The 70,995-nt window shown below is 46.4% G+C and overlaps 1 protein-coding gene and 1 long non-coding RNA gene across 4 annotated transcripts; both read left to right on the top strand.

The window, feature by feature from the left end:
- Positions 1–18,220: 18,220 nt before the first annotated feature.
- Positions 18,221–56,161, top strand: LBH (LBH regulator of WNT signaling pathway). 3 transcript variants are annotated; one of them, XM_070572935.1, is made up of 6 exons: positions 18,221–18,549; positions 23,801–23,901; positions 25,392–25,502; positions 26,228–26,304; positions 33,386–33,488; positions 53,550–56,161. In XM_070572935.1, exons 5-6 carry the CDS (start codon positions 33,411–33,413, stop codon positions 53,736–53,738), a joined length of 267 nt encoding a protein of 88 aa, XP_070429036.1. In that variant the 5' UTR covers positions 18,221–18,549; positions 23,801–23,901; positions 25,392–25,502; positions 26,228–26,304; positions 33,386–33,410; the 3' UTR covers positions 53,739–56,161. The 3 variants fall into 3 exon arrangements, with proteins under 3 accessions (XP_070429036.1, XP_070429037.1, XP_070429035.1); XM_070572936.1 differs by lacking the exon at positions 23,801–23,901 and having other exon boundaries at positions 18,242–18,549; XM_070572934.1 differs by lacking the exons at positions 18,221–18,549; positions 23,801–23,901; positions 25,392–25,502; positions 26,228–26,304 and adding an exon at positions 30,129–30,789.
- Positions 56,162–56,515: 354 nt separating this feature from the next.
- On the top strand, positions 56,516–61,557 carry LOC139075582 (uncharacterized). The gene is made up of 3 exons (XR_011526144.1): positions 56,516–56,579; positions 60,202–60,413; positions 61,223–61,557. It is a non-coding gene; the product is annotated as an uncharacterized lncRNA (long non-coding RNA).
- Positions 61,558–70,995: the final 9,438 nt, after the last annotated feature.

The raw sequence follows: 70,995 nt of genomic DNA, 5'->3' as shown, positions 1-70,995 counted from the left end.
GAGCCCCTCATAGTCCTGGCACAGGGCACCCACCTCGTGCATGGTCCTGACCACAGCGGGTGTGGAATTCAGACTCTTGGTCTGCAGAAACCTGTGTCTTTGCCCATTTAAACCTACACAAAGTTGAATTTGTATGTCAAAACTCTGAGTGGCTGCTCTTGGGATGGAGGAAGTGGAGGCTGTAGCTCTTTGTGGATCACAGAAAACCCTGACGCTAGTCCCCACTGCCTCAGCCAAGAGCAGCACATTCGGCCTCCTCTTCATGAGGCCACCCAGGCAACATGAGTCAGAGGCCTCAGGGCAAGGGACACACCATAACTGAATTCCTCTGCCCCGTGAGCTCTGGAAAGCATTTGGGAAAACGACACATGAAGTACTGTCCCGCTGGGGGAAAGCCATCTGAACATGGGGAGTTGAGCATGGCCCTACTTTGTTCTCAGGCAGAAAATCAACTGGAGATGATTGAAGACTTGGACCTGAACCCCATCATGTGCCAGAGAGAACAGGGCTGTGAGAATGACCTGATGTAAGCGTACACAAAAAATAGAGCAAACGGCGGAAGGAACCCCCACTATCCGTCATCCAGATTCAACAGTTATCAAAAATGTCCCACACTTGCTTCATTTGTTCCTTTTTCCTTTTTTCCCTCTGCTGAAATATTTTAATGCAAATCCTCAGCATCATGTCATTTCAGTATACATCTCAAAAATGAGAAATTTCCCTACAGAAACCCAATCTCATTGTCCTACCAAAATGAACCATAATTCCTTGATTATCCAATAGCTGGTCTCTAATCAAATTTCCCTACTTATCTCAAAAGTATCTGTTTAGAGATGGTTTATCCTAATCAGGATCTAAACAAGGTCCACACATTGCGCTTGGATGTTCTACCTCTTAATTTTCTTATAATCTGGCAGTCCACCTTCCCCCATTCTTCACCTCTATTTTTTTTTTTCCATGCTACTGACTTGCTGCAGAAATTGGGCCAGTTGTCCTGAGGAAGAGATTCCTTGAGTGTCAGAGATTAAAAGTTGGGGGGCATGCTGTCATGGAAGAAGCTTGGGCTTTGTAACGTGTTTTGGGATCAAAGCCCAGCCCTGGTATTTATCTGTGTATCTCTGAGACTCTCACTATGTCCATCAGGGTTTGATCAGAGGCAGAACGTCTATGAGCGAGATAACATAAAGACTTTTGGGAGGAATTAGACCTTACGTGATTGTGGGCTCTGGTTAAGCAGTCTACGCAATGTGGTTGCTTCTGTGTCCAGGGTTGGGCCTGAAGTCCTCAGGGCCAGCAGTTGGGAATGAAAGATAGACATGATGCGGGGGAGAAAAGCACAAACTAGAACCCACGAAGACAAACTTGGACCCTGGAGGAGCAAGTGGAGTTCGCGTTTGTCTTCAATGATGCCTGTGGCCTGCAGGATGAGTTGGTAGCCCACAGAGCTGCACACACAGCTGGTCCAGGATTCGGAGAAGCAGGAGGAGATTGGGGTGGGGGCTGGAGAAGGGAGGGAGTGGACTCAGCTGCTGCCCACCACCAATGAGGTGAGCCAGAAGCCCAGCACCAGCCTGCATGATAGGTGCTGATTGGATGGGGTTTAAGGAGTGCCCTTTATACAAACACGTTTCTCTCCTCTAAAATATACTTTTTAATTCTGTCAAGAAAACACAGAAAATACAGAAGAGATTAAACAAGGAAACAAATAAATAAAATCATTACTAAATAATCCACAGATAGGTACTGTTAACATTTAGGGATTTTTCTTTTACATATTTTTCCATTATACATGTGTATGTATGTATATACACACATACATTCTATATAGCTTCACAATTATAAATAATTTTTTTATTATAGTTTTGAATCCCTCTTTTCTCTTCACATGATTCTTACATATTCTCAGTCATTAAAATTCTTGGAAAACATCACTTTTGATAAGTATTATTGTCCATCATAAATATACAGCACAATTCACTTAACCATTTTGCTATTGTTGAAAGTTTATGCTATTTTCAATTTTTCATTACCTTAAGTGGCAGTGTCGTGAATATCTGTGTACATCTTTGTTCACGTCCCTGAAAATGTCCTCAGGAAGATAAAATTGCTGGTTGAAGGACACCAACATTTAAACCTTTATCCCAAAAGAAACTATAACCCAAACATCTAGAAAAAATATCCAAAGAAAGAGTTTGTATTCTCAACCCTCAAGCCAGGAACGCATGTGATTCTGACTGTTTGGCTGGTCCGAGGTCAGAAATGAATAGTTGCTCGGTCATATCCAGTTCAGCTTCTTAAATAATCAAGGCACGAGCCCAGGCAGCGATGAGCACCCAGCTCAGGGTGCCAGGGGACTGTGGGGCACAGGTCCATGGCACTGATTTGCTCCACTATCCCCTACTGCTCTTGACGTGTGTTCTGCCTGCTGTGGAGAGAGATGCAGGGTGGAGAGGACACCTCACGGCAGAGCTCAGGCACCCTTCTAGACCTGGCTTCCCAGCACCCTCCTCCATAGGAGCCCTCCAGGATGGGAGTGCCACCAGGGGGGATGTTCCTGAGGCCACTGCAGCTGAGGTTTGCTCTTGGCCTGAATTCAGAGCAGGGAAAAGGAAACCACACTTGGGCCAAGGTGAACCTATCTCATTGGAGGCCCCTGAGCCACGTGGAGGACGAGGGGTGCACAGAGCTGGGAGCCAGGTGTGGTGGTGAAGGAAAACAAAAACACACAGGTGCTGATTCATGCAGAAACTCTGCTGGAGGAGCCCTTCAACCCTGAGATAGCAGTCCTGGCCTGAGGGTGGTCAGTTACACAGTCTTAAACCTCTACGCCTCACAGCCAAGGCCATCTCTTCATTTCAAAAGGAAGAAAAGTAGCATCCATTGGGGATTTGCTATATGCCAGGCATTTTACGATACAAGGGAGATTTGTTAATATTCCCGTTTGTTACAAAGGAGCAAACCAAGGCCAAGAGAAACAAAAGGGCTTGTTTATGGTTGCAGGCTAATGAATTAAAGGGCTGGGACTAGAGTTGAATGCTTTTTGATCCCTGGGTACAGAGGCAGGTGCAGTAGAGAAAAGATCACAGAACTTGGGTTCCCATCCAAGCTCTGCCTCATATCAGTTCTTTGAACTTAGGGATGATACTCATGCCCTTTGAGCTCTTCTGTAACACAGTGACTACCTGCCTTTAAGGTTCCTGTTTGGAATAAGAAGAACAACACTTGCAAAGGGCCTGGTCGCATGTTTGGCCCACACGAGGAGCTCACTAAAGCCAGTTCTGACATTCACCACTTTTGCTTCCATCACCTCTTCTGGGAGCCCTGATGGGGGAACCCAACCAAGTGTGAGTCACAGAGATTAGTCTCTGGAATGAACCCCTTCACTCCTAGCTCTCCCCACGTGCCTACTTCCCCCTTCCCCCCACCCCCACCCCCATGTTTGTCCCCAGCCCAGTAGGCTCATGGCTTGATTACTCTACAATACTCTGGCTTTTCTCTTACAGCAACAGCTTGATGGGATCACCAGGAAGAAGACTCAAGACTCTACGTCATTTGCCCACCTCCCACATAGACCTGATCCCCACATAGAAGAGGGACAAGGCGCTGGCTCAGAGCTGAGGGGAGGAGGAGGTAACTGGATGTTACCTGTGTGAAGTGTTCTACGTACAGGTGATATTTCATCCTACTCCTTTGGAAAGGTGTCCTGTAAGCAGAAGGGCTGTCAGTGACCTGCTCTGCTGGTGCCTGGGCCTTTCCAGACCCACCTTGAGTTTCCCTGGAAATTCGGCTGAGCACTCCCACCTCCCATGATGGTCAGCTTGGAGCTCCCTTTAAAGGCTCTGGATTGAACACAGCCACCTGAAAGGGACCATGGACAGCCAGCCAATCACCTGAGAGCTGCTTCCCAGGCTGCCTGGGAAACATTTCATTTTCTATTTGTAGAATCACAGATGTTGACTTTTGATCTCTTCCTCTCTCCTTCTGGGCCTCAAATCAGTGATGACAGCTATTTCATTTATTTTTTATTTTTTTCTTTTCCCTTTAAAGAGAAAAGGTCAGGAGGGCTCAGAAAGGTTGTTAAAATATTGGAAGAGTTACATATTGGCTACTGGGGTGAGAAAGAAAAGCTATACCTCTCTCCAGGTGAAGCCAGGGGCAATCATCAGAAGGAGGCTGAGTGCGGCAACATTGAAACAGTGTTTCTTAACCTTTCCTGTGTTTGTAAATCATCTAGGGATCTTGTTACAATGCACCTTCAAACTCAGAGGGTCTAGGGAGCAACCAGATGAGATCCAGCCTGCTAGTTCAGGACCATGCTTAGAGAAGCAGATGTTGAAGTTCTTCCTGTCTCTACTTTGCTCCAGTCCTGAAGTGCAGTGATTGATAAATTCTCTCTGCCATCTTCAAGCAGCTGGGTTTGTGCAGACAAGATGCTGGCCAAGCAAACTTCTCTTAGAAGACACTTTAATATAATTAGAACTTACACTTAGATTTTTATCACTCCTGCTCTGCTTAAACATAAGGACATTCAAATTTCCAAAGAAGGGTCTTTGGACCAGAATTTGTCCCTACAGGTCACATGAAGTCTCCGTTCCATCCCTTTGGCTTGTCTTTTTATTTTTTAATGAAATTCAGCTCAATCATTATGCTATTATACTGAATTTTTTTGCTGTTCCAGGAATGGGCAAGTCTCCGAATACCCAGTGAAAATTACCTTTTTCCCTTCTGTATTTCCTAGTTACTTTTTTAAAAATTCAAGTTCTGTATATTTTGTGCACATGGGCTCAACTTTAAGAAAATGCATTATATGATAACTCAAACATAATACAGTGAATAATTCTTGTGCGTTAGAAAGTGATCTTGGTTTTACAAAAGGATTCCTTCTGAAGCATGACTTCAGGTGAGAAGCTCTTTCTGTGCATCTACTATGAAATTATTGCTGTCAGAGATTCTGACTTAATTGGTCTGTGGCGGGGCTAGGATACTAATTTTTTTTTAAGCTCCTGAGATGATTCTAACGTGCATCCAGGTTTGAGAACTACTAGACTAAATGATGTCAAGTTTCCAAGTTTAAACCCTTTAGATGACTTGCTGTTCATTTAAATTCAACACACAGGGACTGGCCCTGTGGCACAGTGGTTAAGTACGCACTTCCGCTTCTTGGTGGCCCGGGGTTCACTGGTTCAGATCCCGGTTGTGGACATGGCACTTCTTGGCACACCATGCTGTGGTAAGCATCTCACTTATAAAGTAGAGGAAGATGGGCATGGATGTTAGCTCAGGGCCAGTCTTCCTCAGCAAAAAGAGGAAGATTGCCAGTTGTTAGCTCAGGGTTAATCTTCCTCAATAAAATAAAATAAATTCAACACACATTTTTGCACACCTGTCATATGTCAGGCACTAGGTAAGGCTCCAGAGATATGAGTAAATAAGTCCCAGTTCCTATATCACCCGCAGTCGAGCAGGGGAGATGAGAATAGTGAAACAGAGAAACGTTGCCTGTAATGTACAAATAGAAGGAGAGGAGGGAAGGAGAACCTGTGCATATCTCCTTCATCTTCATGACTTTTCCTCTCCTTTCCTCCCAGAGGGAATAGAGCACAGATTCAATAGGAACATAATGAGCTGCAGGGCAGATGCTTGCCTCTCACATTTGAGTTCCAGGGTGAGTGGGCAGCGCATCTGGAAGCTGAGAAGTAGCCTTCCAGACGGGGTGATTTCTTAATGCAGGAATGCAAAACCTGCCCACAAGTGGCAAATGCTGCGTTCGAGATGATTCCCAGCAGCTCCTCTGCCAAGACTGTCAAGTAACAAGTTGCCTTCACCACTCTCTTCCTACCTCCTTTTCTGAACACTTCTCTGGCCCCTACCCTTTTTTCCCAGATGGCCTCGACTGGTACCCACACTGCTCTAGGTTCCTTACCCCATCAAGGCTTACCTGTCCCCAAATTGCCTCTCAGCAAGGGTGGTTCTGGATCCTGTGCTGCAGGACTCCATCCCGAGCTAGAAAGACCAAGAGACCCGCTCAAGGACATTTGCATTATAAGGCAGGAATCGATTCCTCCAAAAACCACACTAAAGTGGGGGAATTCAAGAATGAGATATTTTAATAAATGCAAAACCAGGCAGCCCCGACTTAAATTAATCCACTGGAGAATAAAGCAAATGGATTTTGGCAGAAAATAACATATGCCCCAAGCCTGCTCCTTGACTTGCTTCTGGACCTCAGCAAGTGTGGTCAAGCGGGGTCCTTGCCTGCAAGGGAGAGAACACTTGCTCCTAGGCGAAGCTGGCCAGAGAGGAAATGGTGAGTTTCCACACTAAAAACCTTTTGTGAGGTTATGGGGTGATGTTTTGAGCCAGACTATTTGAACAATGAATAGGGTGTTGGCTGCTTTTAATGTGCCTTACAGGGAACCTCTAAAAACTGCTTTGCGGCCTGCCTTTGACTGTCTTCCAACTTTATGATTCTTTGAAATATTTGAATTGAATTCAGAAGGTCTCCTGCAAGTGGAGGAGCAGTGACAATCCTGCAAAGCAATGACTATGGACAAGTGTTAAGCGGAACGCTCCTGGAACCACGCTCTGTGACACTCAACTATGTTCTATTGCTCAATCCTCATAATCACCCCAAGAGGTAGATGATATACACATTTTACAAATAAGTGAACTGAGGCTCAAAGAAGCTGAAAGATTTGCTCACTAGCCCACGAGACAAGTGGTTCAAGCCCAGCTTTCCTGACTTTTAATCTGATACTTATAGTATAATGTCATGATTTGTGTTCTGTTTAGACATAGTAAGAACTGAAAAACTCCATAGAGTATTTATCTTCATAAAAGAGAATGATCTCAAAGAAGAAATGGATTTGGTGGAACTGGATGGTTGGGTTACTGTCAGGGCAATGTTCAGAAGTCACCAGGAGGGGGCAGATGCCTGCCATTCTTGATGTTTACATCTTTTAAAGCCCAGGTAGATCTGGGAGTAAGCCTAGTAAGACGTTTCATTGACAGCAAACCTGAAGAGCGAGCAGGAAAGCGCCAGTGCGGGCTGCTGGGGAGGCTGGTTTCTGGTGCACGCATCTGAGAGCCAGGGGCATGGAAAGAAAAGCCCTCCCCTCCATGGCCTGTGCCCAGAAGGCAGGAGGAAGCCTCCAAAAGGCCCACTGCAGCACAAGACCCGGGAACATGCACAGGATTTGAATGTAAACAATCCAAGATTGGGGTCCTCAATCTGCCATTGTCTAGCTTGTGTCACTATCCCTCTCAGCCTGATTCTGCCTCCATGAAAAGAATACAACAATAACTGCCTCGCGGGGATATTGGAATTATCAGGGTAAAAGCACTTTGCAAACTATAAAGTGTGCACACAGGTTAGTTGAGCTGAGTTCGCAGGATGCTCCCCTAGCATCTCTTACTAGCACGGGAGCTGCTGATGCCGGCGTCAGAAGGCTGCCAGAGGAGGCGCAGGTCTGGCTCTGAAGTGGTAGGCAGAGGGCGAAGGGGATGCCACTGCCCCCATTCTCTGGTCAGGGTCACCCTACCTCAGGACACTCCATCCCCATATGGTGTGCTCTAAATGGGGTGCCTAAGCTCTGGGGTCCTATGTCCTCATAGGAAAGCGCAGAACGTGCCTGGGCAGCAGCTGAGGGGTGTGAGGCTCAACGATGTGACCCAGCTCCCTCAGCCCCAGGGATCACGGGCAGAGTCCTCTCCCAGCCAAATGGCTCAGAACTGAAATGCTGCTGGTGAGGTACCCCATAAGTCTCTAGCAGTTCACTCCCAAACTGGCACTGGACACAATGACAGCAGTTTATACTTCTGCCCAGGAATTCAACTTCCTGGAAGTTCGTGACTTTGTTCCTCAGGCCAACAATCCTGAGAGGGAGGTAGGATCGGTATGCCTTTAACCCCATTTTTTTTAAGATGAAGAAACTCTCATCAAGTTTAGTTGATTTGCCCAAAGTCACACAGTGGTTAAAAAAAACACAAAACTCAGAATCTGGTCTTATGGCCCTAAAGACACCATCTTTGCTAATGTTTCCACCAAGAGAGATCTTCCATCTCTCTCCGTCTGCTCGCTCTCTTTCTTAACTTCTGGTATGGAAATATAAGGTCTTTGTTCTCAAATTATGATACATTATCATTCTCAAGCTGTGCAAAGATCCTCTCTTGTTTTGTTTAATTTTATTTCATTTTCCCATCATCCCCAATTTGTATTTCCATTCCTCCACACCCCTTCTTGTCTCTCAAATGGGCACCCCCTCCAATTTGGTTCATTGGTTGATTTACTTATTTATTCATTCATTCACCATTCATTCATTTGGAGGCTTAGAGCCAAATGCATTTCTGACCAATACTGTGTTTATGACGCTGTTAACAAGTGCTTTTTGTTATTGTTCCCAACTCATGGACTCTAACCTCTGGTCCTTTTTCTGCTATATTCCTAGTCATTTCCCACCTTATATTTATATGATTTACTCATCCCCCACTCCAGCCATCCCTAAATATATTACTTGCTACTTGTACCTATTTCATTTGTTTTATTCTTTTTGGCTTTATTTATATTTTTTATTTATTTTTAATTAATTACTCTATATTTATTTGTTTTATATTATTCTGGACTTTAATTCTCACCTTGGAGGTGTTTCCCTGCTCACTTTGTATTATTTGCTTATATACTGTACATGCTTTTGAGTCCTTCATTCAAGTCAGTATGTCCAGAATCAGTACGTCCAGAATCAACCACATTAGGTCAATCCTCAACTATCACCTAAAAGTTCAAGTAAACTCCTTAAAAGGCTGACAGTAAATCATTGATAATCTTGCTTTGATCTTGATCCTCTTACAAGTTTTACATACTCTTTAATAGTCGAACGATAGAGCAGTGGTGTCCAACAGAACTTTCCATGATAGCAGAAATGTTCTATATCTTTGTGCTGTGCAATATGGTAGCCACTAGCGACATGTGGCTGTTGAGCAGTTGCAATGTTGCTTGTATGACTGAGGAGTAAATTTTTTTTTTTTTTTTTTTTAAAGATTTTTTATTTTTCCTTTTTATCCCCAAAGCCCCCCGGTACATAGTTGTGTATTCTTCGTTGTGGGTTCTTCTAGTTGTGGCATGTGGGACGCTGCCTCAGCGTGGTCTGATGAGCAGTGCCATGTCCGCGCCCAGGATTCGAACTAACGAAACACTGGGCCGCCTGCAGCGGAGCGCGCAAACTTAACCACTCGGCCACGGGGCCAGCCCCTGAGGAGCTAAATTTTCATTTGAATTAGTTTAAACAGCCTCATGTGGCTAGTGGCTACCTATTGCACAGCACAGATCTATTGCATTGCTACACAAAATGTGGTCCCCAGGCCAGCAGCATTGCCATCACCTGGGAGCCTGTTAGGAATGCAGAATCTCAGGCAGACCTAGCTCTACTAAATTAGATCTGCATTTTAACCGGATTCCCAGGGGATTTTTATGCACACTCAGGTTTTTCTTCCCCCCAGCTTTATTGAGATATAATTGACATACAACGTTGTGTAAGTTTAAGGTGTACAATGGTGTTGATTTGATATACGTCTATATTGCGAAATGATTACCACCACAGAGATGGCTAACACCTCTATCGTGTCACATAATTACCATCTCTTTTTTGTGGTGATAACATTTAAGTTCTACTCTCTTAGCAACTTCCAAGTAGATGACATGGTATTATTAACTATAATCACCATGCTGTACACTAGATCCTCAGAACTTATTCATCTTATAACTGGAACTTTGTGCCCTTTGACCAACATCTCCCCATTAACCTCAACCTCCAGCATCTGGTAATCACCATTCTAGTCTATTTCAATGAGTTCAGCTTTTTAAAATTCCACATATAAATGATATGCAGTATTTGTCTTTGTCTGATTTGTTTCACTTAGCATAATGCTCCCAAGTGCCATCCATGTTGTCAGGAATGGCAGGATGTCCTTCTTTCTCATGGCTGAGTAGCATTCCATTGTATATATATATATACCACATCTTCTTTATCCATTCATTCACTGATGGACATTTAAATTGTTTCCAATCTTGCCTATTGTGAATAATGCTGCAATGAACATGAGAGTGCAGATATCTCTTTGAAATAGTGTTTTCATTTCCTTTGGATATGTACCCAGAAGTGGGATTCCTGGATCATATGGTGGCTCTGTTTTTAATTTTTTGAGGAACCTCCATACTATTTTCCATAGTGGCTACACCGAGTAACATCCCCACCAATAGTGGAAAAGAGTTCCTTTTTCTCCATATCCTCGCCAAAACTCCTCTCTTGTCTTTTAGATGATAGCCATTCCAACAGGCGTGAAGTGATATCTCATTGTGGTTTTGGTTTGCATTTCCCTGATGACTAGTGATGTTGAGCACCTTTTTACTTGTTGGCCATTTGTATGTCTTCTTTAGAAAAATGTCTTTTTTTTTTAAATTTATTTTTAATTTTTTATCTATGCTTTTTGGTGAGGAAGATTGGCCCTGAGCTAACAGCTGATACCAATCTTCCTCTTTTTTTTTCCTCCCCAAAGCCCCAGTACATAGTCGTATATCCTAGTTGTAGGTCATTCTAGTTCTTCTATGTGGGATGCCGCTGCAGCATGGTTTGATGAGTGGTGTGTAGGTCCACGCCCAAGATCCGAAGGTGAACCCCAGGCTGCAGAGGCAGAGTGCATGAACTTAACTTGGCCACAGGGCCAGCCCCAGAAAAATGTCTTTCTAAAAAATCAGGGGTTTATTTGCTATTGAATTGTATGATTTCCTTATATATTTTGGATATTAACCCCTTATTGGATATATGAGTTGTAAATATTTTGTCCCATTCTGTAGGTTTAATTTTTTAGTTTAAGTTTTTTCTCTTTAAATATATTATCCTTCTTTCTAAAAACAGTTCTCAAATACTTTATGTTTGTTTTTGTTATTCTGAAAAAAATTGTATGTCTTTAATATATTTTCTATTTTAATCCACTTTCCATTGTCAATGTAGAGGAAAGATATTAATCTTTGTAGTATAATCTTTATCCAGAAAACTTGCTGAGTTTTCTTATTGGTTCTAATAATTTGTTGATTATGTTGACTTTTCAGTGTGGTTGGTCGTGGTTCTCTCTCTTTCCTTCCTATTGCTCTTCTTTGTTTCCTGATTCTATTGCTCTGGCTAAGCCTATAGTACTATGCCAAACCACGGCAGGGACAGCAGGCACCCTTGAGAGCAGGGATGGATCTAAACTTTCTTCATGTACTGTATTTGCTATAGATATTTGATATATAGGCTTCATCAAGTTAAATTAATAAAATATGCATTTATTTTAGTTTTGTGAGAGATTTCTTTAAATTCAAAGGTGTCTATCAAAGGCTTTAAAAAAAATTCTTGAGACAATCATGAAATTTTTCTTCTTCAGTTCATCAGTGGTAAAAATTACTTTAATAGTTTATTCTCACATTAAAATTTCCCATATTCTAAAATAAGCCTTACTTGGTCATAACTTTTTAAATACACTATTGGACACAGTTAGCTAATATTTTATTTAGAATTTTCAAATCTATATTCAAACATGAAATAGCTTTATAGGTTTTTTTCTGTTTTTACCATCCTTATCTGACCTTGTAATAAAGGTTAGACCAGCCTTGTAACAAAGGAGAAACAGATTTCTATTTTCTGGAACAATTTATATATGTCAGGGGATTAGCTCAACCTTACACTTGGGTTGAACTTGTCTGTAAAACCGTCTGAGCCTAGAACTTTTCAGGAAAGGGGGAGATCTTTTATTATGTTGTAATGCTTAATTGAATACTTGACAGTTCAGTTTGCTATTTATTCTTGTTCCAATTTTGGAATTTCATACTTTTCCAGAATTGTATCAATTTTAGTAAGTCTCCAAATTACAATTTTTTGTAACGCTGTTAACTCTAAAATTTTGGTTGTGCATGTGGTTTCTTTCAGTATTTATTGCATGTTTTCATCTTCTCATTCTTTCCTTCATTAATTTTGTCATGTGTTTATATAGTTTATAACCGTTTTAAAAACCAGCTTGTTTAATGTCCTGTTGTTGCTGCACTCTCTTTCTGTGATTTCTGACCTTATATATATGTTTTCCTCTCTTTTTCTTCTTTTTTTTCAGTTTTGTTCTGGAACTTTTTTCTAGCTTCCTTCCTGCATTGAAAAATTAGCTCCAAGAATGCTTCAAAAAGAAGTGTGGGGATAAGCCATCTGAAGTCTTAATACCTGACACTATTTTTATTTTATTTGCACTTAAGTGATGGTTTGGTTGCATATAAAATTCTAGATTTGAAGTCTTTTTCTATCAACACTTCAAAATATTACTTCACTGTCTTCTTGTATCCAGTTTCATTATTGAGGTTTCATGTCATTCTGATTTTTTTTTCTTTTTAGTTGATCTACTTTTTCTTTATAAATGTTCTGAGAATTTTCTCTTTGTCATTAATGTTCTTAAATTTCACTACAATGTATCTAGTTGTGAATTCTTTTTTTATCTATCTTGTTTAACACTGAGTCCTTTCAATCTGAAGTTTTATATTTTCTTTATTTCTAAGAAATTCTCAGTCATTATACCTTCAAATATATCCTCTCTCCATAATTCATCTTCCCATTTTGGCTTCAAAGGCTGTGCTCCTAACCACTACATTATCCTCCCTCTCTGGAAAGAGAGTCAACATTTTGTTGCCCTTGTCTGTTTAGGTCCTGCCTCCCTCCAACACACTGAGAAAGGCAGCAAGCAGTAGGGTCCTATTTTGTTTCTGTGTTCCTGGTGCATCAGTGCCCACTGTGTGTTGAATGAATGAATGAATGAATGAATGAATGAACTAAGAGAATGGAGGAGTAGGGGTGGCCACAGGGCTGGAACAGGAGGTGCTGTGGGGCCAGGCAGCAACTAAGCTGCTTGATAGTACTGTGTGCCCACACCTGGGTGCACAACCTCTATCAGGGTGGCAGCCCCTTTAACAGACCCCTCCCTGTGAGAATGAGCACTTGGGCAGCCAGCCCAGCCCAGCCCAGCCCAGCCATGCTCTGAGATAATGACCTCAGGTAAGTGCTGGCCATTTCATCAACCAGCTCTCTATCTGGCCCGAAGCTCCATTCTGACAGCTGTGGGGATCCTGTTGTGAGGCTGGTCTGACCTCTTCCTGTCTGGCTGTGGGACTTATGGCAAGTAGCCCTCCTCTTTGACCCTGAGTTTTCTCTTCTATAACATTGGAATAATGACACTGTCCTGTCCAGTTTCCAATGGTGTAAGGAGTAGCAAAAGAGATGTTTAAGTACTTTGTAAGTGTGAAGAGCTGCACACACGAGGTGCCACTGTATCAGGGACATACCACAGCTGGCGTAAGAACCTCTAGCCTGGAGTCTGAGTCTGAAGGGAGATTCCAGATGGTGATGTGGAGTCCTTGATCTAATTCTGCTTCCTTAGAGGGGGGGCAAGATACCCCACAGGTCTGTGGCTTTCAGATCATTGGCGAGAAACTTCTGGGAGCCAGAGCCGGCTTTCCTTCTGATGAAGAAGCAACTCCAGGTTGGTGATTCCATCTACTCTTCACCCTCCCCTCCCACACCCTCATCCACACCGTTATGCTGTATTTCCTACTCCATCCCCCCATCATCTCCTCCTCTGGTTTCATCGGGTCCCCATTCTTGCCTTCCCTGCCTGTAAGAGGGCCACACACTCTGAGCATTTCCCTCCCCTCTGCCCAGTGGAGCTGCCTTCACTACTTCTGTTACCCCACTCTCACACCTTGTGACCCCACGCTCAGCCAGGCCTAAGCTGAGGAATTCAATCTAAGGATCTCCTGGATGATATGGGCTTACATCTCATAAGTTATATATATTTTCTTTCAATAGGGGCATCCAAGGTCTTAACCCAAAGGGAGCACCAATGGTGGAAATGTCAGGTCCCTTGGCAGCCTGCTGGTGGGGAGAGGGGACGGAGATGTTCCAAGCCCTTCAAATAGCTTACTTAGGCAACAATGTAGAGTCCAGAGAAATACTCCCTTGGTTTCCAAAACACAGAGATTTTTCTAGATAAGCCTTCCTCCCCTGGACCTAGGCTCTCAGTTCTCTAGAACCATCCCCTCACTTTGGGGTCTCTTAATGGCCACTCCCAGGAACGTTTGAACTTTTATCAGTTCATGCTATTTTCTACCATCTCCTCAGTTTTATTTTTGAAATACCTCTGGTGCCCTTTCAATATTCCTGCCTTTCTGATCTTTTTTCATGAAAGTCTTCCTTTTCTGTAGCTTTATTTTGAAAGTTTTCAAGCATGAGATGAGAAATTAGATTGCATTATCTTGGACACCATCCAACCCTGAGCTCATTGATTCTGTGAAAATTACAACATGGTTAACACTAAACTAGCACGACTGATGATCACTAATGAGTAAACCTTCAACTATGTGGATGGTGCCTCTGCTTACTGAGAAGATAGAATGATAACCAGCAAGTTCCTTGTCTGGTGTTAAGATTAGCGAGTTACTCTGACATTATCTAGTTGGAACATTCAAACCAACCACTTCCCAGTGCGCTACGGAAATCCTATCTTAGTAAAGATAGTAATAGATAACACGCAATATACCAGGCACTGTCCCAAGTACTTTACGTACATTAGCTTATTTATTTCTCACAGTATTGCTATGAGATAATTAATATTTGTATCTCTACATTACAGAAGGGAAAACTGAGACACAGAGAGGTTAAGTCATTTGCCCAAGATTGGAGCTGGTAAAAGATAGAGCTGGAATTCAAACTCAGAGTCTGGCTTCTTTACCATTACCCACACTACCCCCTGAAGCTCAGAGAAGATTATTATGCACCTCCCTCCCCATAGGTAATTACACTGTCATCTCTTCTCACAGGAGACTATCAGAACACTCACCTATCCCCTTATCATTACAATGTGTGTCTGGGTTTTACCTTCTGCATACTGAGGAGAGTTGGAAAAATTAGGAGACCTTTGAAAGAGGCAAGTATTATAAGATACTGAAGCTGCAGTAAGAAATAGGAAGTAAGCCATGTCTGAGTCAAAGTAAGAAGGGTTGGAGAGGGGAGCAGAGGAGGAAATGAGGGGTCTTATGGAGGACTTGGAAATCATGAGCACATGCTATACAAAAGAAAATGAATAAATAGGAAATTCAAAATCATAAAGATGTCAAATACATCTATAGAATTTCAATTGAAGTCCAATAGGGTGTTTTGTTTTGTTTGGAACTAGACAATCTGATCCTGAAATTGGTTTGGAAGACCAAAGGGCCAAGAATAACTGAAAAGCAATTTTGAAAAAGTGCAAGGTGGAGGAACTGGCTCTACCAGATATCAAGATTTATTATCAAAATATTTAGTAATGAAGACAATAGAGTTCGGGCAAAAGGTGAGCCCAGTGGAGATAGAGAGCCCAACCACTGGCCTGCCCATGTTTGGAAACAATATAAGGCAGAGATGATGTTACAAGTCAGTGTGGAAATGGTGGTCTGTTTAATAAGTGAGTCTTAGGCACAACTTTCATCCATATGGAAAACACAAAATCAGATGTCTACCTGAGATCAACCTCAGGACGATAAAAGAATTAAAACCAAAAAGCAAAACTTTAAAACACAAGATGAAAACACAGAAAAATTCTTCATGACCTTGAGATAAAGAAGGATTTCTTTAAAAAAAAAAAAACAAAAAATAGAAACCATAAGAAGCTGCTAATTTTGACTACATTAAAATTAACTTCTACACAAGAAAAGGCCACTATAACAAAGTGAAAAACAAGCCATGGCCTGGAAGAAGATATTTGCAATGAATATATGTAAAGAAATCTCTCCAATTAAAAGACAAACCACACGTGGGAGGAGGGTGGGCATGGGGGAAACAGGTAAAGAATATAAGCTATCACTTTGTAGAAGAGGAACCCCAGAAGGTCAACAAAAACACAGAAAGATACTTACTTTCACTAGTAATCAAAGAAATACAAATCGAGACAATGCTGAAATACTGTTCACACCCACCAGATCAGCAAAAATTTATGTCAGCCAATGCCGAGTGCCAGCAAAGATCTGTTACATCGCGGAGCCTCATTCACCGCTAGTGGGATTGTAAGTTGATACAAGTACTTCGGAGAGCAATTTGGCAGTAACAGTAAAGTTGTAGGTGGTCATGTCCAGAAATTCCACTCCTAGCCAATAGTCTTGTTGTCTGCACAAGGAGACATGTATTAAGACGTTTGCTGCAGCATGGAAACAACTTAAATGCCTATCAACAAGAGGACGGATGACTAAACTGTATTATAGGTGTACAATGGAATACAATACAGCATGTGTCAGCATAGATAAAAATCTCGCAATTGTAATGCTAAGGGAGAAATGTGCATTGCAGAAGATTATATTATACACACACACACACACACACACACACACATACATATATATAATTTAAAAGCTGGCACAGCATACTACTTTATAATGTTTATGGATACACAAAAGTACAATAAAAATAGTAAAAGATATCAAAACATCTATAAGGATGATTAACACTGAATTCAAAATAGCAAGGCTCTGCGAAATGAGGGAGGAGAATGGGATGGGGATGAGTACATACGGGAACTCAGTTGTATCTCTAATATTTACTTTCTTTCTTTCTTTTTTTTTTTTTTGAGGAAGATTAGCCTTGAGCTAACATCTGCTGTCAATCCTCCTCTTTTCGCTGAGGAAGACTGGCCCTGAGCTAACATCCATGCCCATCTTCCTTTACTTTATATGTGGGACGCCAACCACAGCATGGCTTGACAAGCGGTACATAGGTCTGCACCAGGAATCCGAAAAGGTGAACCCCAGGCCGCCAAAGCGGAATGTGTGAACTTAACTGCTGCGCCACCAGGTCGGCTCCTAATATTTACTTTCTTTGAAGTAAAAAGACCTGAAGCAAATAAGATAATATGGTAGTATTTGCTAAAGCTGATGTAGCCATCATTAATGCTGCCCACCAAGTATGTCTGGCTCTCTGCCTTCCAGGCACATGGTAGGATTGCATTTCCCATTCATTTGAAGTTAGGGGTGGCCTAGAGACTTTGGCCAATGAATTGGAGTGGAGTGACTTATATTTCTGGCCTCATGAGCCAGTGCCCAAAACTTCGGCCAACATGGCAGCCGAAGACAAAGCTTCTCTCCTCCCCAGTCCCTAAGCAGACATGATATCCTTAGGCAACCCGTGGTGGACGGGTGGATAAGTGAGAACTGAACCTTTGTTGCCTTCAGCCATTGGGATTTGGGGATGTTTGTTACCACAGCACAACCAAATCTGTCCTGAATGATACAGCTAAGAAGTGGGTCCACAGGGGTTCACTGTATTAGTCTCCGATTTTATCTACATGTTGAAGTGTTACAAATACATTTTGTAAACAGTTTTTAAATTGGACTGGATTAATCATATTTCTCGATTCATGGCACATTATCTTTACTGGTCTGTATAAGGCCCCTCCTTTTACTAGCTCCTGTTTTCTTAGTAAGTACTTCGGACTTGGGATGGAAATGAGGAACTGCAGGAGGTCTTGATGAGGGGAATGAATGACGGGCTTGCACTCCCAGCGTGAGTCCAGATTTCCTCCAGTGCTGTCTGCAAGCCTGCAGCATTGCTCATCAGCTTGTGAGAGTCAGAAACCCAATTAGAAAATCTTAGCTCTTCTCCAGAGAAATGTAAATAAGAATTGTAATGAACGCAATGGCCCCAAGTGTTGCTGACTCCTTGTGTGGGTTTTAGAAAATCATTTCACTATTTGTTCTCAATTCTCTGATGTGTCTGAAAGTGGCAGATTTGCCCCCAGAGAATCCCTTTCCTTCCCGCTTGCAGCCAGCGGCAGCTGCCCTCCATCCCGCCAACCAGCAACTGTTTCCCCAGATGCAGGTCTTCTCTAAGAGAAACGCTAAGAAAACTTCTGCATCTCTTTGCTTTCCAGGTTCCTTTTCAGGGCTGCCTGCAAAACCCTCAGGGAGTAAAAGCCCCAGAAAGAGGTGGGGGGAGGGGCAGAGTGCAGGGAGAAGGAAGAGAAACTCATGTTCTTGGCCAGTTCTGTTCCGTACTGTGCAGCGAAACACAAGCAGTGCCTGGAAGTCACTGTGAAATGCGATGCCTTTGAGAAGTTCCGTGGAAAGAATGACAGCATGACCAACCACTCCCCCACCCCACCTTTTTTCCAGTGGGAGTGAGAAATAAATAGACTGACACATTTTCCAGTCAGGGAGCAATTCTGGAGAGCAAGTTTACCTTGGCACAGGAGCTCAGGTGGGGCTGTGAGAAACCTTATCTGTGCTTGCCCGGTAAACAAGGAGCCCTCCATCTCCCCAGAGCCTTGGCCACCCAGCAGGTGACCACAGGAGGCAGGTGAGCTGGGAGAGCGGCAGGCTGGCCAGAGCCATCACAGAGCTCAACTGGCCCGGGAGCAGGCTGTGTTAGGTAAATGTTGCCTGGATTTGGTTGACAGACTCATTTACTGATTGTCTGTTGGTTGCCAAGAGAAATGCCATCAAATTCACCAGATGCAAAGGTAAGATTGATGTCCCTTAATTTGATGATTCTCAAACAGTAATGTGCATATGATCACTTGGGGATCTCCTTAAGTAACTTCTGATTCAGCAGGTTGGGGCAGGGCTGAAAAATTGCATTTCTGCAGAGCTGCAGGGTGATGTCGACGGTGCTTGTCTATGGACCACACTGCGAGCAAGCGAAATCTTAATGTTCAGATGACTGCGTGCATTTTACACAGTGGAAATAGTTACCATTTAAGGAGCTTGGTATGACTCTCTGACAGCTGCGGTACCAGGTGTTTTCTGTTCTCTTGCTCTCTTACTCTTTACGGCAGTTCTGCAAGGTAGGTGATTATCCTCGTCCCCTCCTTGGCATGCAAGGAAATTGATGCTAAGAAAGGCTAATTTGTGCTATATATGTATCATTTCCAAGAGATTTCATTACTACCTTCCCCCTCCTTCCCAGTGATCTGAAATAACCCAAAGACAAAGGACAATAAACTCCCCGTGCTGGGGCTGGGCGTTGTCTGCTTGTGGCTATTGGCCCTCTCAACGCTCGAGAATGAGTAATTCCTTTTCTACAGAATCATCAGGGCCAAGCACAGCAATTCAGGAATCCTGGAATCAATGTTTGGCCTAGTAAGCCCTGGCCTCAGTAGAGACTGTTGCTCAGAAAGGTGGACAAGTCTAGTTTTCAGATCCCTCTGGTGCTGATGTGTTCACTCCTATGACATGCCGTTTGAGATTCTTCATACCAGGAGCAGATGCTTTGATGTGTCAGCTTGGAAAGAATGTCTCTTAAGGGCCATTCAGGACCATAAAAAAAAAAAAAAGGGCCCCACCTTGTGGAAACACCAAAGAGAAGGCAATTATAACCAGATAGACCCACCTGGAGATATTTAAATACCTCGAAGAACCATGGTGTGCTCTTGCAAAACCCAGACAGCTTCCAGGTATGAACTTGCATCATGTCTAGATCCTAAGGAGCAAGGCAGCCGGCTGGCTGGTCCTGGCCACGCGCTACACAAGGCAAAGTGGGGACAATGTGAGACTCACCCTCCAGACCCTCCAAGACCTGAATTTTGGTGACCACTCAACAAGACGGGTGGCTCCAGGACTCCATTAGCATTTGAACCTCATCCATGGCGGCTCTGTGATGTGACCATGATTTGAAACACAGGGTGGGGAAGGCCAGGTTCGAGCCCTCCTGGAGGTTCATTTCAACTCCATCCCTGGGAAGTTGCTACACAGAAGGAAAGACTCAGAGTGGCAAGCCCCGAAACAAATTGAAGGACTCCAAAGAAGTCATATTTACTATTGTTGTTTACATATTACACCATTCTAGAAAGCATTTGAGGGATTTTACAGAAACCATATAAAATAGAACAAAATTAAAAAAAAAAATAGGAAGAGAGAAAATCGGGGGAAGGGAAAATAAAAGGTAACAAAGGATAAAGCCTGATGTGGTCAATACCTTGTCAAACACTCTAAGGTCCTGTGCTCTTGGACTAAGGCATCTTCAGATCAAGCTCTGACTTCCTAACCTAAAAAGCAAAAGTGCAAGAAAAGCATGTACAGCATTCGCTGCACCCATGAATAAGAAACGAAGCAGTTGCTTCAGGGAAGGATATCTATTCCTGACACTGGGGCTCCCCATGGGGCCTCATAAGAGAGCATCAGAAGACACAGTAGAATGTTATAAGAGTGTCCTCAATACCAGCTCTATGAGAAGCCCCACAGGGGGTTTCACAGGGACGTTTCCTATAACAAACACCCCCAATGCAGGCTGATGGCCATGCCAATGCCCAGCCCATTGAAAGCCATTATGAAAGACTCTAGAAAGACCTTTCCTGAGCTGGCTTAATCCCAGGATAAAAGTCCGAGGCAAGGAACTGCTTTGGCAATCTGATGGGCCAATTTCTAAGGCCCCCCTGAGCCCCACCTCTCTGAGATCTGAATTCAGTCTGCTCCCCAGGTCTTCACTCAGTGCTTTGGTGAGTGAGTCCCTAGTGTTCCCAGCAAACCTGCAAACATTGAAGGGCAAGACAGGGGGCATCCATGGGCTGGGAGCAATGGTCTTCCTGCCACGACCTGCTGGGCACAGAGCAGGCGTAGGCCAAGGAGCCAGAGGACGAAGGGCTGGTCCTGAGTTCACCATTCACCAATGGTCAGAACTGAGGAAAGGCAGCTCTTCTTTCTGGGCCTTAGTTCTGTCACCTACAAAATGGAAAAGATGGACAAGCATCTAATCTGTGCCCTCCCTAAGGATTCTCCCAGCTGTAGTCCTCTGCAATGCGTGACAAACTGAAAAGGCGATAAAGCAGGGCTGTAGGCTTTGGAATCTATCGTAGAAAAGGAAATGTACCACCAAGATCCCCTTTCAGGGGAGAACTTGCTGCCCAGCTGTGGTGAGGGGGTCAGCTGACTGCCTCCAGCTGTCAGCTCCTTCAAGATCGGCCTCAGCCAAAGAGAGCCACCTCTCCCAAGACAGACCCTTCTCCAGGATAAGACAGCCCACGCTGCAGACTAAGCGAGGCAGGGGAACAACGGACCAGGCTTTTGTCCCAATCAGGACACTCTTACTGGTAATATTAGCTCCAAAGCTCCCATGGGATTGCCTGAGATTTACTGAGCCTGAACTTCAGTTAGACTTCTTCATCTGCCCAGGCTGCTTCTTCCCCCTTCCTTTCATCAGTGTTGGTCCCAAACCCTGTCTCTGCATCTGCCTCTGAAGAACCCATTTGCAACAGGGTCGAAGCACCCAAGGCACAGAGACTTGCCAGGCATGTGACCTTCAGAACAGAAGCCTTAGCCACCATGGACCCAGGAGCATAAGAAACAATGAGCACGGATGGTATGACAACGCTTGTAGCCGCAGCTGTAACTCAACAAGCAGTCATTACATGGAAACCCCACTAATGTAAAATGGACATGACCCTCTTCTCCCCAGACCAGCCCATTACAGACTGTGCTTTTCCAGTGGATGGTGCCAGTTTTCTAGTCGCCCAAGCTCAAGAACTCCAAGCCTATTCCAATTCCCTCTCCCTTTTGCTCCCACATCCGAACAATTACTGAGTTCTGAAGGCTCCATCTTTGCATTGACTCTCACCACCATCTGCACCTCCCACGGCACTGCTTCCTCCTGGGCTATCACAGCAGCCCCCTCTGACCTCCCTTTCTCCAGTGTAACCCCTCCTTTCTTACTGTCAGATCCCCGTGTGGGCTCCTATCACGGCGAGGCCCCCCACTGCTGTTCCCCATCATTGCTCTATAGAAGGAAGAGAAGGCTAGATATATTGGAGTCACACCAGGCCCTCACACCTGTTTCCCCTGAAGTGCTGGGAGGTGTTTGTTGCTGCTTGTGACAAATACCCAAACACAAACAAAGGTTGTAAAACAATGTGAACTGGATGAGAAGTTTCTTTTTCTATTTGGATTGATGTCAGCCTTATTTCCCTACCTTAGACCCAGAAAACAGAGCACTTGTTCAACTGCCGAGATGCCCCTGGCACGTAAGTGTATGTGCCTGTGTGGACATGTGGAGGTCCTGAGAACAATAGAAGAGCTGGGTGACTTGCCGGCACTCAATAGCAGGGTATTTCTTAATGTTGCTTGTTGAACAAATAGCTTTAAGATGCCTGTGTCCCCATGTGCAGAAGGGTGGGCTGTGAAGGTGGGAGACCGTGTGCCTGCCAGTGAGGGCCAGTGTGACCTCCTTAGACTGTCATATGTGTGCAGCAGCTCACAGAACTGTGTGCTTCCAGCCAAGATGGGCAAGTGTGAGACCCAGTGTGAATATGCCAAGAAATGTGCTGGAAAGAGGGAGAGATGGGATATCAACCATTAGATTTGGCATCTATCTGTTCAAGAGAACTGGCTTGGTCTCTCTTTCTCAGAACCAAGAAAGACTTGCTGTCCTTGCTATGTTTTCTTGTTAACCAGCAACAAAATGAAGTAATTGAAGTGGGTTTCACTTTCCCTTCTTCTTACTGCTCATCTCCAAGCAGATCCACTGGAGGATGATCTAGCACTGCACCTTTCTGCTGAGGCAGCCCAGGGCTTGCCACTATTGCATCTTACTGTCCAGGAGCCGAGGGCGGGGAAGATCAGGCCCATTTTACAGATGAGTAAACGGAGGCCAGACAAGTGAAGAGGACTGTTCATTCTCCTGTTAAGAATGTCAGACAACATTAGATCTGGTGTGTGATTCATCAATCTTTACCTTTTCTTCTTTTTAAGTGGAAAAATTAGTAAGCACTGTGGAAGATTAGGGTCTTGTCGATGAAGGCAATAAAATGAGAATAACCCTGGAGAGTCTGTGGGAAGGGAACCCTCTCTAGGGTGGACCTGGAAGCAAAGTGAGTCAAGGCTTTTGTTGGTGCACTCTCCAAGCGCTTGGCAATTACAAAGAGCAGGTGGCTAGGACTGGGGAATGGCCCCCAACCTCCAGAAGGACTCAAACACCTGTAATGCTCTAGTTTTTTCAATAGTACCATCAGGGGCATCAAAGAATGAAGTTGGAAAATGGCCTTGAGAATCTCCTTCCAGCTTTCTGGTTTTCCTTTCCTAAGAGGAGGCCTGGATGAAGAGGAACAAGACAGCCAGGTGCCTGCTCAGAGGGCAGTGGGGGAGAGCAAGACCAGGTTCCTGCTGCAGCGCAGGCTCCAGAAGCCAGGGCAGGAGGTGTGGGCGGCCAGTGTCCTGCTGCCATCAGTAGCTGGCAAGGCTCCTGCCCGAGCCCCAGATGTGCCCCTCCATCTGCTCACTAGGCTTAGAAAGCCTCTGTGGAAGCCTCTGCTGCCCCGAGGGCCCCATTAAGCCTGTGAAAAGGCATTTGGCCTGTCTCACCATTGTGACCTGTCATCGGCTTTGCAGGACTGCAGGACTTCTGCAGTGAGGTCAGGGCCACCTTTCCTGGTGCACACCTGGGTGGCTCTGCCTGGCCTGGGCCTGGGCAAGGGTGCTGAGTGCCTAGGGCCCACTCGGAAGAGTCCCCTTCGGCCTGAAGCTCTGTCTCTTCTTAGTAAACAGGGAGGAAGAAAAGGGTTTGCCAGACCTTTCTTACGCCCCTCCCATTGATCACTGGAGGTAATCCACTAAGTGCTGTTGTCAGATTAGAGCTGGAATCATGGATTCCAATCAGATCTCTCCAGAAGGGCTGTGACTGACACGGAAAGCCATTTTATATGTGTGCCTGTTGGTTGCAGCCACCTAGCCCTTCTGAGGGGTTCAGTTCTTTCTCTGCCTTACCATGGTGCGGTTTCCCCTCAGACTGCTACCATCCACCATCGTGAGCCTTTGAGACCACAAAGATCTTCTCTCTCACCCACTTACCCTGCCTGAAGTGCCACTCTGAGATGGAGGCCCTCGAGGTATTGCAAGCATGTCATTCTCACAATAGTGTGAATTTGTTCGTCAGATCAAGTTCGCTTGCCTGGCAGCTGCCTGGGATTAGCAAGCTGAAGGATGAACATTTCAATGGAAAAGAAATGGATAGTTTTGGAGCTTGGGAGGCTGTTATGAAGGGAGCATCAGGTTTCTTGAGCTCAATGGGCACCTGGGGCAGGTCAAAGAGAGGTGTGAAACAAGAGGGAATGGAAAGGGGAAGTCTCAGAAGACACATTTCACATAAGCTCAATTTGACCTACTTAACACTTCTGCTTCGGCCTCACCTAACTGGAGGAGAAATGCTGATATTAGCTCAGATTCTGTAGAGGTGGGGAAAACTGGACTGCTATGGCTCGTAGAACTAACAGACATTTTTCCTGCTAGAAATTCTGTGCACAGTCCCTTCTGCAGAGCACAGGGTCCTTTACTAACAAGAAGTATTCATTTAGCATGCGGACTTGGAGTCGTGGGGGTCTCTGGTGCCCTCTCCCAAGATCTAGATTCTTCTGCTCCCTCCTAGTTCCCAGCATACCCCTGGCACTTTCTCCCTCCTGGGCCTTTGCTTATGCTGTTCTTGTTGCTAGGATTGACCTCTGGCTTCTACCTATCCTTTGAGGTCAGCTCAATGGCATTCTTTCTCCTTAGCTTCTTCTGGTACCAATCATTCATTCATTCATTCATTCAACAAATGTTTCTTGAGTGCCAGAAGGAGTGCTTGTGTTCCAGGCACTCATCCAGGTGGTGGAGACACAGGAGCAAACAAAACAGATTCAATCCTACCCTTCTAGAGCTCATATCCTGGTGGACAGTGCCCCTCTCTCCAAGGCAAGAGTAATCATACCACCCCCATCGTCACATGTCTCTGCTACAGCAGTTATCATATGGCCTTTGGGGGGCTGGCGTCCGGTCCTCCCAGTCTCCCAGTGACAGACACCATGCCAAGCCCCAAAGGCAGCCCTTAATTTCTTTTTAGAAGGAACTCAGGGGGAACAAATCTGGCAGGAAGGGCGGAGGCTGGGCGTCTTATATGCAAACTGCACTGGCATAGCTTGTGGGCTGTTTTTACTCGGCTTTGTGATTATTTAGGGGACCACTAAAGCAATTTAGGGAATTTGCCTTAAAGCTGTGTTGGCCTGGCAGACACACTGTTATCACTTAGAGGGTGTGTTTATTTGGGATGGTTTTGGGGCGATGGGAATGGGAGAGAACTGAAGTTCTCCTAAAGTGATTCCTTGGAACCACCACCATCTGGCACATAGTAGGTGCTAAATGCCTGTTGGTAGAATTGTTGTGCAAAGGGCAGGAAGGTATAATATGGGCCCAGCTATCTGATCCCAAGGCTGGGCACCATGTGGGTGTGAAGTACACCAGGGACTCCAGTGAGCTGGTGTTAGCTCAGGTTACAGAGTTGGCAGCTGGTTCAGAAGGAGCTGCTCCCCGCGGTACATAATTCACTGCTTGCTCCTCCAAGCAGGAGCCGTGGGTGTGAAAGCCACAGGGACGCAGCTGCCCCTGGAGGAAGCTAGCCGACATCCTGTGGATTTGAAAAGAAAACTGAAAGTGCTTTTCTTCACGAGAAACTATTGTAAGTGTTTTCCTCTTTTTTCAAAACCTGACAGGTACCTCAGAGTGTTTCTGGTCCAGAGTTGTGGGTGAAATAGGGGGAGGGAGTGGTATGAAGGAAATTTGGATTGCTCTATACTCCGTGCCCTTTGTCTGACTCAGGCAAGGTATCAGCCTGCCGGAGCCCACCCCGAGGAGCGATCTGCAATAGGATGTGTGTCCTAGTGACAGTAACCTCTTTTCTGGCTGTTAAAGTGCATTCCTGTGTAGATGTGGAAAGAGAGAAAGCACACGAGAGCCAGAGCCAGGACAGGAATGTGACTATTTCCTTAATTGGACACGAGAGCCTTGAACTGGTTCCAGTTTTAGTGTTTTCTTTTAAGAGCCTGGACCTTAAAGATTCCATAGAGTTTTTTCTCTGAAAATTCTCTTTGGTTCAAAGGCCCCTGGATAGAAATAAAAAAAAAGCCAGGGCTGGATCTCTTTGATATTTGGGAAGGCAAGAGTTCATGGGCTGCCAGATCCCAGGCTTCTTTTAGGGGTGAGAAGTTTCTGAGCAGAAAGAGCAGGCGCCTCCTGGGATGGTGCATGGCAAGGGTATCCATGGGCTTTGTTTTGGGCTGCAGAGCCCAGAGGATAGGACACAAAGCACTTTCCTCTTGAGCATTTATAGAAGCAATTTCTCTCGGCCTTGTTAGCACCCTGAGAGCTAAAAAGAGATGTCTATTGCCTGCTTTATTGCTTTAGGAGTCTGACACACAGAGATCATGCAACTTACCTGAGGACTTACAGCAAAATCAGTCAAAGGCAGAAGATTTCGTCTGGTGAGTTTGGGTTGCTTCGTATTGTGGGCTGCTAATTCCCCAATGGCCAGCGTGGGAAAGCATGCCCACACTCTCAGGCCTCGCTCGCTCATCATGTGCCCAGAACCCAGCTGAACACTTGCTGGGAAGCACCAAAGACTGGAGGAACTCCTGGGGTGTGAGGGAAGATGCTGGGACACTGGGACCATAGCCGTGCCCACCAGGCAAAGCTTCATTACCTGCCTCTAATGTCTGCTCCCCAAAAGCTGGAAACTTCAGTCAAGGGCTTCAGGGGAAATTGGGGCAGTCTGTGGCTGAAATGAGTGAAAAACTGAAGCAGATGCAATCAACTCTGCTGAAACCCCTCTTTTCCCCCAGATACCTTAAAAACAAGCCATGCATCTGCTCAGTGCTTTCCAACTTACCAAGTGTTTTCATAACATTATCTCATTTCATCCTCACATCAACCCACACACATTCTTGCCTTTCAGATTTCTTATGTACTCAAATGAGTTTCACCGAAAAATTGGCTAGAAACTCCCTTTCTCTTACTCAATCTTTTTTTCAACCCCAACCCTTGGAGTGATGTCTTTAAGAAGCTCTCAGATTCCCAGGGTGGGAAATGTATGTATTCTGCCAGCCCTGCCCCACTGGGTAGACACCAGTCATCCTGGTCTTTGCTACTGGAACCAACGCTTTTGAATTCAGTTTATAGTTTAGCTGTTAAAACAAACGAATAAAACCACGGAGGCCAGAATACGTATGGTACAGTGGAGGAAACACAGGCTTTAGAACCAACAACCCCCAGAATTGAATTTAAGTTCAGCCATTTGAGAGCCAGGTGGTCATGCCAAGTTACTTAACCTCTCTGAGCCTCTCTTTCTGCATCTGCAAAATGGGGCAATAGTGCTTATGTTTTAAAGTTGTTGGGAGGCATAAACGTGCTAACAGAAATGAGTGTACCTTAGCAAACAGCTACTTTGTGAAGTCCCTTATAGCTAACCAAAGGACCAGCTTCACCACTACTAGGCAAATTGGGAGATCAAGTGTGGGAATATGTTGCTAAATGAATTAGGATGGAGACTTTTTTTCACTCGATGAAGAGTGAGCCTCGTATCCTGCATACATGGCACTGTGGTGCTGGAGGTAGCTCTAATAAGATAGAAAGCTCAGTACCTTTATTCTGTTTTTAATTCTTAGTTTAGGTGAGGGAGAGAAGGAGCTGGGAAACTGGATTTATGTAATGTTGGAAAGCATGGCAGTTCTGGTTACACCTGGAAATTCTATTGAAGCAGAATTGCAATTCAACCCTTTAGTCCTGGGGACAAAGGTGGGAGAAGGGAGGGGTGCAGAGGGCTATTTAGTTTACTGATCAGCACACAGTAAATACTCAATAAATGCTGGTGGTGGACTGGGGGGGATTTGACAGTCCAGATGGTGTGTTTGACTTCTGCTGCTGACTTCTTGGCAAGTTCATTGCAAGGCGTAGGGTTGTAGAGGAAAGAACATTTGACCATCAGTCTGAAGCCCTGCGTTTAGGTTCCATCTTCACCACTTAATAGCCTGGCGACCTTGGACAGGCCATTTAATCTGTTAGATGTCTTCTCACCTGTAAAATGAGGAGACTGGATTCGGTGATTTGGAAGGTCTCTTTCAGCTCTAAGGTTCTGGGGCCCAATGTAACTTCATTTGCATGTGTTTCTGTTTCTTCATTTACTCAAAGGCAGTAGGGATAGAAACGTACCTCATAGGATATTGGGAAGAAACGGTTAGTCTGCACGTTCAAGTACATTGTGTCTTGAGAGATATGAAGGGAATGCTGTGACCCAGCGCAATGCAGCAGAGTAGGGCAAGTCCCCTCGTTTATTTCAGCCTCCGTTAGCATTTTTGTAAACTGGGGACTGTAAATCGTGCTATGTTAATCTTATTACATTCTTTTGAAAGCCAAGATCGTGAAAATGTTTTGAAAAACATGCAAGATACTATATAAAGTATTACGATTGAGAAATGACATATTTGTTATAGTTGTATCAAAGTTAAGCCCCTTGTCTCCCATATTTTCAAATGAATGAATGTGTCACCGTGGTTCCAGAGGGGAAACAGAAAGTGTAGATTTGGGGTCACAACCCAAAGCTTACTTTCCACTCCAACTTACTCCAAATGTTCTCCAGTGTAGGAAATTTTACCGGAGGCCAGCTATCTGCTGGCAAGGGCCTTACTTCCCCTCCTCTTCTCCAAAATGAGGCCATTTTGACACAAGGTGTGTGTGGGGGTGGGGCGTGGGGGATAGCTTTCTGAGTTTTGAAAGTTTCACAAAGCAATAATCACAAATATGCAACGGGGGTGTTGGTATGCAAAAGCGGTGAGACAGTTTTTTATCCCAGGTCTTGCCAGGGATTGCTCCTGGGGAGAGATGGCAGAAGGCGTCAGTCCTGCCGGCCCAGGGCCTAGCTCAGGCACTCTCCTCTAAGTGCCCCAGGAAGGCCAGCCTGGAAGCCAGCTCTCCAAGCATTGGCTTCTCCTTTGGCTTCGTAGATGACAACGCTCAGATTTTCAGCAGCTTCCCTACCCTAGGCACAACAGCCCCTCCTGTTAGCAGTAAACCCACACCTGGAGCATCCCCTTAGCACCTGTCCACAGAAGACTTGCATCCCCCTCCATCAGGACACTACCTCTAGAAAAGCAGAATGGAGATGGTACTTGGCAGCACAAAGCAATTTCTGATTTATCCTGTGGGCTGGGGGTAGGGAGAAGCTCCGGAATTTCTCTGGTTGGAGGGAGCAACTAAGGGGCTTTTCTTGAAGCTGCGTTTTCACAGGAAGTACACTGTTTTTACTCAGCTTGTATATATGAATGACTAAAAATACCAAAGTTGTTTTTTAAATTTAATCATTCTTATCAATTCTTAGCGATTACTTTTATTTGCCTTGGCTTGTGGGGCTGATGAAAATTATGAGGGCCTCCACACGGTCCTGCCACTGTTAAATCCTCACCATGAATCCTGTCATCCTTTACCTGAGATAAGTTTATTCGTTTCCACTTTTAAGCGCAAAGACATGGATTCAATACATTCACTACCTTTCAAAGACCTGACAGATTTCAAAGCACATTTAACTTTGCCTTCTTTTTGACCCCCCTCGCTTCCCCCCAATTCCTCCGTCCTCAATACACTCATAAGTCAGGGTTATAAAGCCGTTTTACAGGAGTTTGAAGTTGAGGTGTGAAGCAACTTGCTCCAGCCACAGAGGGGCACACTCCCATCCCGGCTCTGGGGGCTGCGCAGCCTGACCGCCTGGACGGACCCCAGGAGATTCAATTCCAGGGCAGTGTGGGAGGGGTCCGGCTGAAGCTCTTTGTTTCTCCTGCTTCGAGCAGATCCGGGAGCCAAGGCTGGTGAGCTGTGCTTGCGCGGCGCCCATCCGCGTCCCTTGCCCCGCACCGCCGGCGGGATGACTATGTGTCCAATGGAAAGATCCTACGACGACACAACATCCTTTCTCACACAAATAAAACCCTCCACGGTTCTCAGTGCTGCAAACCAGCCCCTTGTAAACTAATGCTACCCCCGCAGGCACTCGGTCCCGCAGCTCCGCGTCCCCTCTTATCTTTCCACTGCCTCTGTTTTAGCTGTGCTCTCATTTCCACGCAGCTTGCGTGAGATAGAAGAGACGCACCTCCCGCGCAGCGATCGAGGTGCTGCGGCCAAGGATGCCAGGAAGAGGTCTAGTTTGGGGGATGAACGCTGAAGAGGGGTCTCCCAGGTATGGGCTGGGGACAGTGAGTGGGTGCAAACGAGGGCGCTGGTCGACTGATGGCGCCCTCCCCTGGCTCTGCGCGGTCGCCGAGCGGTCACGTCCGGAGCCGGCCCCAGCGCCCTCCTCACGCCACAGTCCTCTGTCCCCGAGTTCCCCAGGGTGTGTGCAGGAAGGGGGTCGCCGACGCGGGCGGGCTTGTGAGCGCGAAGCGGCGTTGACATTGAACTCCAGCCCGGGTGCGTGCAAGTGTGTGCGCGCGCGTGTCCACGCGCGTGTGTGCGTGTGTGAGTCGTGGGGAGGAGGCCGGGCTGGAAGCTGCAGCAAACCACGGCCCACGGGGAGCAGAGCCGAGCGCGCCCCCGAGCCGCCGCCCGCAGGAGCAGCAAGCGCTGAAGCCATTCATGATTTTGGTGACGTTATTCCAGGAGTGGGCGAGGGAGGGCGGGGCCTCCTGGGGCCGAGCCCCGCCCCCGCCCCTATAAATACGGCTTCCCGGGCTCTTTGTGGGCCGCGAGCTCGGTGGAGAACCGAGAGCTCCGTCTTCACTGTCGACGCAGCTGGCAGTGGGGCTGTCTCCGGAAGGTGGACCGGCGAACGCCCAGTGCCCGCACTCGGCCGCCTGCGTCCCTGCCCGCCGCGCCTGTCTGCGCCCGTGACATCCTTACTCGGGACGCAGTGACCGTTTTTAAATCACAAGGGCGTGGGTCAGCCTCCCCTAGGACTTCATGTCTGTTTATTTCCCCATTCACTGGTGAGTATCCTGCGCCCCCGGCGGGCATCCGTCTCGCGGCCGTGGCCGCGGGCCTCGGACGCCGGCTCGTGCCGGCTCGGGTGCGAGGGCAGCTGGCGGCGCGGACGCTGGGCGCTAACTCGCCGCCCCAGCCCGTGCAAGAGACAACGTGAAGGTTGCAAAGGTGGGGGGTGGGGGGGTGCGGAGGTGGTGCTGAGAACATCCAGACAAAGGAAGTGAACTCGAAGACCTCACTTCAGTGACGGCTGGGACGGTGTGTATATGGTGGTGGTGGGGTCGGGGGAGAACCAGGGGTCACGCCTGAACCCCTCTAATAAAATCCCTTATGCGGAGGGCTGCAGGAGGCGCGCGCACCGCCTGGCGCAGGGGGCTCCTGCTCGCCCCGGGCCCCTCCCCTTTTTCTTTTTGTTTGCATGCAAGTCTCGGCGTCGAGGCCGGCGGCAGCAGGCTGAGCTGGTGCAGCGGTGGCGTTTGCAGAGCTCCGAGGGGTGGGGGAAAAACGCTCTCCCCACACGTAAACCAAGAGAAGCCACAGGCAGCAGCACAAGCACACGCTGCACCCTCTCGATCCTCTTTCTCTCGATAACCCCTAAAACCCGACGCGCTGTTGTGGGGACCCGGGCTAGAGAGGAGCCGTGTTCGCCTAGTTCGGCTGGAAGGAACCCGGGCCGGCCGAGCGGCAGAAGACCGGGGATCGGGACTAGAAGGGATGTGCCGCGGGCGCCTAGCTCGTTGCGGAGCGAGGCCCCCGGCCGCGGCGACTTGAGCGCCGGCTGCTGCTTCCTTCCTGCGCTGGGGAAGAGGAGGAGCGGCCGGGGGGCGAGCGCTGGCGGCCCCGGAGCGCGCTCTCAGGTGCAGGCGAGGAGGGTCCCGGCCCGCAGGCTGTAGCTCGGCGCGGTCCTGCTCAGCCCAGTCCTGCTCAGCCCGGGAATCAGAAAGTTCATCCTTCTGGCTTCAACTTTTCGGGTCCGCGCCACAGCCCGGAGCGAGGAGCGAGCGCCCCTACACCAGGCAAAGAACCTGGCGAGCGACCTGTGGGCGCTCTTCTGGTCCAATTCTTTGGGGGTCGGCGGCAGCCTTTCTATGACCTGGGAGGAAACTGCTTTTGGAGTCCGATCTCCTGACCCTGAACTTGCCCGGAAGTCGAGCATCTTCTCTTAGTCTCCCCTCCCCCATCCCAGCCTGGCTCTGCTTAGAGAGGAGACTGAACTCTCAAAGTAAAAATTCTCCGGTTCTTGAGGCTTGCGTACCCCTCTCCTTCCGGGCGCCCCTTCCTCCCCACCTCCGTGGTATGTGAGCAGCCATGTGGGTGAGACTTTGAAGGCTATTGGAAGCTTTGTGCCCCTGGCCACTCATAACTTGCCAAGGTGGATGTTAGGGCCCATCAGGGTTATTATCCCCTGAGAAATTAAGGTTTAGAATTATTTTATAGTTGACTAGCACTTCATGGTTTGCAATGTTTTGTTTCCCAGAGGTTAGCTCTTTAGTGTAACTATGAGATATGCGTTATTAGCATCCTGGTGCCAAACAGGGCACCTGTGGCTCAGAGAAATTATATGACTGGTTCAAGATCAAACAGCTCTTGAGTGTCAGAGCTTGGACCAGAACCTAGTGCTTCTGTTTCCAAATCCATTGCCATTTCTACCCTATATAGTAAACATAAAATGAAGAAGAGCTTGGTACCTCTGTTTCTTTAGATACAGTCCCTCTAAATCCTACCCCACTTTTTTTTTTAACCATGTTTAAAGGCATGATGGTGAAAATATCGGGTGTTGTGTAGCGAGGGCATTGACTTTGGTATGTGCTATTTGGCATTATGCATTCGGGACCCTGTATGTGCCCAAGGCTTGGGTGAGGATAATGGAACATTTGTATCCTGCTTACAGAGTACAAAGCACTTTCACATGTCAGCCCATGGTGGGCCAGCTTGGCCCCTCTGGAAATTTCCTTTGCAATCAGAGTCCAGGCATCCTTAAGGCTTTTAATCCAGGGATGTTTTTCAAGCTGTGAGCTTGCAGCTGCTGTGGCTGGGGCTAGAGAAAGGGCTTGGATGGCAGATGTGAAGCTTGCAGAAAGCCGACCCCTTGGGGCTTTAAGTGGGACATTTTGCAAGAAGGAACTCTAGAGAGACAAAGAAAAATTTAGGACAGCAACATTATTGGACTTTGTTTCCCTGAGGTTGACCTGTTATTATTATGTAATAATAATACTATGTAGTACCTCTGGAGAAGGGTTGAATTGGTTTTAATATAGACAGACAGACTCAACTACCTACTGTTCTGTTTTTTCTGCTTCTGTCATTTAAAAGAAAATCCAGAGTGGCTCTGTGCCAGTGGAGACTAGTACAGGAGAGGAGGGGAGAGATTTGCCAGAGAGGTTTTCAGACAATGGGCTTTGTTGGTGGAGGTTGAGAGCCCTGATGCTCTGGGCTTGTAAGGCACTTCCTTGGGGTGTGAGCTTGTTTTTCTGAGAGTTCTGTTTTGAGCATCTCTCATCCTGCCTCCAGACAGCCCCCTGATCTAACAGCAGAATGCACCGAGAGTAGGAATGTGAAAGTGCCTATGTTTGTTGACTTTTGGTCTGGGTTTCTTGGCAGCCCTGACTATCTGAGATCAGCCGAGATGACTGAGGTGATGATGAACACCCCATCCATGGAGGAGATTGGCCTCAACCCCCGAAAGGATGGCCTTTCCTATCAGGTGAGTTCACTACTGGCTTCCTTCTGTCTCTTTAGAGCCTAGTGGCTTTTGCTGGGGCTGGAGGCAGACTTGGTTCTGCATCCCGGTGCTGCTTATAAGAGCTATGTGACCTTGGGAAAGTCCCCTAATGCCAGTAAGCCTCAGTTTCTTCATCTGTAAAATGGGGCATTGATAGTCCTTACCTCATAGAATTGTGGTGAAGATTCAACATGATGAGATAATGTGCATAAAGGATTTGCAGTCCCTGGGGCACAGTAAAGGCTCAGGAAACATGAGCCAATGTTATTAATTAGTCACCCTGGCTGCTGTGGACTCTCAGATTCATGGTAGCAAAGGGGGAAGTGATTCGTGCAGTCAGTTCAGACGAACCGTCCCTTCCCAGCTGTGCCTTGGGCAGTAGAAACATCACTATGAGGGGAGGCTTATGGAGAAGGCTGGTCTGGTGGAGGAGTAGCCGTGTCAAGTGCTGCTTTCTTAGGCTGATGGTTGACCAGCTGATTCCAAGAGAGCTAAGGTTCAAACTGCTGAGAGTTGAGGAGAACTTCCCCCAAAGGGAGGCTGCCTCAGGGAGGCCATTGCTGGAATTTAGCTTAGAGATCATCCTGTGCGGCACATCCAAAATACTTAAGGACTGAAAGAAGTGACCTAAGTAACACCTTCGGATTCTTCGCCTGGTGTTCTTTCTGCCAGGCCACTTTTCCACTGCTCCTGGACAGCCTCAGAGCACCTTCAGTTACCCTTGGGGCAGTGAAGTGTTTTAGATTTCCAAGGAGAGTTCCTAGGTTATTATGTGAAGGGGAGGAAGGAGTCTGTTTTTAAGGGAAGACCTTGGGGCTGGGGAAATTGTGTAGGGTGGCTGGCGCAGGGAAGATAAATGGGGGGTGCCATGGGCCTATTCAGCAAATACTAACCGAATGCCCGCCGTGGGCCACGCGCTTGGCGGATGTTCCTCATTTACTCTTGAGAAGAGCTCTGGGGGAATTTTGGTCGGTTCCACAGATGAGAAAACAGGCTCAGCCTGAGTGGGTCACTTGGGTCTCGAACTCTGGAGCCTTGTTCTTCTGATGTACCTGTGTCTGTACCTTCGGTTGGCTCTTGGCTAGAATCTTGACTTGCTCTGGCTAGTCATTCCTTAGAACCATTCCAGGGCATTTATTTGCTAAAGGAAGAAAGAGAGAGCCAGGTGGGTGCGATGGAGGGAGGGTGATCAAAGAGAGCCGAGATGAAAGCTAAGGCTGGGTAAGGTAACTTGGCAAGTGACAGCAGAGTCACCCTCAGACATGCTCGGGAGGTTTAAGAAGGCCCTTTTGTTTTGTGTCAACATGGTCAAGCCCCTTTTGCTGGCTGGAAATAAGTATTCAGGTAGCCTGAGGTGGTTTGGGGGGAGGGGAATACCCTCTCCTGGGTGGTTTTATACCCTCCACCCCACAGCACGTCTGAGAGAGACAATTGAAGGCCCACAGCCTGTGGGAGGTTAGACGTTTCCTGGCCCACCGGCTGGGCTGTTTTTGGATACCAGTTTCCAAGCCGCTGAATCAGACTGAACCTCTTTGTGGTTAAAGGTAAGACTTTCTTTCAGTTCTAGGTTTTAGATTTCCATCACAGAACATTTCCAAACACAGTCGTCGATACGTCTTCTGTGTGCTTTTTATATTCTCCTTTCGAACCAGTCCCAGGCTAAAAGGTCAGGTCCTACAGGGCAGTTTTCTCAACCCTTTGAGCCCTTCAGGCCATTCTGCTGGAACTGAGGGTTAGGGCACGTGACCTGGTGGAAGCAGCTGCACCGCTGGGTGAGGAAGGCTGAGTTGGGGCTGCCATGGCAGGAGGAAAATGAAATTGCCTCTGGGCTCCTGAGATGTCTCAGGAGCACCAGAGAAAAGGGCCCTCAACTCTTCCCTGTGGGTTGGGCTGCCGGCTAGTCCTCGCAGCCCCTCAGGAAATGTGTCCCTGCCACCTGGGATGGGGCTAGGCCCAGTTCCAAAATACCTGACCTGGAACTTCCAAGCACTGTCACAAGGCTTGAGAAAGGTCTTCTGGTTGCCTGATGAAGAAAAAGGGGAGAGGTTGTAATCTTTAACCAAGCAACATTTATTGGCCACTTGCTGTGTGCAACGTGCTATGCTGGGCGCTGCCCAGAGGATCCTGGGCTCATGTGGGAAACCAGCAGGCATGTACGTAACAACCAGAACGCAGGTAGTCTGGTGGAGCGAGGGGAAAGCTACCGTCTGTGCAGGTATGGGCTGCGACGAGAAGGCTTAGAAGAGAGGGGTCAGACTGGGACTGGTTCTTGAAAGAAAATTAGGACTTTGAGAGGGCACCTCTGTCTCTAATCTAATTTGTTTGCACCTTCAGACACCCCTTGGCTAGCCCCTGTTTATGCCAGGTGCAGGGCTCTGCAGTGAGCTGGTCTGACAATTGTCAGATGACATAGTCTCTGGGCCCACTCAAAGCTAGTGCTATCCAATTAAACACATTCCCACCAGAGCTCTGGGGATTGGCTGGGACTGCATTTGGCCAAGGCGGTCCACTGTGCGTGCTCAGGCTGGGCTCAGATCCGAGGGTGGGAGATCTCAGAGCTCTGTTCTTGGCATTCCTCCTGAGGGTAATAACAGTACATGGCTTTACAGAGACCTGCTTTTCCAAGGAACTGAAAAGTGGGAAGGAGACGTCAATCCCACTTGGCAGATGAAACAGAACCTCAGGCTTGTGATTTGACCTTGAAACAAGGTCATAAAATAAACAGGCACACTGGACTTTGTCAATCATTCCCCCTCCTTCTAGACCTACCCAAAATGAAGCTTTCTTGATTTCTCTGCCCCAGATGTGACCTCTTTCTTCTTTCAACACCTGTGGCTTTTTGGGCTTTGAGATTATGCTACCCTGGGCTTTGAGGAGATGGGTCCTGCCTGACTCCTCTCTGCCCAGGTCTCTGAGGGTAGGGGATGACTTCTTACCCTCTTCGTGCACATCAGCCATCACCCCTCCTGCACCCTCCCCGACTCCAGGTGCCCACTGGCTCAGGGCCTTCCCAGAGCAGCAGCTTAGTGGATGGTGGTCTCAGTGAAGTTGAGTTTCTTGACTCTAAAGCTCACCTCCTTCACTTCTGCTTTAGGATCTTTAAAGGGCCCCCTCAGGCTCACGCCTATCAAGGCTTCACATGATGCTTTTTCATCCCCTGAAAGATCCAGGTAGGCCTTACCTCTTGTGCTTAGGAAGTTAGTGCTGTGTTGTGGGCGTGTATAAAAATCGACAGGGCCGGTGCCTTGTTTTGTCTTAACATGCATTTAGAGAGTCAGTTCAATACATGAAATCCATGTCTGCACACTCACTTGGCAGGAATTATGACACTCGCTGGGTGGGTGAATAAATGGTTACTAGAAAGTCTGAGTGTGTTTCAGGCTGGCTGGGTTGGCTGTGGGTGGCAGCCAGCAAACCGGGCTGAGTGGGAGGGTCTCTATGAGGACCTTTATGTCCCTAGGGGCTGCAACTCCCTCCTCACACTGTGTTCGTGGGCCTCCTGTTCTCCAGCCCCTTGGGACAGAGATATCTGTCACCTAACACCTTCTTCCTTTCCCTAGTTCAAGGAAGCAAGTCAGTGGCTGCCATGCAGGGCCCTCCCTTGGCTCCAGGGCTCTAGAAGGTGGAGTTTTGGAATGCCTCTCTGAGTGCGTCTCCTTCCGTGCTGTGCCTGAATTGGCCTGGGCTCTATTTGGGGAAGGGTCCTGGGCATTTGCCTGTGGACACTGATGCTGCCACAACCCAAGGGCTACGGGGATTCTGGCCATACTGCCTAACTTCCCCACAGCATTGCATGCTGAGGCTTCTGCAGTTTTATCACCCTTGCTAAGTTCTAGATATAGATATGGCTCCTTGGTTTTCATTTAAAACTGTTGCTTCTAAAGCATCTGGACCAAGATCTGATAACTTTATCCTTCCCTAGGCTCTTTAAATTCCTCTTTGATCAGCATATGTCTCTTACTGCCCACTCTTTGTATTCCTTCTGCTGTTCTTGGTCACGTACTCCTACCATCTGACGTCCAGCCTCCTGTCAGACGGGCAGTGGGTGCTCCTGCTCAGGGAAGCCAGCGAGGATGCACTGTAAACCAGGAGCTAGCTCTTCACGCGCCACGGCGCTCCGTGCCTTCCCTTTGATCCACAGAGCTAACAGCTTCTCTGCATCTTCCCCTGTGTTTCCCAATACAGGAGAGAGGGATATCCCGGCATTTTGTATGGTGGGGGCATGGGGGGGTCGGCTGACCTCTTGCCACAGCCCTGTTGTTTGCTTCTTGCAGTCTGAGAGCCCTGGTTCCAGCTCTGCCTTAGGACAGGTCTAAAGCACTCCGCTGGCTGAGAGCTGGCCTCTCCCTGGGCAGAAATGCTCAGCCTCTTCTCTCTCTGAAGCCCAACAATAGCCAAATCTCCCCTCCTCACTCTTTATCAGAAGCAGCAACTCGTCTCTCAAAGAACAGGCTCAGTTTAATCACTAAAGTTAGGCAGCAGTTCAGAAACACTTTCTCCTCACTCACATCTACACTGAGCCTTTCTTTATGAAGACCCCCTGAGCCTGGCTTTCCCTGTGCTATCCCCTCCTGTGTCAGTGCACATGCTGAAATAAGTGACGGGTTGAGCTTCCCCCCTGGGTTAAGCCCTCAGAGACGTTCCTCCTCCGTGTCCCTGCCTCCGTCTCCCACAAGCCCCTGCTCACGAGGCCATTCTGGGCGTAACTCATCACGTACCTTTGTCTCTTCCTCCTCGTGCCCCTTGTCTCCCTGGTGACCCCCAGCTGTGGGACCCCACGTATTCTCAAGGGTCTTGAAGGCCCTGCTGAGCAGCCACACGGAAGTCCCATGGTCACCAAGAAATCCTCTTTCACATCAGACTTAAAAAGCCTGAGTTGTCCCTGGAGAGACATAAAACTAAAATTCCAAAGCATTTGGCAGGAGACGTCCAGCCAGTGGACACAACATGTTACTGGAATCACAGGGAGTTTTCTTTCTCCTGTCCCTACCGCCTCCACCCTGCTCCTTCCTCGATACAAATCATAATAATGTGATGCAAAACAGGCAGTTAGGGCCACATGGTTCAGAAGCACAAGGAGTCCATCTCTTTCTGCGGCGTTGGGCCTGTGTCCGCACGTACTGCCTCTTTTTGAGTCAGTGTGCACTTTGTTCAGATCAAGTCTACTTTGTATGAGGGATCCAGCACCTTCCTTCCTCTGCCCAAAGCCTTGACACAAACATCGTGTTCACTGTTCTGGAATGCCCCCGGGTTAGGGCCTGCAGAGGGCTGGAATTCTTCCCATGGGGATTCCCCCCCAGCACGCATACCGTGGTCACAACAGAGAGTCTGTAGCATGGCCAGGGAGAGAACAAGCTTTCTTCATTTTCCTAGCCAACGTGTTGCACACTAGAACCATACAACCCAGCCTTCTCTCAAAGGACCTGTGTTAGGCCTGAGGCCTCTCAAGTGGTGGTGTTCATCACTCCCCAGAGCCAGGGTCTATGTCTGACTGCTCTTTGTTCCTGCAATGCCAGGCCCACTGTCTTACAAATAGTTGCTTAATGAGTGCTGAATGATGGATTGGACCCTTCCTCTCTCCCTTTCCTGCACTGAGATTATCCCTCTACTTGGCCATCCTGTGGCATAGACTTTTAGAGGATCAGCATTTTCTCTACGTCGACCCGGTCTCCCAAGTTGGATAGAAAGGAGGATTGTACCATTAGGAAACGGGATGAGTTTGGGTGGTGTATCTTGTGACTGGAGCCAAGAGCTATTCCTGGGTGTCTAGTGAATGTCCTGAAATGATCTTTCAGGCCTGAATCCTGAAATAATCCTCGGAGGATATGAAGACAGGCCCTCACTCACATGGGCTCAGGGTTGCTGGGCCTTCACTCCCATCCAGTCTTGTAGCTGCTGCGCCTGTCACTTCTGCTGCCTCTCACCTCACTGTCTGTCCCTCCCTTGTTCCCAAGCCTACCTTGGGAGGATTCTTTATCAGTAAATCAAACCCTGTGTCTGCTGCTTCACTCTTCAGCTGAGGGAGGGCTCCTTATTGCACAGATTTGTCTTTAAAAAATTAAAGTTTGTAGGGGCCGGTCTGGTGGCGTAGTGGTTAAGCTCGCATGCTCTGCTTCAGTGGCCCGGGGTTCACAGGTTCAGATCCTGGGCATAGACCTAGCACTGCTTGTCAAGCTACGCTGTGGCAGGCATCCCACATAAAATAGAGGAAGAGTAGCATAGATGTTAGCTCAGCGACAATCTTCCTCAAGCAAAAAGAGGAAGCTTGGCAACAGATGCTAACTCAGGGCCAGTCTTCCTAACAAATAAACAAACAAAAAATTAAAATTTGTCAAAAATTTCCCCCAACTGTTGTCCAGCTAGCGTTTTGCCCTCGAGGGAAGTTTGGGAGCTCTCTTGGCCTCCTCCCTGCTAGAATTAATTGCCTTGCACTGTCAGAAGCTCCTTTTAGGTCAAGTGTATAGAAGAAGTACCCAAGCATTTAGCTGAAGCAGCATTGACTACTTGCTTCTCTGCCAGTAATTTTATTGAAGCCAATGGGAAGGAAAGTTCTGGATCTTTCACCTAAAGTAGAATTGACCTGAGCAAGGAGGGCATTTGCAAACCTCAGTCCAGGTGCTTGGTCTCTAGGTCTGACTTTCTCCTAACTTGTACTTGAAGATGCTTCCCAAACAGAATTAATAGTAAATCTTGAATTTACCTCTGCCTTTACTTTGGAGATCTTGAAACACTCACCACCCTAGATTTGAGAGTCATCCTTGGTTTTCCTAAATTCCTAAATATTTTCTTGAGACACAGCCCTGTGTATAAGCTCTAATTTGGTAGGTGACCATTAGCCCAAGGTGTGTGGGCAGTGCCAAGCTCAGCCACTGATCCCTATGAACCGAGGCCAGGTGCCTGCTGAGACTCACATACTCACCCAAACATGCACACACTCACCCTAACACGTACACACTCGCATGCACACACCTGCACACTCTCGGACACTCACATGAACTCATACACACACACTCACACTTATTCACTCATGACCAAAAGGGCAGGCGGTGGAATGTTAATATTGGTTGTTTTAGATTGGAATGTTGTAATTATAGGAAATTTTTCTTTTCCTTCCCCCCTTTCAGTAATTTCATATTTTCATTGATAAAGTATGCATTTTTTTATTCTTATGCTTACTTTTCAAATTTTAAAAGTAAAATATGTCCAATATGGAATTTTAATTTTCTTCTTTCAACTTTTTGTTTTCCAGTCACCATAATCTCACCATGCATGAATCATAACTGTTAACGTTTGAGCATCTTTGGCCTTCTTTTCCAATGCACTTGTGTTTTTATGTAGCCCAAATCACACAGAGCTGTGTTCTGTGATTTTACATAACAGTATGTTAAGTTGCCAGCGTCACATCAGTACAACTCATGTTAAAAATCCTTCAAAGCCAGCATTTTTAATAACTGCACAATATTATATCATAAAGTTACAAGGTGATTTTTTCGCCATTCTTCAATAGATGAAATTTTTAGATTGTATACTTTTTTCTCATACATAATGTAATTATTTATATATAATTTTATATATACATTTTTGTCCATAGTTTATACTGTTTCCTTAGAACAGAGCCTTAGGAGTAGAATTTCTGAGTCAAAAGGTTTAAGAGTGTGTGTGTGTTATAATTATAAAAGTAATCTTTCTTCCTTTTAGAAATTTAGGAAAACATATAGAAGTACAAAGAAAAAAAACACATATTCCTAGCATCAGAACATTTTGGTATGTTTACTTCCAGTATTTTTCTATGCATTTACCTTTAAAATTATGAAGTTGAGATAATACTGTATATACTGTAGTGAATCTTGTTTTCACTGACTATAATGGGCTGGCCCGGTGGCCTAGTGGTTAAGTGCGCATGTTCCACTTTGGTGGCCCGGGGTTTGCCAGTTTGGATCCTGGATGTGGACATGGCACCTCTTGGCAAGCCATGCTGTGATAGGCGTCCCACATAGAAAGTAGAAGACGATGGGCACAGATGTTAGCTCAGGGCCAGTCTTCCTCAGCAAAAAGAGGAGGATTGGCAGCAGATGTTAGCTCAGGGCTGATCTTCCTCAAAAAAAAAAAAATATTGTGACTATGTTCCTGTTATTTGATTTTCTTTATAAAATGGCATTTCATTTTATTATGTACCACTTCTTATTGCTGAATATTTAGGTTGTGGCATATTTTGTTTTTATAAAGAACACTGCTCTGAAAATCATTTTACATAAATCTCTGCACAGGTCTGATTTGTTTCCTTGGAATAAATTCCTGGAAGTAGAATTGCTGATTCAAAGAGATTCAACATCATTAAGCCTCTTGATTATATATTACCTTAAAAACAGAAAACAAATAAAAGAGTTTTTCAAAATAGGAGCTCCCAGCATTGAAAGCTCTGGCAAATAGAATCTCAGGGGTATAAATTCTAGGGAGATGGGATAATGGAGGAGCTCTGTGGATAGAGTCAGAAAGGTGTTTGGTTATTTTAAAGTGTTTAGGAGATGTTATATATCTTCCTCTAGTTTGTTAATTGCTTATTTTGAGAAGAGATGATAGCAATTGATGATGTTTAGGCAACATTTAGCCAGCATTGCAAAATAGCTGGTGATCATATTCTTGTAGCGTGGTGGGTATGTTGACACGCTCTGTGGATTACGAATGTATATGGGTCGACGATTGCCCTACTTGTCTCCTTTATTCTATTAATGACATTGGAGCACTGTGTGACCTTGAAGAAGACAAGTGAAGTCACCTCAGCCTGGAGACCCATGAAAGTTGGACAGATGCACCTTTAGTCCCCTGAGCCATCTTGGTTTTCCTGGGATTCCAGGTCTGGCTCATGGAATGGTCATGGTTTAGAGATATTGCTTTCCTGGAATCAAGGATGGACTGGGCTCTTAGAAGTAGATCTGAACATGATTGAAGTCTTGGGCCCAGTACCGAGGGCCTTCTACCCAACAACCCTGCAAGGCTCCAGGTTCTTTGAAACAAGTAAATAGCCTAGGCCAATATTCCAGGAGGACCACGTACTGCTGGTGGTTACGAAGTTAATTTAGGTGTTACACAGACATAGTGTATTTTTATGGTATTTTATGTATTACCTATGACAAGTAATGTTCGTTTTTTATTTATGTAGTGATAGAATTTTATTTTTAAAAAAAATATATTTTAAACAAGTGAGTAAACAAAAAATATAGTTGAGCCATAATGTGTATGTGGACATGAAGGAATAATGACGCTGGTGTCTGACTTCCTGAGGCTGGTGTCACTGTTGTTAGATGAGGGACTCTTTTTCTTCAAGAGTTGAACATATTAGATGGAAGCATTCTTAAAGATCAGCGAATACTAGATTATGATTCCTGAATTTCTTTGGTCATTTGTCCTCTCAGATATTGCAATTGAAGCAACAGGATCCTTCCTGGCTGTTTTCCTTGGCATCGTAATATTGGAAGTTTTCACACCAAAATACTTCTTAATAATGCTTCTTTGTGTCTACCACTTCACGTTTAAACAAAGCGTTGAAACTGGAGTTCAGCTGCCCCTGGGGTTCACAGAAACTTTCCAAGGGATGTGACAGCAGAGTATTTTCGGGAAATCAATTTCCACATCTTCAGCTTCCTTTGGTTGGCTTTTCTAAAATTGCATTTCCTGAAGACAGGCTTCACCAATTTTCTTTTCCTACCTTTCCTGTCGAGATTGCCCCACTCCCCTTTATAAGAGTAGGGCCTGCCTCTCGCCAGCCTGAATCTTTTAAGGTGCCTTTTCCCAGGGTATAGAAACCTTTGGGGCATGAAACAAATGGACCATTCAAAACGTTACTGTCTAGGAAGCTCCATAAATGCCACTTATCTATCACATTAAGACCAATCAAGAAAATTACCTTTGTGTTTAAAAATTATTTGTGGTGTGTTTACTGATCAGTTATAAACTAATAGCTGTAATGTCAATCCAGATTTTTTTTTTTTTTTTACTAACAAGCCTTAGGGTCACAGGACATAAAAACATTAACTGTCGATTTATATATGTAAATACATCTTTCTATTGTAGGGAAGTATAAAAAAAGCTAATGACTAAAAACTTTCAAGCATAAAAATATATTAAGATAAGATTCTATGGAGAAGTAGAATGGAAATAGAGTTTTAAGTAGAGAAAGGAATAAGATTTGACATAAGAGCTTGTTCATGAGATTTTTTACTAGGTGATGAGTGATATCAAGTTGCTATAGTATTTATAAGCTGTTGAGTATATTTAAAAGAGTGGTATATAATTTTTATTTTAAAATATTAATATTTATAATATCTCAGAAGTTTTATGTGTCAGTTTAAAAACATATGAAAGGAGACACAGTTTTTCAAAATTCTTTCAGGGAGTACACAAACAAAAAGTTTGGAGATCATGGACAGATAGATCCTCTCTCCTTGGAATCAAAATGTGGCACCATAGCATCTCAGAGTGGAGGGCACCTTTGAGCTTGGGCCAGTCTCCCATCAGACGTTAGAATGCATTCTACAGTAGTTTGGCATGGGGTCACCTAGATGTTCTTTGGCCGCTGCCAGTGACATAGAGCTCAGAGCCTCTCAGCACAGCAGGATTATGGACTACGAATTTGGATAACTGGTTTCTAATCTTGGCTTTGCCGCTATCTGTGTCATCTCAGACAACTCACATCACCTCTTTGGGCCTTGATTTTCCCCGTCTACGATGGAGAGAGTTGTTTCTATCATTTTTGTTGGAATGTTGTGTAATGAAGTGAAATTCTCCATCCTGATCCTACGTTAGCCCCTGGGAGTTAAAAAAATCTGCTCTCTTCTTCATGTCAGCCCTTCAGATATTTGAAGGCACCCTTTATGTTCCCCTCAGATCTTTTCCAGTTTTAAAATATATTGTCTTTCTACCTTGACTTATGTGGTCATCTTCCAGGGACTAGTTTTTCCCTAGGTCAGAGGTTTTCAAACTTTTTCATCTCAGTCCCTTTTACGTTTTATAAAAATTATTTAGGAGCCCAGAAATATTTGCTTATGTAGGTTATATCTTTTGATATTAAGACAGTGTTTACATTTTTTATTTATTAATTCCTTTAAAATAACAATAAAACCATTACAGGTTGGTTTAAATAACACTTTTTAATAAAAATAAATATATTTTCCAAAACAAAAAAAGTTTAGTGAGAAAAGGCATTATTTTACATTTTTGCAAATCTGTGAAATAGCTGGCTTGACAGGAGATGGCTGGATTCTCATATCAGCTTCTGCATTCAATTTGTTGTGATAGGTGTTGGTTCAAGTAGATGAAGAAAATCTGGCCTATGCAGGTGTGTAGTTAGAAATGGAAGAAATATTTTAATAGCCTTTTCAGATATTTTTCTTTGCTATTTCACCAAAACTCGACAAGTGGTAGTTTCTTACAGGTTAGGGGCAACGTGGAATCTGAAACCATATCAATGAACTTTTTGTACTCTTACATTAAAATCCATTTGTCCATCCTGCACTTTGAATGAATCTCTTACCCACGAATGGTTTTGTAATGTGGTACATTGATCATTTGGAAATACAGGTTCACTGAATTATACAGATCTTCCCGATGTTGACACATTTCATTATATAATATCAAAAAATTACATTTGCTAGTATCTCCACTGGTCTCATGAGAAATTCTTCAAGTATTAGGAAACTGTTAAGCTTGTGGTGGCTGATACAAGTTTTCCAAAGTTCTAATTTTTGCTTGATAGCTCAATTTTATCATTGGTAACAAATACCATCAGTCATCTTCTTTGAGGTGACGGGCTCGTTTTGTTCATTTTTGAGAACATGTGTGCCAAATACCCAAGTCTGAATAACTGTAGTTGGTTGGTCAGTCATTCTTTCAAGTAAAAATGCTGTTCCATGGAAAAAGTGGCTAGTTCAGCTTGCAACTCAATCACGTAAGTGCTTTTCCTCGAGACAACCATTGTGCTTTGATATGTAGCAGAAGTGTTTTATGCTGACTTTCCATTTTGTCACATAAAACATTGAAAAAACATATACTTGAGTTAATATTTAATACAAATTAATTTTTACTGCTTCATCAAGGACATTAAGTTTTTTAAAAATTGTGAGTGTGAGGTGGTGAAGAATATAGTGACTATAAGTACAGTGTGCTGCCACTGCATTCATTAATTCTTGCTAAGGTGCCAGCAATTTCACCCACTGTTGCTTTTTATACCATTAGTGCAAGTGTCAACACAGGGAAAAAAGCAAATAAGATCTTAGTATTATTAAGAAAATATTTTAACTCCATGGATACTCCCTCCCTGAGAGGAACTTGGGATTTGAGCTTTGAGAACCACTACTCTAGACTGAACAGAATATGTCTCATCAGAGGACAGCAGGACCATCACCTCCCCCTTGGTATAGACGGCCTCCATGAGATGATGGAGCTGCAGGAATAGAGCCCTGTTTGTTCAGTGTTTTAGCGTCAATACTGCAGTTATGATCAACTGAAGTCTCCAGGTCTCTTTTACAAGACCTACTATCAAGCAAGGCTTCCTGTTTGGGAGTTTAAAAGGTTTTCAACTTAAAGACAGATAAGTTAGCTGATGACCTCACTTTGGGACAAGGTGAGTTGGAGGTGATGGACGTCATCCAAGTGGGGACGTTTCACAGATGGTGGGAAATGTGGAAGTTCAGCTACAGATTGGGGAATCCTCAGTCTGAGATGGACAGGTGAAGCCAGAAAGCTGCCTGAGTCTGAAGAAAAGCCTAGGGTGACATTGAGTCCAGGGAAGGCACAGAGAAGATGAGGTTAGACAGGTCAGGTGGACCTGAGAAGTGTCATGAGAATCAGGAGAGAGCCTAAGGCATGAAGTAGGCTGACTGGTCTGGTAGTGTGCTGCAGAGGAGGTGGTGACTGAGGGCTGAGCAAAGGCCATGGGGCAGGGCTGTAATGAAGTCCTTAGAGACTCGAAAGAGTTGTTTCTGTACAAGGATGGGTTTGGAAGCCATGTGGTAGGGAGTAGGAAGGGAACTCCAGAAAAGGACGAGAAGGTGGTGGGACCAGGCCAAATATCCAAAATTTTCGTCTCCAAAACAAAGAATGAGGGAATGGTTGGAAATGGTAGCCGTGTCAGTCTGGGCTTTCTGAGAGAGAGGAGGTGTGACTATGGGACATTTGGGTAGTACCAATAGAGGAGGATGGAGAAAGGGAGCTGTCATCCCTAGAGGCCCAGAGGTGACTGGGAGGCATATCTTTTCTCCAAAGGGCAGTGATGACATAGTTGATAGGATGTGGGTATTTGAAATCACTTATGCCAGATCTACTGCCCTGGAGAACTTTGAGAAATATTCTCTAACATTCCAAAAGCCCCGTCAGCTGGGCTCAGAGATAGTAGCAATTAGTGCTAATTAATGGAATTTGGAAGTCTTGACTTGCAGGATGGGTGTGTGTTTGCGAGATGTTTATGAAAGATGGTGTTTATCCAGAGGATTTCCTTTTCTTTTAAGTTTCAAGGCTGGAGGCTTAAACTTCTTTAATCCAAAGGAAGGAGAACCAACAGTTGTTATAAAGCCACAAATCTCTGCTCAAGTCTCTTATAGGATTAGAGACAGCAGAGAAGGCTAGGAGTGGGTGAGGTGGATACCCCACAGTCCCGGTCCAGGGCAGATTTGAGCTAGGTAAGAGTCTCAAGGATGGAGAATAAGGTGACTAGCATCCAAATGGAGACTGGAGAATGTTCTTCCCTCTCTGAATCCAGACAGTAGCCACTCTGCCCCTTTGCTATAATTCTTTCTGTTCTTACCAGCCACATTTCACTTTGAAAAGTCAGTAAAATACAAATAATAATAATGATGATGATGGTGATGATGATGATAAAATAGTGGGAGGCAAGAATTCCAAAGAACATGTTTCTTGCCTTCACATGTTGTTAGAGGACAAAAAACAGGGTGTACTTTTCATTTGAATTAGCTGCTGCTCATTCATTCAGCCCTTGGCAGAGCAGGATGCTGGTAGAGATCTGCCTATTGTTATAAACCAGCTCCTCCTAGGAAGGAATAAACACACAAAGCCAATCCATTGTTGTTCTCCAGGAAAAATAAGAACTCCAGACTTCGGGAAGCTGAGGGGCAGGACAGGGTCTGACTTACCCAGGTGGCAGGCCCTGGAGTGGGCTGAGGGGGAGGTGTGTAATGGGAAGACCTCTAGTTGCAGGGGCTGCCATTGAAAGACTGGGGTCAGGACAAAGCAGTGGCTTCCCTTCCAGCTGGCCTAACCCATGCCCTGGGAAAACAGAGGCACTGCAGGGAAGTGATGAAGTTGCAACCATTTCTCCAAAGAACCTGGCCTAGGATTTGTGAGCACAAGCCTAGGAATGCTAATTTGCTCCTGTCCCAAGCCACAGCTATTGACTTTCTGGTCTCTTATTCTAAATGCTCCTTAGGGACCCCAGCTTTATCTAATAAGAATCGTCATCAGGAATTTAAAGTTTTCAGAACTCCAAAGCCATACAAGATGGGAATTGGGATTAATCCCAATGTATAGATGAGGACAGGAGGAGGATGGGCCTGCATATCTCTGAGCCTGTTGGGTTCTGTGCTGGCACCCCACGTGCAGCATCCTGTAATCCCTCCAATAATACTGTAAAATGGAAATTCCTTCCTCGTTTAACTCAGGAGGCAGCTGGGGCTCAGAGAGGTTAAAATGACTTGACTACGGTCGTAAAGATAAGACGACATGGGGGCAAGGTAAAAGCCAGGTCTTTCAGACTCCAGGTCTACCTGTGGGAGTGGTGATTTTCCATAGCAAGTTTGAGGTTGATTTTTTTCCCTTTGGAACCAGAGAGGGGAGAGGCTCACCGTGTGGTTTTGTATGCTGAAGCAGATCCCTCTCAGTGCCTTGGGGAGCTACCTGGTTATTCATCTCAGGCCCTCTGCCTGACCTCCCCTCTCCACCCTACCCTAGCATGCCTCTTTCCTCTGTTCCACCCCAGCAAAGAGGAGCAGGATGTCTCAGCTGCCGAGGTCTCAGCTTGCAGAGCTAGTAATTAGCCCTTTGTGTCCAGTTAACCACCTTTCATCTCCTCCACCTGCTGGTGTCCGCTTTCCCTATTAGCGTCTCTCAGCTCTTTGCGGAGCCCTCCTCCCTCTTTGTGGCCAGCTCGGGTCCTTTGTCAGGGATGACGGCTAAGGGATGCACACACACAGGGCAGGGCTGCTCCAACCAGAATCGCTCACATTTTCCATCCTAGGTGCCAGACATCTCTCTCTTGTCCCCACCCCAGAGGCAGCCAGGTTTAGGTCACCTGGCATAGAGGCAGACAGTTGATAGCTAGGCCCCCAAATTTCAGGCCTTTGGAGCCCTGGTATTACCTTTCAGTTCCCCTCCAGGAGTGAAATGGGAGCTGACTGACCGGCAACTTTTATACTTAAGCAAAGAGACTATTGACTAATTTCTCATCTGCAGGAGCTCACACTCAACCCCAGACTTCTCTGCTCTGAGGCTGCCCACGTGGGTCCATCAACCAAACATCCTGAGTTTTCCTGGACAATCCTGCTTTCATTCTCCTCATACTTAACCATTTATTTGCGCTGTCCAATGTGGTAGCCACTGGCCACATGTAGCTATTTAATTTTATATTATATTTACATATATCATATAAATTTATATTAATAAAAATTAAAGAAAATTAAAAGTTTTAGCCTCGTTTCAAGTGCTCAGTAGCCACATGCGGCTAGTGGCTACTGTTGGACAGTGCAGATAGAAAATATTTCCATTATCGCAGAAAGTTCTATTGGACAGCTCAGATCTATACAACCAGAAATTCCAGTATATTGGCATCCAAACTATATCACACAGACCATTTCTTCCCCCTAGAAGGTCCTAAGCTCCCTTGACCTTTCCAGTGAACTCATTTGAGTTCCCCGAACGTCAGGGCCTGTTGGGTTTGAAGGCCACCTGGCAAAGGATGCCTCTGAAGAAATGTGTTCTATAAATTTCACCATTACCAAGTTTGAATGCCTGCTATTCCTACACAGGGGACATGAGGGACCTAGGATCTTCTTGATGTGTTTGATCTTCAAGACTTCACTCCATTTGCAAAGGAGGGACTTGGTGTCTATTAGTTTCATCCAAGCCATGAGCCCTGGCAGCCAAAGGTGACAGCTGGATGTGCAGTCCAGTGTTGGCAGAGAGAGGAAGGGGCAGGGCTGAGGGAATCCCAGTGTGGGATGGATGCTTCTAGATCTGCCCTGCCCTGGGGGTGTGGGTGGGAAATGCTTCTCAGAGCCTCCCTATCTTCCTTTCTGGACTCTTGGAGATGAGCCTTTGCTGAAGAGAGAAGAGAAAAAGATTTTTTTTTTCCTTTCTCCATCCAGCGAGAAAGGGCTCTTTGGTGTAAGAGGTTTAACCAGAAGCAGTTTCCTTTTGGAACAGGGGCAGTTCTTTATTCCCTGCCAGCTCCTGCAGGCAAACAGCATACTGGGCTGGCCTGCCGCATCAACTGTACCTGTCATGTGCTTGGCAAGTCTGACTTGAGTCCTTTTTTCCACTGCCTTCCCCACCCCTTCAAATTGCAGTTGCAACCTCTCATTTTTCTGCTGCCTAGATGATTAAAAAGCATGACTTAGTGGAAAAATCTTGACCTCCTTAGGGTCAGCCTCTTAAGCAGCTGTTGGAGATAAGATTGTGCTGGCAAAATACTCAGCAACACTTTGCGAGGCTTTCTGTCTGCGTGTAAGGAAATGAGAAGCTGTTTGGTTCTGGGTGCATCTTGTTTGTCTGTGGAGAAAGCTACCATCTTCAGAGGCATAAATTGACGTTATCTGATAATAAAATAAAATCTCTGATGGGTTAGATGATTATAGTTCTTTTTTAAAATGCAATTAACAGGCTTTGTAAAAGGAAAATTTTAATGGCACCTGCTTTGAGTAATTCCAGGAGCAAAGTTCTCTGGCAGCTAAGCAGTATCAGAAGTTCAATGCTCAGACTTCCCCCAAGGACTTAAAAGACTTAATTGTGCCACTCTGGGTATGAAAGGCATTGTTTGGAGTTATTTTAATTACTGTATTAGTACCGCTGCCTCTTGCTTGCAGATCACTTACCGTTGTCCTGTTGAAACGGCTCCAAAGAGGACATGCCAGTTCGAATTTAGCATATGTCCTCAAAGCGTTTTATCTTTGTATTTGCCAAAACCTTGTACCTATCCAGTGAGACAAGAAGGTCACTTCGCTTCTCAAAAAGAGAAACCGAGGCACAGGTGGTTGAGAGGATTGGTAAGGTATACAGTTGATGTCAAGGACATAGAGAGAGTGGGGTCTCTGGCTTGACACAACGTGTCATCAAATGAATGGCTCATTGGGAGTCTTATACATCTGAGTTTGGGTCTCCATTTAACTGCTTCCTAGCCTGTGGCCTTAAGCGAGTCACCTGCCCTCTCTGTGCTTCAGTTTCCTCATCTATAAGATGGGGATCACACCACTACATACTTCATGGGATTATTGTAAAGGTTGAGATGCCACTCAGAAAATGTCCCTGGCATATCTTCTATAATCATCATCATTATCATTTTAACATTTTTTCCTCTAATTTTAGCTAAAGACCTATTCCCAGCCTGAAATGAAATCACGGACTCTCCGCCCTTACCGTCCTCCTCGTCCTTCTGCCGGCCTTGCTGCTTCTTGTCCCTTTTGCTCTTCCTGGGCTTGGGGGATCATCATTAGAATCCGGTTGCCACATCTCTCAGCAGGGAGTCACAGGGTGGGCGCTGCCCTGGCCTGGAGGGCAGAGGGCAGAGGCAGGGCCCAGGTCTGTACTGGGCCAGATGTCCATCCCCTCCTGATGTTTCACAGCTCCGTCTTGGGTCCTGAGGATTTAGAACAACTGTCCAGACTGGGAAGCTTATCTTCTGGACCTGGCAGCCCAGGTGGTCATCCTGGTGCCTAAAACTGGGGCCTCCAGCAGCTGAATGGGCTCAGAGTCTTGCCCACTCTCCCTGGTCAGTTTTCTATCTATGAAATGGGTGTGTTGACCCAGAGGCATCCATTCATTTTCCAAAAGGCACAGATGCTGAAAACAGCAGATCTAGGTGATGTCTGAAAGAGCTTTGTCAACCAGGGCGTGCTTTCCACGCGTTGGGGTTCCCCTCGCTCACTCCCAAAAGCTTGTGCTTGGAAGCTGCCTGTGTCCTCACCCCCAGGGAGGGGCTTGAGCTCCACAAGAGGAGAAGTGAGGAGGGGCCCATAGAGGCCACCAGACCCTCTCCCTTATCGGTACCTGTGGATCCGTGAGCAGAGCACAGTCCAAGGGTAGGACTGCAGGGCTGGCCGCATCAGGAAGAGAAAGCCTGGAGTAGGGGTGAACTTTCCCCACGCCTCCTTTCACCCCACTAGCCAAACCCCTTCCCCGGCTTGTTTTCCTCCTGGCTGCTATTACTATACTTTTTATGAGCCTTGTTAAGTCTTTAATGATGCCTGGTTGTGCAGCTGGCTTAAGGCTTAATCCCCAGCAATCGGGCTTTATTGGATAAATGGTTAATAATCACTCGTCTACAGGGATTGGGGAGGTTTTGTTGAGGCCCGTGATTCCCAGAAGCCTCACGTGGCCTGTGACGTGCTCAGTGACTTGACTGGGACAGCACTGCTTGGGGTTGGGGTGCAGTAAGGTTAGGCACCACGGAAGTTGAGATGGCCTGAGTTTGTAGGAGAGCATTTCTCCTACCTCCTGAGAACAGAGGATACCTGTCTGCTGCCGTGGGCCTGTCTCGAGCTGAGCCAGGCTCAGGCAAGCCCCAGGATCTCTTCATGTGTGTGTCTCCACCTACTCCTGGTTTTGCTTTCCTTTCTCTTGTCATTAACAAGCTGTGTGGCCTTGAGCAATTCTCCTGACCCCTCTGGGCCATGGTTTCCTGGTCTATTAAATGGAGAGGTTTGAAGAGATGGGCTTGAAGGTGCCATGTGGCTCTCGACATCTGTGATTCTGTGAGCCCCCGTGTCCCAGACAGAGACTCCTCTCTCTGGCTCTCGGTGTGTCACTGAGGACTGTGAGTGGCAAGGGGCCAGCAGCCCATCGGATTAAGAGCTTAAGCAAAGAATTGGGTCAGCGGTAGTCACAGGGCAGTGTGTGCAAAGGGAATCCACAGAGCCTGACATGGCCCTCGATTTTATAGCCTGGTTTGGGATTTCTCCCAGCTCTGGGTAGGACACACAGTAGGCATTGAAAAAACAAGCCTCGTTGACGGGACTCTGGGAAGAGAAACAGACTCTTCCAGGTGCAGAGCCGTCCAGGAGCCAGGAGTTGTTCACAGGTGAAAAAGGAGCCTGGGGTTTTGTTCCCAGCTTGCCTGTGGCTGGGGCCACGCCCTCAACCCTGATTTGGCCTTGACTTTACAGTTGCAGCAAGATAGGACCCATGTGCTTGAGGGGCAGGTGGCATTGGGGCATGGGAGTCAAACAGACATGGTTAGAATCTCAGTCAACCACCTCTCATTTCCAGGCTGTATGGTTTAGGCAACCTCCTTCTCCAAGCCTGAAATTTTTTAAAGATGGCACAGCAACACCTGTCCTTTAGCATGTCTGTGTTGGTTCAAAATTATATATGCAAAGCAGTTGGTAGTGGCTCATACTAGGTGCCAATAATCGACATGGGAAGAATTTCATGTCGTGGAACCTGTTGTCTGCTTTGGACTGCTTGAGTAAAATGCTTGATGCAAATAGAGGTGTGATTTACTGTGGATGACATGATTTTGAAGTCTTTCATTTGAAAATAAAATAAAAAATACAAACAGAGCTACAGCCCCGTTTAGACTCTGTGGCGCTGCCCTGAAAACTTTGAGCTTCAGGAGTAGAGTCCGAGTCTGCGGAGGGATGCTTTCCTATGTTGCCCCAGAATTTACTCCCTGGCTCCTGCCTGTGCCCCTGAGTATCCCGAGGGCTGAGCGCCGTCCCTGGCATACAGCGGGTGCTCAGTTCTCTGTGTGTCTGAGAGATGAAGGAATGGGATTTCTCTGCTTGGATCTGTATGTGACCGGTGTTCGCTCTGCTTTTATTTCAGATCTTCCCCGACCCGTCAGACTTCGACCGCTGCTGCAAACTGAAGGACCGCCTCCCCTCCATTGTGGTGGAACCCACAGAGGGGGAGGTAGAGAGCGGGGAGCTCCGGTGGCCCCCTGAGGAGTTCTTGGTCCAGGAGGATGAGCAGGACAACTGTGAAGAGACGGTGAAAGAGAGCAAGGAGCAGTAGAGTCCCCGCCAATTCCCACGGGGTCGTGCCAGACAGCATCTGTACCTGAACTGTTCTTTCCCATTATGATGGAAGAAGAGAGTGAGCCACAATAGTTCTGAAAATGTCAAACGATGGCTTCCGTTTTGCACCTGCAAATCACTGAGTTGATTTTCTTTTCTTTTCTTTTCTTTTTTTGAAATGTGTCGGGCAGTGGAGCCCTCTGCGACAATTTGCAAGGCCTTCTGAGAAAGGAAGCTGCTTAGAGCAGGGGTGGGGGAAGTGGGGAAGTGGGTGCGCCTGTGAGATCATTATCTGAACTCAAGCAGGCTAGAGGCCGAGGTGGGATTCCAGTGGGCTCTGGGGGCGGGGGGCATAGGGGCTGTGCACAGCGAGCGAGGAACATTTGGGGTAAGAAAACAAACACGAGACGAAAGAGAAAATGCACGTTTTAAAGAAGACATTGAGCAGAGAAGTACAGCCAGGAAGTATCCAGTGAGCCTTCTCTCTGGCTGCTGGGGTATCAGAAAACAGAGTCTTCATCTCTTTCTGGTTTCGCCCACTGCTGCCTTTGCTTTTTTTCTGGTGTGTTGATACCGGGAGGCAGGTAAAGGAGAGCCATGGAAACTGGCTGCCTGCAAAGCCAGCTGGAGGTGATGCGCAGGAGAGAAAAAGGTCTCCCTTTTCCTTCTCTGCCGACCCTGTGCTCCCGCTGTGGCGTGTTCACGGACCCGCGGTAACCGGGAGGGTTTTAGGAGCCAGGGCTTTTGAGCTTCTCTCCCCTGATTTATCTTTTTTGCTCCCTGGCCCTTTTGGAGTAGTGAGAACACTTCCCACCCTGGTTGCTGCCCCTGAAGTGGACACTTGCACGTGAAGGGCCCTCCCCAACTGCTCCCCAGACTTGCCCCAGTCTGAGTGGAAGTGCAGAGCAGGTGGGCTCTCCCAGGCTGCTCGCTCCTTCTCCTACCGCCACCCTGCCTGGTCCCTGGCCACGGCAGTCAGGCAGAGGTGGTTCCCAGAGTGCTGTGGGTTCCAGCCAGCCTGAACGCCACACCCCTGTGGGCGCGTGGCCTGTTTTTCTGGTGGGAGCTGAGTGGCGAGCAGAGGCGGCTTTTTCTGCTTATTGTTGGGGAGGTGAGCTTTAACGTAGGTGCCGAGAGCTGGCTAAGCTGGGAATTTTGGATGCGGGTGATGAGGCTCTTGTATTGCAGCCTGGGGATCGAAGTCTGAAACCAAAGGGTGTCCTGAGAGCCCTGGCTTCTCCCCATGTTGTTCCTGGATGCCAGTGGGAAGACGGTGTGATGAGGGAGCACTGAACAGTGGTCCTCACCCCTCCCCACCTCCCACCTGTCCACTGCAAGGGCTGTTGTATGAGAAAGCTAGCCTTGGACTTAGAGCTTCTTGTCATAGTTAGGGACCATGTGGTGCAGCAGGTTGCAGGACACACTTCAAACCGGCTCCATCTCAGAGCAGGACTGAGTGGCCAAGAGGTGGGCTCAAGAGCCTCCCTGGAGCCAAGGCACCGACCATGTCCCCTCAGGTGTCCAGTTGGTCCAGGTTGACCCCGGTTTTGAATTTGAGTGTAGAGATGTATTTAATACCTCAAGGTCAGTGTGGCTCTGGGCAGTGTTGAGGCAGGAAGACAAAAGATGAAGGTGTGCTGTTGCCGGTCAGCAGGATTTGGTCCCGGGGAGCCGATGCTCACCCCAGCCCCCTGCTCCCTCCCTCTGTGTTGTTTGCTTGTGTTACACACCAATGGCAATAACTTCTTCCAGCTCCTTGTGGAAGGCGGAGAGGCCTGCAGCCTGCACTGTGGGGTTTCTCTCTCATGCGCGCTCTCCCTTTCCTTCTGTTTTGGCTGCAGAGTCTCCTCGCTCTCCTTCCCCACAGCTGCATTCTCATCCCACCTCCCTTTGTGGATGGGGTCTTGCCTTTTAAAATCCCGTGTTTCTGTGTCCCCCTCTCATCTGCTCCTCTCTATCATCTGTCCTGGTCTTGCCGTGTGATGGGAACGTGCTTGTAAACTGCATAACAAATCTACTTTGTGTATATGTGTGTTTATGGAGGTGGTTTATTATTTTTGCTGGTCGCTAGACCCCTTTGTATGACCATTTGGAGTCTGAGTGGGCCAGAGGCTGACAGCTGAAGTCAGAACCCTCAGCGGTGAGCCTGTTGGGGGAACCCAGCCACTCTTGGATAAATGGCTGAGCTCCTGTCTGGCCTCCTCTATTTTTTTTTTTTTTTTAAGTAACGTGTGTATTTCTAACTGATCGTATTGAAAAAAAACCCCTAGTATTTCAGTAAAAATGCCTGTTGTAAGATGAACCTCCTGTAACTTCTATCTGTTCTTTTTTGAGGCTCAGGGAGAAACTAGCATTTTTTTTTTTTCCAAACTACTTTTTGTCACTGTGACAGTTGTAAATAAAGTTTGAAAATGCTTTCCACTCTGGTCTGGTTTCCTGCTTTCTTCCTGCTCCACTGGAATGAACAGAGCCCAGGACTAAGCTGCAGCTCTGGCAGGAGGCCGAGCTGGGGGAAGTCGAGGTGGGTGGGGTTCCTGACATAGCCCACCTGCTGGCCTTTCCGGGGTGAGCCCCTCAACGGTTCTTTCTCCCCTGGCTGAATGAAAACAGCCTTTCCTTCTATGCTGGTAGGTCTCAACTCTGGATGCACATCAGAATCACCAAGAGAGCTTAAAAAAAAAAAACAAATCCGTGGGTCCTACCCCCAGAGACTTGGATTTCTGTGGGCTGCCGGAAGGTCCAAGTGTTACTATGTTCTAGAATCATCTGAGGAGATTCTAACACGCGGCCACAGTTTTAAGCCACCTTTCTAAGGGAAGAGAAACACCCGAGATACAGGGTAAGTTCCTTCACAAAGACTGGGCGTGAGTAGATGAGGGGGTATGTAGCTGGAGAGAGCTCGGCAGTCATTCAAACCATTTACTTTGTTCAACTGAGCAGTTCTCAGGCATTGTTAAGACATTGGGATAAACAAAAGAGCCGTGGTCCCAGCCCTCCTAGTGCTGTGTTAATGTAAAATTAAACGACAAATGTGGTGAGTGGAAGGCAGGGAAAACAGGGTGTGTGGAGGGAATGTTTCCCGCAGAGAGAAGGCTTGGCACGAGCTTGGCTGGGGGAGACGGGGAAGAAATAGTCCAGAGGGCTGCTTAGGCCTGGTGGGGAGGGTGGATTGTGTTATTCTGCGTGCAGGGCTGGAATGCTGTCACTTACGTGTTTATGCCGTCTGGCTCTATGGAGATGGGACTGGAGTGGCAAGACGGAAGGCCTGGAGACTGGGATGGAGTTTCGTGCAGGTCGAAGTGAGGGAAGGTGGTGCTTTGTGGACGGGGTTGGTGACATTTTTCTAACCCGAGGCTGGATATTTTTGCCTTTAGTCAGCCTACATCTGGGCTCATAACCATGGTGAGAATAGATAATCAAGTGATCTACACTGAGGGTGTCCCCCGGTGTTAATAGAATGTCAGTCCATTGTAACATTAGCCTAAGCAGAACCATTAGGTCTATGGATCTGCTCCCGTGGGGTAACTTGCTGGCCTCGACCATCTTCAGCTTGGATTGTCCCTCTATTTCCTTCTGCAGCCTGAGGATGGAGTTTATTAGAACACAGCCTCTCAGATGACTGTCTTTATTCACGGATGACATTGTCTATGTAGAAAAGCCTATGAAATCTAAAAAAAGAAAAAAGGAAAAGCTACTAGAACTGACGCGTGAGTTCAGCATGGTTGCAGGATCTAAGATCAATCAATATACAAAAATTGACTGCATTTCTATATAGCAGCAACGAACAATTGGAAATTGAAATTTAAAATACCACTTACCATCAAAAAATATAAACTACTAGGGCCAGCCCGGTGGTACAGTGGTTAAGTTCACATGTTTCACTTCAGCAGCCCGGGGTTCAAGGGTTTGGATCCCAGCTGTGGACCTACACACTGCTTGTCAAGCCATGCTGTGGCAGGCGTCCCACATATAAAGTAGAGAAAGGTGGGCATGGATGTTAGCTCAGGGCTAGTCTTCCTCAGCAAAAAGAGGAGGATTGGCAGCAGATGTTAGCTCAGGGCTAATCTTCAATAAAAAAATAAATAAATAATTTTGGGATAGATCTGACAAAAGATGTGCTAAATCTTTTCAACGAAAACTACAAAACACTGCTGAGAGAAATTAAATAAGATCTACATAAATGGAGAGGTACAGTATGTCCATGGATCTGAAGACGCGATGTTGGTAAGATGTCCATTCTCTCCAAATAGACATCGTTGATCTACAGATTCAACACAATCAAAATCCCAACAAGCCTTTTGGCGGAAATTGACGATCTGATTGTGAAATTCATGTGGAAATATAAAGGCCCTAGCATAATCAGAATAACTTTGAAAAAGAAGAACAAAGTTGGAGGACTCAAATGTTGATGTCAAACCTTACTACAAAGCTACAGTAACCAAAACAGTGTGGTATTGGAATTGAGACAGACCACAGATCCACAGAACAGCACAGAGTCTAGAAATAGACCCACACGTCTGTGGTTGACTGAATTTTGACCAAGGTGCCAAGGCAACTCAGCAGAGAAAGGATAGTCTTTTCAACAAATGGTACTGGAACAATCAGATATTCTTGTACAAAAGTCTCCTGGGGGACGCAAACCTGAGTCTTCACTTCTTTCTCCCATTGTCTCCTTGTGACCTTCTAAATAGAATAACTACTCATTCAGAAAAAAAAAATCCTTTTTCATAGTTGACCAATCCCTTCAACACAGCCCCCACTCCACCCCAGTTTGCCTCTTCTCTCCCTAAAGGAGGAGCATTGGGCGGCAGCTGGTGAATTTGCTGTGTTATTCAGGCTGGCTTGCATCCACGTCCTGCTCAGCCCCTCCAGACATGATCTGAGGCCAGTTTCTTAATGTCCAGGATCCTCAGTTCCCGTCTGTGGAATGGGGATAAGACTAGCACCTCCTGCACACGGGTAGGAAGGTCGAGTGCTCAGAAGGTGCTCCACAAGTCAAGACTTTCTTCTCTCTTCCCTTTGAAGATCTGGTGGCTAAGGAACTGGCCCCGGTCTTCTGTTCCCTGCTTTTTGCTCCAGGTCCTTTGTGTTCACCAGAGTCAAGGGGAGCTTCTAGGTGAAGACACCTCCCTGCTCACAAACGCAACCCCCTTAGTCTGCCCCCTTTTGTTCATCACCATGAGGGGGGAAAAGCAGAGAGAAGAAAGGAATTCAATGCCTCCCCTCCACCCCTCCCCCCCTCCCCGAATATTGGCGAGGGAAGGAGGAGACAATTCCCATGACAGTGGGCCTGAAGCTCAGCTGCTGTTTAAAAAGGTGACACTGGGACCAGCCCCATGGCCAAGTGGTTAAGGTGACACACCCTGCTTCAGTGGCCCACGGTTCACTGGTTCTGATCCTGGGCACAGAGCTGTGCACTGCTCATCAGGCCATGCTGTGGAGGCATCCCACATAGAGAAACTGGAATGACCTGCAACTAGGAAGTACAACTACGTGCTGGGGCTTTAGGGAGGGAAAAAAAGGGGAATAAAAGGGAGGAAGATTGGCGACAGATGTTGGCTCAGAGCCAATCTTCCTTACCAAAAAATAAAATAAATAAATAAAAATAACAAGGACAGAGGCCTGTTTGAAGTGGTGGTTGAGCTTTGTGTAAATTGGGGAGAGATTCCAGGTGGGGTGACAGCAAATGCAAAGGCCCTGTGGTAGAAATTGACTTGACTTTTTTGAGGAATGTCTGTGAAGCTAGTATGGCGAGAGTAGAGGGAAAGAGAAGTAGCTGAAGTCTGATACCACAGAGCGGAGTTTAGAATCTCTGTTGCTCATCATGAGAACCCCACTGGGGAAGGAAGCAGCCCATGGAAGTCCACCAGTCAGCCCATCCAGAGTTGGCTGACTGGTGGCAAATGGCAGTCCATATTGATGGATCTGAGGCACTGTCACATCCTGAAGGAGCTGCTGGGTTGTCAAAGGAGGATTAAATTAGGCAGAATTCATTTTGTATATCTGTCCTCCAATTACTGAAGGGCGGTTGTGGCTAGGAGAATGGGATCTGAGATCAGACTCCTGGATCTGCAGCTCAGCCCTGCCTCTTACTAGCTGTGTTACCTTGGGCAAGTTATCCTTCTCCTCTGTGCCTCACTTTCCTCATCTGTAAAATGGGTACCCACCTCATGGAGCTGTGGTGAGGTTTAAATGCATTATTACTAGTAACGTGCTTAGAACTATACCAGGCACATGGTAAGTGTTCAAAATGTTAACCATTGTGGTAGGCAGAGTAATGCCCCCCACCCCAAAGATTTCTGTGTCCTAATCTTAGGAACCTGCAAGTATGTTATGTTACACGGCAGGTGGGAATTAAGGTTGCAGGTGGAAATAAAGTTGCTAATTAGCCGACCTTGGTTTGGGAGATCCTGGATTATCCAGCTGAGTCCAATCTAATTACAAGGTTCTTATAATGAAAGGGGGAGGCAGTGAGTGAGCGCCAGAGTCAGAGGAAGATTTGAAGATGAAATGCTTTGAAGATGGAGGAAGCGGCTGCCAGCTAAGGAATGCAGGCACCCCTAGAAAAGGCAAGGAAACGACTCTCCTAGAAACCTCCGGAAGGGACACGGCCCTGCCAACATCATGATTTTAGCCTAATGACAGCCATTTCAGACTTCTGACTTCTAAAATGGTAAGATAATTTATGTTGAGTCATTAAATTTGCGGTAGTTTGTTACAGCCACAATAGGAGATTAATACAGCCATTATTATCATAACTATGATGATGACGACGCAGACTTTTCCTTTGTGGCCTTAGAGACAAGATGGCAATGAATGTGAGGGGTTATCAGGCAGGCCAAGGCCACTGTCCAGCGTTGGCGCCCACACTGTCCTAAGGCTCAGAGTCTTCTCTGGGTGTCACCAGGCAGAAGTATCCATCAGTTGGAGGGGACACCACTGCACTGGCACTGGATAAATTGGAGGCTGTAGAGCCTTCATTCTAGAATTTTGAAAATTAGTGATTAGTGTATGAGATGCTTGTTGGCCTAGTCTACGAATCAGAATATTCATTAGAATGCTCCCTTCTCTCCATTTACCTGTGTAGAAGATCCTACTTTGAAATGCAGTTCATTTGCAATCTTCCTTTGCCATTTCCAATCAGAAAAACATGAATTCACTCTTTTCTAATATTGCTACCATTTACAGAGCTCTAGGCTAGAGGTTTATCTTCATTTCTTCTAATTCTCACAACAGTTTTGCACAGTGTATGTTGTTATAGAGAACTTTTTTCTGTACAAACTACATTTGGCAATGATGGAAATTATATAAGATGGTGGAATCTGGGGACCTCATCTTTCAAATCCCATGACAGTGGCAAATCAATTATTTGCATTTTTATTTCCTTCCAGTCGTCCCTCATACTTACCAGAATGTGCTCAATAGATATAATTTTTTTCCCATGAAGTAGGCATTTTTAATGTTTTTTTTTTTTTTTTACAGATGAGGAAGCTGAGGTTAAAGGGCTTTGAAATATACTGACTCTGGAACCAGAAAGAGCAGGGTTAGAGTCAATGGTGTGCTGGTAAATGTGTAAGAGCTGGCTCTCCAAGGGGGAAAAAAAAAGCCCTGATTTGCAGCATTTGCCGGTTTCCATGGTGTAAATGCTCCCACCATGGCTGACTTTGTGGACAAGCTTCTCAACCTGTCTGAGTCGCAGCTTCCTTTTCTGTAAAGTGGATATAACTCCAAAACCAGGGCAGTGGCTGGTTCTGAGGGCCCCTCTAAACTCGAGTGCCCTTCTTTCATCCAGAAAAGAGAGATCGCTCCAGAATGAGGTAGCTGGTGCAGTATCTTTCAAACTGACTCACGAATCCTTATTGGGTTGTGAAATGGATTAATTTGTGGATTGCAACCAGAATTTCAAAAAGAAAACAAATAGAAAAGGCTAGATTAGAACAAGAAGAAATCAGAGTGTAGCAGACACAGGAAGGTCGTGTTGTTCCCTGAAACTGTTTCATTCCTACATCTGTATGGATGTGTGTACTGGGTCTTGAAAGATATTTTTCTTGCTGTAGGTCCCACTCCACACAGTTTGAGGGCCACTGACTTAGTGAACCTGGCTTTCTAGAAAGCACTGCTTTTGCCTTAGAGAGTTGTAGGGTGGGAGAGAGGCGACTAGGAAAACTGGCTTTCACCCGCAGAGGAAAAGGGACTGAGGCACCCAAGGGCAGAGCCTGAGTGGCTGTTGTGGGGGACAAGCCAGGGAAGGCCATGATGCCCTTGGCCTCCTCCGAGGCCAGGGTTAGTCTCCACGCAGCCCTTGGCAATTGCCTGGTGAGCACTGGAGGAGGGAGGGAACCTCACATGAGGGAGGAGGAGGAAGCTGCACAGGAAATCCTCGCTGCAAGCTCGCTGCCGCTGGAACCCACGACAGCAGCTACCAGACGACCAACAATAGCGCCATTAGATAAAAATAACCCGAGGAGTCTGCAGCCCTGCCGTGCAGGACAGGGGCTTGCTGTTTGAGGGCTGAAATGTCACCAGGCTACAGCTGGGGTCATGCTGCTTGGCGCCGTGCTATGCCTTGATTTCCTGATTGCTAATTAGAGGGTAGTTTTCCAACCAGAGGTCAGTTGGGCTGGTGCCAGGAACAGGGCCCCTTGCCCCCAGGGTCTCTGCTCCTCTACACTCTTGCACAGGGGGATGTGAAAAATCACTCATGCTAAGACCTTGAGGTCTGAATGTGCCACCTCTCCCAGGTGGGCCTTCACCTGAAAGGAGGGCACAGGAGGGCTTACCCGAAGCTTGTCTCACAGGCGGCATGTTCGGGGCACCCGTGGGGACAGAGGCCTTCTCGGCAGCCCTGAAGCTTCTCCTTTGGCTCCCCTGGGTCTGACCCTGTGCTGACCCCAAAGCACCTCCCACTGTTCCCCAAAGGCCTCTCTCCAGACTGAAGAGACAGGCTCCCTGCTTCCCCTCAGTCCCCGAGCTCTGGCAGCCTCCAGGCCTCCCACGCACGGGGGCATGGAGGGAGGGGGTGAGGGTCATACCAAGTGTCATTTTACCACAACAAAGCCTATTGAGGATTGGCAGCCGGCTCTGAAACACAGAGAGAGTCTCCCCTGTTTGCTTCTGGCCTACACTCTGCTGATTTCAGCCTGCTTCCCAGCCTCCCCTGCCTATCCCAGAGGCACCCCCATCCCTCCAGGACTTAAAATATTCACAAGGGCACTGCACTCTACAGTTTACAATACACATTCACACAGCATTTTTTAACCTGGGACAATAGGTAGAATTTAAGGGTGCGTGTGAATTCTGATGGGACAAAAATGACATTATATTTTCATTAACTATTAAGTGAAATTTAGCATTTCCTGCTATTAGGAATGTAGGCAACAAACCGCAGGAGCGTCAGCAGCACCTGTGGTTGTCACCAACAGAAAACACGTATTTTCACTTTCCCAGTACGCTTCTTGCGGGTATCATGAATTACCATGGTAGTCATGACTACCTCAAAATCACACCTGCCGCTGGATTGCGTTAGATAAAGTATTAATAAAGGGGGACATTCGGGCCCGGCCTGCTGGCCTAGTGGTTAAATTCATGTGCTCCACTTTGGTGGCCTGGGGTTTGTGGGTTTGGATCCCAGGTGCAGACCTACACACCACTCAGCAACCTATACTATGGTGGCATCCCACATACAAAAAATAGAGGAAGGTTGGCACAGGTGTTAGCTCAGGGCCAATCTTCCTGACCAAAAAAATAAAAGGACATTTATGACTTGATCACAAATGTGTTTTTAAAAACCCTTTTGATAGCTGTATCTCAGGTTTTCTTTGCAACATTCTGTACTTTATTTTATGCATTTAAAGCATTATTCTGAGAAGATTAAAACTCCTCCAAGCTACCAAAAGGATTCATGGCACAAACATATTAAGAGCCTCCTGAGGCACTGGTGCTGGGGCCCCAAGCAGAGCCAGAGTAGACTGTGCAGGCGAGGAAGCCTTACCCACAACCCCAGGGGCTCAAAGCCAGAGAAATACCCATAAGCAAATCAACAACCGTAAACTAAGCTGGTGGTGCTGTGAAGGCTGAGGCTGTATGGACAGAGGGCATAGCTGGGGAAAACCTGAGGGGACCATTAAGCAGGTGGCCACTACCTCATTTTAGTCTCTCTGTGATTCATGGCCAATTCTGGCCAAAGAGGAGAGAGCCCATCTACTTAGCCCATCGTGGGATGCTCCCGAACAGCTTGGGGCCCTGGGTGGGGACAGCTTCACCCGGGGCCTGTTCCACTTTCCCCAGCAGCCCCAGCCCTGGGCCTGGGAGCGGAGCAATGAGCTGTCGCCACTTGGCCTGAGATGTTTCCAGGAATACAGAACTTCCGTTGCAAAAACCAGGAGTCCTGGGCAAACCAGTACAGTCGGTCATGCTACTTGGAAGCCAAATCTCACCTTTTTGACCTGGGACAAATTCAATTGCCTGGAATTTGGGTCAGCTTATTCCCACAAGCACCTTCTCTGTCTGTTTGTCCATCCCTGCCTGTATCTGTCTATCTGGGTCTGTCTGGCTCTCACTTTCTCCCCCTCTACCCAGTTTCTGCTTTAGTCCCCAAGCTAGTCATTGCCCCCAGCTCCTGGCTGTCAAGTGACTTGAACTTTTCATTCCCCTGGGGGCCTGCTGAGCACTACTTGCTCTTCGTTTTTAATTGAGGTATAATTTACATAAAGTGCTCACTTTCCAGGTGAATAGCTCAGTGAAGGTTTATACACCCATAAAACCACCACCCAGGTCTAGATAAAGAATGCCTTTACACTCAGAAGGCTTCCCAGGGTCCCTTCACTGTCAATTACTCTTCCAAAGGGTCACCCCCATTCTGACCGCCGCCACCTTCCTGTAAATGGAATTGCGCCCCCTGCACCCCTCAGGAGCACACCTGCCCTGTCTAAGCTGCTTCTGGTCCCCGTGCTGCCAACCTGGCTGGGAGAAGCCCACTTCAGCAGGACCGTGAAGAGTGGGGGACAGAAAATGTAGGGGAAATTTTAGACCTTATGGCTGGAGGGAATAAATAGCCTCACTTTCAAGTGAGGATACCAGGACTCAGAGAAGGACAGTTGACTTACTCGGTCCTTCCTTTGACTAATGGTGACTGGGCTCGAAACACAGCCTGTTTGGGGAGGCAGAATTGGGATTAGAACCTAGAATCCCAGGGCGACCTCCTTTGGGCAAAAGCCAGGGCTGACACCTGCTGGCAAGGTGGGTTTTGCCTGGGAAAGCCGAGCAGACATCCTGCTTCTCCTGCCAACACCCCCCGCGCCTGAACCACAGGGCTGCAGAGTTGCGCTCTCAGTGCTTGCTGCACGTTAGAATCTCAGGAGAGCTTCACCAAGTCTCGATTTCCGGCCCTCACCCCAAACCGACGAAATCACTGTCTCTGGGAGTGAGACCCTGGCACCCATGTTTTGTAAAACGCCTCAGGCGATTCCAATATTCAGCTAAGTTTGTAAAGCAATTGCACTTCTCAAACTTTACAATACATATGAATCTTCTGGGGCTCCTGTTAAAATACAGATTCTGATTCAGCAGGTCTGGGGTGGGCCGGAGATTCTGCATTTCTGATAAGCTGCCCAGTGAGGATGATGCTACCGGTCCAGGAACCACCACTCCTTGAATACCTAAGATACAGAGGACCACTCTGCATCCCAATGCCTCTTCATATAAATGTATTTTGCAATGATTCATGTTTCAGTTTGTCTTTTAAATATAAGGCTCAGCCACTCCCTCAAATAATTATATATCCACTCACCTTTACCAAGAAAGGTACTCCTTTCTGTGCTCCAAATATTGTCCTCAATAACTTTGAGGATAGAGAAATAGAGCAGAGACAGAGAGAGCAGTGACAGAATATCTAATACATATCCAGTTGGGGATCCTGAAGGAGATGAGCAAGAAAATGAAAGGAATACAATATTCAACAAGAAAATGGATGAGAATTTGTCATAAATGATTAAAAACAATATTCCACAGATTTGTGAAGGCTTTTGAATCCCCCCAGAAAAGATGAAGAGAAATACACACCATAAATTACTTTTTTTTTTTTGGTGAGGAAGATTGTTACTGAGCTAACATCTGTGCCAATCTTCCTCTCTTTCATGTGGAATGCCGCCACAGCGTGGCTTAACATGCAGTGCTAGGTCTGCACCCGGGATCTGAGCCCGTGAACCCTGGGCTGCTGAAGCGGAGTGTGTGAACGTAACTGCTGTGCCACCTGGCCAGCCCCCATACCACAAATTAAAATGTAGAACACCTAAGACGAAAGGAAACCCGAAAAGCAGCCAGGAAGGAAAAGACAATTAACTTCAGCAGAATTAATATTCAAGTGACTCCTGAATGTCCTCCCAAGAAACAAAACAAAACAAACCAGCTTTGAGGAGCGATCACTCCCATTTTAATGATGAGAAACGGTGGCTCAGAGACCCACAGTGTCAGTGGCCATGTTAATCACTTGCCCCTCTCTACCCACCCCCTTTTAAAATTGTGAGTATTATGGTTTTGGATCTAATTAAAAGTTTACTTGGAGGTCCAACCTCACCCAGTCTTTAGTACAAACTGCTAGAAAAAAGGGCTGCCATTTTTCTAATCTCTGCCTCAGATCTCTTGTTCACTTCCAATTCCCCTGATTCCTTGCCCTGCCCAGTCAAACCTTTGCCAGCACTTCCTTTCTAAAACTCGGTTCCATCTCTCACCACTGTTACTGCCCCATCCCAGCCTGGTGCCAACACCACCCCGCAGGACTATGACAGGGCTTCTCACCAAAAGGGTTCACCAGAGCGGTCCAGCTAGAATGCTCTTCAACAGCCCCCCAAAGAACCACCCCAATCCTGGCTGGCTTCTCCATCCTTTGCCCACACCACCAGCTAGGTTTGGGCTATAGGATCCTGGCCTGGAGATCCACCAACAGTCCTGCTACCCAAGAGAATTTCTCTACTGTGGGTCAGCAAGACCAGCTCTCTGACGGCAGGCAGCCATGTGTGATGGAGAGAGAAGGGGTTTTAGAGTTAGAGAGACCTGGGTTCAAATTCCAATTCCCCTGCTACTCACTGACTGGTCATGTGACTCAATTCTCTGTGCTTCAGTGTCATCCTCTGTAAATTGAAGGGAGACAATAATACCCAATTAAGGTAATTATTGTAAAATAATTATTGTAATGTCTGGCATTTAGAATGTTTTTAGGTTTCAATAATTCTCTCCTATTGTGAGGATTACATGAAAGGATGCATGTGGAAGGGGTCAGTTAGCTGAGTTCCTGGGCCACAGAAAGTGCTCACCAAATGTTATATCTCTTCTGTCCCTTTCTCAATTACCATCTCTCTGATGCGGAACAAGCCATTTCTCTGCTCGTCCTTCATCCCAGGTAACAAAATGTGTGTGTGTGTGTGTGTGTAGAGGGGTCAGGCCTGAGCTCACAAGCTTCCAACCTCCCACTGTGCCCACCCTTTCTGGGAAGCCTCCTCTGACCCCTTGCAGCCTGCAGCTTTGCTGAAATTCCTGGGACCAAGAAACCTCTGACCTTAAGCTCGGGGTGGTTATCTTAGGTGTTGGGGGTCGGGGAGAGAAAAATGTTGGCACGTGGATGGGTTCATGATGGCCCCAGCTCAGAAGCTGCCATGGATAATCACTGTTTATCAACTCACTGGAAAAAATGACTACAATTACATTTCACACATCAACAAAAAGGAAAAATAAAAGCCCCATTGGAATGTCTGAGTCACTCTTCAGAGCCTTTAAATTACCCGTTCATTATGACCCTTCTCCTTACCGCCTCCCCGCCCTGTGCGGGAAAGTGCCGGGCCACGTAGGCTGCCATTCGCCTGACGCTTGCCAGCCTGGCCAAAAGTCCCTGCACATTGCCTAAGACACTGGGGGATTAAAATAGACCACAAAGAGTCCTTAAAGGGATCAGTGTGCCTTGGAGGGTCATTCTTTTACAGGCTCTGTGCTCCGGGCTGACTTGTGACTTGGGCGTGTCATTTACACGTATCTACAAAAGCCAGAGGAATGTCATGGTCAACAAGGAGCTGTGCTGTCACTTGGTTTGTGCACAGATGTAAAGCTTGCTTGTTCAAAAATGAATCACTTCCCTTAGGAGAAGAAGGTTGGAGGACTGAGCAGTGACCCCACTGGAGCATCGTACCTCTTCTGCTGCTAGATGTGTACAGGCCAACACGTCATTGAAACAACACATATGCCCCCAGCCCCGCCCCCAAAACTGGGTATAAGTTAAACATTGATCTCTAAGACCACATCTTACATTCTCAGGAACAGTGGTTTCAAAGGCATTTTTTGGGTCATGCTCCCCTTTGAGAATCTAATGGAAGCTATAGACTTTCTCCCCACAAATACCAATGCATTGCTTACAGATTCCAGAAAATTCACAGACTCCCCTGAGAGGTGGGGTGTACCTGGAACCAAAATTGCATTGGGCAGCCTTATTATCTGAAGAAACCCTGTGGTGAATTCATTTGGGTAGTGTCCTGTCCTGTGAATTCCTTGTCCCACCTCATCCCTTTTGTGTGTTTTCTAAGACCTTATCTTGGCAAATAAAGTTTACTCATGGAAAGAGAAGGAGCTCTGACACTGAGGCCTCTGGGTCCCTGTCCCAGGTCATAATGCCCCCAGAGCTCTCCTCTCAGCTCATTCAGATGCCAGGACATTCTTTCCAAAGCAGGAAATTGAATCAGGCTAACCTCAGCACAAAGTGCCCACTGTCAGGGCCTGGTGGGTCTCCTGGTGCCACCAACACCAGGACTATCTCAGATCTCTTGGTCACGCCCATAATCCTTAGTCTCCCAACAGGAGTGCTATTGGAGAACAAGGAAGAATAGGCTTCCAGGCTGAAAGTGCACGCTCTATGATACTCAGGGTTCAAGAATCTTGACTATCATCCATTCATTCTTCAACTTGGTCATTAAATCAGTGAGCGGTGAGCAACAGGTCCAGGCTGGAGAAGGCTGTGTTCACGAAGCAGTTTTATGCCTGCCCGTCTGTCTGTGAACTTTGGAACACTCGTCCACCATAGCAACATGGTAATTATGAATAATAATGATTTCTTACATTCGTATGACATTTAACCTATTTTTTTTATTGTGGTAAAATGTATATAAAAAGTACCATTTTAAGTTTCCAATTCAGTGGCATTAGGTATAGTCATGATATTGCACAACCATCACCGCTATCTATTTTCAGAACTTTTTCAACATCCGAGACAGAAACCCTGAACTTCTTTCTGTCTGAGTTTGCCTATTCTGGGTACTTCATATAAATGGAATCGTACGCCATTTGTCCTTTTGTATATGATTAGTTCACTTAGCATAATGTTTTCAGGTTCATCCATGTTGTAGCCTATATCAGAATTTCATTCCTTTTTGTGGATGAATAATACTCCATTGTATGTGGATACTGCATTTTGTCTATCTACTCATCTGTCAATGGACATTTGGCCTTTTGGGTATTGTGAATAATGATGCTGTGAACATGGGTGTACTAGTTCCTGTTTGAGTCGCTGCTTTCAATTCTTCTGGGTATTACATAGGAGTGGAATTGCTGGATCATATGGTGATTTTATTGTATTCTCCTAGTTATATTGGATAAAGAATTCTTACTTGATTATAACCATTTTAGACCTGAGGATACTACAGCTCAGAGAAGTGAAGGAAATGAAATCACTCAATGGAGGTGGCTGACTTAGGGGCTGTCAATCTTCCTGCACCCAGGACTGGGACTAGGGTGAGGCAAGTGAGGCAGCCAGGGTGCAAAATCTAGGAGGACTCACTCTCGGGTTTGTGCAACCCCTCACTAGGGCTAACAGCCATCAGACACAGTAGGCACAGTGCCTAGGGCCCAGGACCCGTTTAGGAACCATGAAGCTGTTTTAATTTATTTTAAAGTCATAAGAAAGAAAGAAATATAATCTGGCTTGGATTGTATTTTTCTTTATTTCAACACAGCTTGAAATATAATTTTAATGTATATTTCTTAGTGAGGAAGGGGTCAACAAAGGCAAAAGTGCCTAGGAACCCAAAAGTCATCACGGTTCTTGCCCTGAGAGTGAGCATCCTATTAAGAGCACAGGATTTAAGGAGGCTCCCGTTTTCAGGTTCCTACAAGAACTGACCCTGCTCTGTCATGAACCCCAGAGTGGGTGCCTCCTTAAATTCTGTGCTCTGAGCCCTGCCTGCATCTTGCCCAGGCTGGATGGTTCCTCCTGGCACGCTGGACAACAACATCTTGTGCCAAGAGTTCCTCACTTGGTAGCATGTTCTGTATTCCTAAGGGAAGGAGTCAGGTCACAGAAAGCCGGCTTTAGTCATAAAAAGGCTAGGTGTTTGCCCATAGGGTGTCACTGGAGGGACCATGGTGAACCCCACCCCATGGCAGCCCTCACTAATAACATTTATGCCACTTACTCCATTTCATAGGGTTTGTCATTCTATGGGATAATCTATAGTTATTCTTATTTTACCTAGAAAGTCTTTATTTGTATTCGTTCCCAAACCATTAGCTAATTCTGCCAACCCGTAAGGACCAGAGAAAGAAAGATTTCCTTTCTAAAGGTCTACCTCTAGGTTCACAATCTTTCTTATTTTTTCATCCATTCAGGGGACCCCGTGGTCCCCGCTTCATGAGACTCAGTCATTTCACATTCACTTCTGCAGGGAGAGGGCACTTGGGAAGACAAGATATATTTTACTTATTAATTAGTTCATTCAGCAAATCTTCACTGAGCACCTACTATTTGCTAAGCTCTGGGGATGCAGAAACGAGTAGAGCAGTCAAAGATCCCTGCCTGTGTGGAGCTCACATGCTAGCAGGAGGAGATAGACAATAAGAAATAAATACCAAAATGTATAGTGGGCCTGAGAGTGATGTGTGATGGAGAAATATGAAGCAGTGGGTCAGGAATGCCTAATGGGGCTGGGAGTGTGCTTTTAGACTGGGAGGTCAGGAAAGGGCTAGCAGAGAAGGTTACATTTAGCAAAGCCCTGAGGAGGGTTAGAGAACAAGTCACGTGGCTATGTGGGAAGTGCATTCCAGAGAGAAGAAATGCAAGTGCACAGGCCCTGGGGCTGGAATGGGTCTAGCCAAGGTGAGTACCTGTTGCGTCCCTGGAGGTGGATTATTCCATACAGCATCAAACAGTCTCTTCTACTCCCCACTGAGGACTCTGGTTCTCAGGTCTCAACTCACAGGGACCCCCTTTTCTAAAAGTCACA

The sequence above is a fragment of the Equus przewalskii genome, chromosome 14 (genome assembly GCF_037783145.1).
Source record: "Equus przewalskii isolate Varuska chromosome 14, EquPr2, whole genome shotgun sequence".
Taxonomy (NCBI): domain Eukaryota; kingdom Metazoa; phylum Chordata; class Mammalia; order Perissodactyla; family Equidae; genus Equus; species Equus przewalskii.
This window is presented reverse-complemented; position numbering and strand designations above follow the sequence as displayed.

Bases quoted from the DNA above. Each gene is read 5' to 3' on its own strand.
- LBH (XM_070572934.1), top strand. From the start codon at position 30,764: ATGTCTGTTTATTTCCCCATTCACTG. The intron at 30,790-33,385 runs GTGAGTATCCTG...GTTTCTTGGCAG, and splicing joins GTTTATTTCCCCATTCACTG to CCCTGACTATCTGAGATCAG. The intron at 33,489-53,549 runs GTGAGTTCACTA...CTTTTATTTCAG, and splicing joins AGGATGGCCTTTCCTATCAG to ATCTTCCCCGACCCGTCAGA.